This window comes from Phragmites australis, chromosome 11 (genome assembly GCF_958298935.1).
Source record: "Phragmites australis chromosome 11, lpPhrAust1.1, whole genome shotgun sequence".
NCBI lineage: Eukaryota > Viridiplantae > Streptophyta > Magnoliopsida > Poales > Poaceae > Phragmites > Phragmites australis.
The window spans coordinates 11,706,060-11,778,148 of record NC_084931.1 but is presented as its reverse complement, the minus strand read 5'-3'; the positions used below and the strand labels follow the sequence as shown (position 1 = coordinate 11,778,148).

General features: G+C 46.1%; 1 long non-coding RNA gene across 1 annotated transcript; it reads right to left on the bottom strand.

The window, feature by feature from the left end:
* Positions 1 to 46,653: 46,653 nt before the first annotated feature.
* LOC133884356 (uncharacterized) lies at positions 46,654 to 47,798 on the bottom strand. Its single transcript, XR_009903091.1, has 3 exons — positions 47,614 to 47,798; positions 47,259 to 47,308; positions 46,654 to 46,758 (listed from the first exon to the last, which is right to left on the bottom strand). It is a non-coding gene; the product is annotated as an uncharacterized LOC133884356 (long non-coding RNA).
* Positions 47,799 to 72,089: the final 24,291 nt, after the last annotated feature.

Below are 72,089 nucleotides of genomic sequence, written 5' to 3'. Positions count from 1 at the left end.
ATCACGATGAGTCCTAACCATTCTGTAATAACATAAGAAAAGGGAAACGTCAAATTCCGACTTAGCACAATGCATTCGCCGGATATATTGTTAGAATCCTGTAATACATGTATATAGATCATGCATGCATGAATGCAACATGAAATGACGATATGCTTGATCCTAGCTACCGTTTCTTTCTCGTGCACTTCTCTCTGCAACAAACATCGAAACTCACAACCAGTTATACTTAGGGGCATAATATTTCATTTTCATAGAACATGAAGAGGCATAAACAAAACTTAGTGAGTTGTTTAGGTGAAGTTCACCACTTACTAAACAACGTTCTAAATTATGTTTAGGCTACTCAATTAAACCAAGCTCTGATGCCATGCTGTGAGGACCTGACCAAACAGTATTCGAACTAATCATCAGGCGGATCATTAACATAATCACAACCTCGACGATTAATCAAAATACCGCTCTGGCAGTTCCGGCACGTGTTTTGTGCCCAAGGATCGGAACACATGCCTTCCAACATATTCATGTCAACACAGTTTAATAAAGAGTAGGTAATTATCATTTTATAACACCCTAAATTTTAATTTTTGCAATAATTTAAAATTTTGGTAGAAATTAATTAGGTGGTTGCAATTTTGTTCAATGGTAAAATTAATTTATAAATTTAATTTGGCCTAGGTTAAATGTTTATTGCATTCATGCCGTTGTAGATGCATTAAGATTTTATTGTGCGAAAAAAGTTTGCTAAAATTTGCTAGAATTCGCCGCTTTAAACCCCCTTTCTAAAATTGGTTTGAAATCAAATTGGAAAAGGAATTCCTAAAAAGAAAATTGCTCTCGGGCCGATTTCTCTCTTCCCCGTCCCAAACCCCCTCCTCCCCCTCTTCTTTCTCTCCTGCATGGGCCGCCGGCCTTCCTTTCCCCGCGCCGGCCCGCAGGCGGAGCCGGGCCTCCCAACACTGAGCGAAGCGCCGCCCGAGCCACCCCTTTCCTTCCTCTCCTGCTGCCGCGTGGGTCCCGCCCGAGCCTCAAGCTGAGCCGCCTCCCGGTCAGCTCCCCTTCCCCTACCTCCCGTCGGACACCCCCCGAGCCCCCAAATCCCGCTGCCATTTCCAATTTCTGCCTCCCCGCGCTTTGATTCGCGAATTAAAGCACGCCACCACGATCCCCTCCCTCCATTACCTCCTCCCTGACTGTTTCCCCCTTGTTTCCCCTCTCTCTTGCATGGAAACCGAAGCTTTGATTGCATTTAGAGCCACCAACCAATCTTCTCGAATCCGGCCGTCTCCCTCCTCCTCTCGGCTATTTAAGCCCTCCATCGGCTTCCTTGCTCCGTTGCCCACCCGAACCACCCATTTTCCCCTTTGTTTGCGCACGGATTCGAGCTCCACACCGTCGCAGCCATTATTGCCAGTAAGAGCTCGCCGCCGCCCTAAATTCGGCCATGCCACACCTCTTTTGATCTCGGTCTTGGCTCTCTCGGTGTCGCTGGGACTCGAGCTCCTCTCCCCGACCGGAGCGTCTCTCGCAGCCGGACGTCGTTTTTGCGGTGACCGAAGCACTGCCAGCCTTCTTCTTCGTCGCCGGCCGTCTCCGGAGCTCCTCTGCTGCCGTCGAGCCTGCGGTGAGACTCCCCTTCCCCCGTTTCTCTTTTGTGCTGTGCGCCGTTGAGTTCTGTGGTCGGATGCACCGTTTGGCGCAACGCCGGTGAGCTCGCTGCCGCCCCTGCTGCTGCTGGCCGCCGCCCCCCTATTGAAAGCTGTCGGTACCACCCCTTTTGAATCTCGACCGTCGGATCTCCGACCAACGGCCCGAATTAGACCGACCAGTATCTTACCCCTTCGGTCCACCATGGACTGGTGGACCGATGCGTCCACAAGCGTCGTAGACCATTTCCATGTCTTTTTCATTTGAGAAATAAATCTGGTTTCATTTTATGACATCATAAATCCAATTTCCAGTATAAAAACAATTCGGATTTTCTCAGAATAAAGTAAAATTTGCAGAATAGCCCCTATAACTTCAAATGCTTATTACTTTTTGCTCGTAGCTCCGTTTTGGGCGATTTTTTCATCCAAATGTTTCGTAGTGACATGTAGAATCTTTTTATAGGGTTTTTTTCTTAGATTCTGTACTGTCTAGTGTACTGTTCTTAGAAGTTTGTTTTGTGTGTACTTTTTCGGTTTGTCGATTAGGAGCTGAGCAGTTCAGTAACCTCCAAGACCAAGCTTTCGAGGACGTTGAGCAGCACCTGGTCGAAGGCAAGTGTCCTTGAGCATATTTATCCTATTTTAGGATTTGCAGGTGTAGTTTTGATCCTTCAATATGCATGCTGTCAAATATGATGTCCCATGATTAGGATTTACTAGTTTTCAATGAATTTCTCCTTGTCGCCGTTGTTCATCATGTTATAAAAATGGATTGTTTATGCTAGTGCGGTCTTGGTTGGGAAATCTTAATATTGACAAAATGAACTATGCAATGATGATGGGAGATGGTAATTCTTTTTGTAGCAATATGGTATAGGAATCCCCAACAGAATGGATGGTTTGAGGCGGAGCCTATGGCATGTTTGTGTTTGTATCTATGTGGGGTCCTAAGGACCGGTTGTTGGACATGTAACCAAGTTATATCCGCACAACCACGAGGCCTATATGGGTATGGCCTGGCCAACTAATTAGTCACCTTCTAGCTTTGCGGGCACCATACGTCAGTATAAGAGGCACAAGAGGGGGCTTCTGCAGCAATGTAATTGTTTGTTAGCGGTGAAACCTCAGTGGGTGCCTGCAGGTTAGAGGGAGCTCTGTAAAGGCCTTGTAGTGAGACCCCGACTCCATGCCCCGGAAGTGTGGAGTAACACGGAAATCACGACTCGTGGGGAAAGCAGTGCAAACTCTGCAGAGTATCAATCTGGTCGATCAGCCGTGCTCACGGACAAGAGCAACCTTGGACTTCTACAGGATTATCTGGGATCCAGGTTGTAACATCCCAATTTTGGCCAAATCAGTTTCAAAATGTGATTCAAATAAATTCTTCCAAAATAATTCAAAAACCATTAAGTCTTTCTCGTTCCAAAAATTTCAAAACTCTTGTCACCTCTCTTGGGCTCAGACTCTCTCAACCAGCCCATCACCCTTTTTATTTCCTTCTTCTTTTCCTTTTTCCACCCGGCCGACCCGCTTCTCTTGGCTCGGCCTGCCCCTTTTCCTCTTCCCTGGGCCGCCCATCCATCCCCGGCCCGTGTAACCCTCTTCTTCCTCGCGACCGCACACCAGTATGCGCCCCGCTGGAGCTCGTCTGCCGAGCCGCACACCGGTGACCCCTTCCTCTCTGCCGCACAATGCGTGCCCACGCCGCCATGCCGTCCTCCCGTTTTCCCCCCTGCTCTATCCCGTCACATCCCCACGGTATGTTCGGCGACCGAGCCCAGGGAAGCCGGCCACCGGTACGCCGCCGTGTCGATCTCTCACCCTCGACCCCTCTGCCTCCGCGACAGCGCGTCCGCGCACGCGTGTACGAAGTCTGCCGCGCCAAACCACTCACCTACGGCCGCCATTACGCTGCTTGTACCGAGCTCGGCTAAGCCGTCCTTGCCGCCGTGCCGTTGTCGGCGAAGCCCACCTCTTCTCCCGCCTATAAATAGCCGCCCGAGCTCCGCCTCTCTCCACCGCGACCTCCCAGGCACCTTGAGGCAAGCCTCTCTTCCTTCCTACCCTCCCTCACCCCCGCTAATCTCTGTCTCTCTCTCTCTCTCTCTCTCCCACAGAGCCGAGCCCCTATCGATCTCCTGGACCGAGCCCTCTACCACCGCCATTGTTGGCCGTCAAGCACCACATGCCCTACCGCCGCCCTCGAACACACTTTCCACCCCCCTCCCATGCACTCACCGAGCCACCCACCGAGCTACCCGAGCCGCTCACATGGAAGCACGCCACCAACGGCCTCCACCCCCTTTCCTCGCCCGGTTCAATGCAAAAACGGATTCCCCTTTCCCTCCTCTCTCTCCCGGTGTTCCCACCGCCGTGAGAGACGGCCGGGAAGGCCAATCCGGCCATTCTCCGGCAAGACCGCCGCCGTGTCCCGGCAAGTAGACGGCGGCGCCACCCACGAATCGCTCGGACAGGGCATCGATCGCCTCTGGGCCGGCAATTGGGCTGCCATGGCCGAAAGGCCTGCCTCGGCCCGGTGTCACTTCGGCCCAATGGCCAGCCAAGCCAAGCCCAGCAAGCCAAAAGCTAAGCCCAGTAAACATTGCAGCACAGTAACTCTCCCAATTTTTCCAGGATACCAGATTTCGGTGGAATATCCCAGGAATATTCCCCCATTTCTCTTTTTCCCAAATCAAACCCGGTGAACTTCCAAAGCCTATAAATTCCTCATTCCAACTCCGATTTCGACAATTCATCCACCAATATTCTCCTAAATTTGAGTTCTATCTATTCATACCATTTTCATATTTATCCAAAATTTATTTATATATATTTTACTTATTTAATTGTATGCTTGTCTTGTTGTATGTCGCGTCTAGAAGCCGGAGAGTTCGTTGAGGAGGAGGAGGAAGTGCCAGGAACCCAGGAGTTCGAGCAGGACCCCCTCGAGGACTTCAACGAAGGCAAGTCTCAATCCATTTCCCTTTGACCATATTGAACCCAGTTTTATCAACACCTCCCGTAGCAGCCGTTTACTTCGATAAAATACATGTAGTATTACTAGTGGGCATAATTTAAACTATTGATCTAGCTATGACCTGAAGTAGCATAGCCAACCATCGGTGTCTATCCTGAGAGATTAAACTTGGTAAACCTAGGAGCTCACCATGGCTACCTTTCTTATGCCTACGCGATCACCTTGTAATAGCATGCTTAGGAACGATAACCTCTACCATGATTTCATGCTTAATCACATCTAGCTTTTAAAAAGGTGTAAAACTTGGTGTTGGTGTTGTGTGGTTTATGGATGGGTAAAACCTTGTTAGATGATAATAATAGATGCTTGAGTTGGGGTTAGAATCGGGGCAAATCTGAGTTCTTTCGGGAATATCTAGGGAGACGGGGTGCTGTCAATATGACAGGCTTCGGGAGTAGTGCTGCCGGGGAGCAGACTCCATGTGAAGGTGTTTTGCCCTGGTTCGTTTAAGGACCGAGTTGATGTGACATCCTACCTAGTCGATACAGTACAACCACTCGACCCTGTATGGGCAGGGCTTAGTCTAATTCCCCCAGCTAGTCTACTACCGTCTGAAGGCAGTCGTGCAGCGGGAAACCATGGAGCAGGTGCAGGCAGTGCAGGCTTGGCGACCCGGTTGGAGGCCTAGCTTAAGGTCATGAACCCCTGGTTAACTCCCGTAGGCGGCTAGTGTGATAATGCTGTTGTGGGTAATGACTTTGTTGAGTCGCGCCTCCACAGCGGTGGATTGTTGTCGAGCTCAGCTTGTGGGTAAAGTTTACAACTCTGCAGAGGTAAAGCTATTCGAATAGCCGTGTCCGTGGTCATGGACGAACTATGGTTCGGTCACAGCAACTAGCGCGGGTTGCGTGCGTGTTCCTTGTGAGTGAGTGGGCTGGGTATGCCTTGTTTTGGAATATAGGTCCGGCCCTGTGCCGTGGGTTGCCAGGGACAGAGTGTCCAGCAACAATAAAATTTGGACAACCATTTTTATTACCGATGTCGTTTACATAAAAATGCTTTACATAAATTGAACCATGCATGTGTACAACTTAGCTTTCTGCAAAATTTAACCATACAGCTTATTCCTTGCCATCTGCTTATGCATGTATTCGTAACCCCTGCCGTAGGGCAAGGGTTGGGACTTGTTGAGTACTCTTGTACTCACCTTTGCTTGTGCTTTCAGAGGACGACCCGGACTTCACCGAGGCAGACGGTGAGGCTAACGAGTAGGCCGGTCACGTCCGCACCCGAGTTGCCTGTGGAGTGGCGTGTTCGTCATGCTGTCTCTGCTGTGTACTCTGTTGTCTTGGACCCTTTCTCTAATGCTCTTAAGCTTAGTATTGTACGTGTTGCTGGGATGGTGGATTATGCTCACTGTCCCTCGTGTTGTATGGCATTGATAATACCTGTTGTAAGACTCTTATTTACCAGCGACTGATCTAGGGACTGGTATAATAATGGTTTTAAGCACCGGGGATAACCTGGGGCGCTTCAGGTGGTATCAGAGCCATACTTGGCTGTAGGACGAGACCATAGGCATGGACGCATTATTTCATAAAAACTAAGTTATGAAAAGTTCTCTTTACTTCCCCCTTCTTTTTTTTTAAAAAAAAACCCCTTTAAACAAGCGCTGACCCTCCTCCCCTCCCTGCAGATGGAAGAGCTAGGCTGGGTAACTGAGTACTGCTTGGACACTCCCGGCTTTCCCAAGGTCCTATACGCAGCCATGACCAGACTGGGAATTATGGAGCACCCGGAGTATGTTGGCCGGGAATACGAGGAGTGTGGCACCGAGCGCTGTGAAGTCACCATCCACATTGGAGCAAGGAGTACTACCCCGACAAGAAGCCTTGGAGCGTGTCCACCACAGGATTCCGGTTCGCGGACACCTACCAAGCTGTTGCCCGCAAGGCCCTGCGTTACCTCTGCCAGATGTACGAAAGGCCCATCGGACGCACCTCCCTGAGATTCTTTCCCCCATTGGAGAAGAGTCGCCCTACCTGGATGTCCCGGATGAAGACCTTGGAGGGTCTGGGTATGCGGGAGAATGACCCAACTGTGGTGGCCATGACTCGCTACCTGCTGGCCCTGGATGAACTATATGACCAGCAGGCAGCTGAGTTAAGGAAGTGCCTCCGCCGAGCTGAAGAAGGCGAAACCCGCGCAAGATCCCTTCGTGTTCAGCTCGCAGAAGCAAAAGCCCAGACCGCAGAAGCTGAGAGCCACATAGTTGCAGCCGAGGAGGCGGCAAAGGCTGCCGAGGACCGCCACAACAAGCTCATCAGTGAGGCATACCTCACTGGTCGTGCCAGAAGCAAGGTCCTCCACCTTCCAGGCCAAGAAGGGTGCCCAATACTCGAAGGGATCGTAGTCTGCCCCATGGGAAGCCTCAAGAGGAAGTTCTCAGAGAATACCCCAGCACCACCGCCACCTACACCTCATGAAGCCATAGAAGAAGAAGAAGAACCCCTTCCGCTAACTCAGAAGTCCCCCAGCGTAGCGGAAGATGAAGAGTATACCCCTCTCACTCCACCAGGTGACTTAGTGCCCATGGAGAGTGAAAAAGTCACCAGCCCCGCAGAAGATTAGAGGCTCCAGCAGCAGGGGAACGAAGCATCATTGGTCCGATCTAGCTTGTGTCACGCTTATGTACCCCCCTCCCTTAAGTGTCAAGAAGTAGTCACGTGTAATCCTACGAAGTGTCGTAGCCCCCCCCCCCCTCTCGAAGTAATAAAGTTCGTTGTATGTTGTTGTCCTTGAGTGTGCTTTCCTTTGTGTGCTAAACAAGGCTTGCTGCCTTGTCCTTTGAAAAAAAAAGGGAGCCTTAGGATCTACTCTCATCTTATGCTTTCTCCCCTTTTCTCAAACAGATGGCACCTAGAAGGACCAACGGGAGCCAACAGCAAGGCAACCGTAGAGCCGAAGATGAACAACATGATGAAAGTGAGTCAGAAAATCAGGGTACCAATCAACAAAGTCAAGGTCTGCCAAATCCTCCCATTAATGACTTAGTGACAGTTATGGCCCAGCAAACCCGCTTACTAGCAGCCCTAGCTGAGGGATTAAACCAACCCCGTCAGCAACCACAAGGACTCCCAAATAAGATGGCAGAATTTGTGAGAATCAAGCCACCAACTTTTGCAGGATCAAGCAATCCTATGGACGCAAATGACTGGTTAAGGGACATACAAAGGAAGCTTAATGCAATCAACTATATGGGCAAAGACAGAGTTCTTTTAGCTTCCCATCAGCTGTCCGGTACAGCCTTGGCATGGTGGGAGAACTATTGTGAGGCCACAGATGATGCAACAGCCATCACTTGGGAAGAGTTTGTAGAGGAATTCCGCCGATACCATGTACTGGAAGGAACTATGGAACTGAAGGCAGATGAGTTCCGAAATCTGAAGCAGGGAAGTATGTCTGTTAATGAGTATATCAGGAGATTTGTTGAACTATCTCGCTATGCACCAGAAGAAGTTTCTACCGACAAAAAGAAGCAAAACAGATTCAAGAAGGGTCTGGAGAGCAACTTGAAGGCTCAGCTAACTCCTCACATATATCCAGACTTCAACACTCTCATGAACATGACGATCCTAACAGAAGAAGCCAACACTGAACTGAACCAAGATAAGAAGCGCAAGTTTGCCGCCCTCAGAGCTCAGCAACAGGACAGGTCCCAGAGGTCCAAGCGCCCAGTTTACTCGGGCCAGAAGACACAGTCCACCATGCAATACAGGACTCAGGCATCTTCTTCACAGCAGCCCAACCTTTCATACCATAGCCAGAACAACACCAGAACCCAGTAGAACAGTGGCAGCCAAGTACTCAGCAACAACAAAGCCTGTTTCAACTGTGGTGACACCGGACATTTCATCGCCAATTGCCCCCGCAAAGCCAAGCAAGCAGTATCTGTCCAATCCAACACAGTGAATGGACCCCGACCTGCGATGTCTGGGGCCAACCGAGGAGCCCCTCATGCCCCCAACCAGCAGGCAAGGATGCAGCAGTCCTTCGGACGTGCACATGTCAACCACATCCATGCTCAGGAAGCCCAGGATGCCCCGGGAGTTGTGCTTGGTAAGTTCCTTGTTGAATCAATCCTTGCAACAATACTGTTTGATTCTGGAGCATCACACTCTTTCATATCATCAAGTTTCGTGAAAAAGCATGACCTACCTACAGTACTACTTAAAAACCCCCTAGTAACTAGGTCACTGGGAGCTGACATTAGGTGTCAGCTAGGATGCCCTCGGGTAAGGATCTCTCTAAGTGGGGTAGTATTCTTAGCAGATCTAGTAGTACTAAAATCCAAAGGGATAGATGTAATCCTTGGAATGGACTGGCTAACCCAGCATAATGGCACCATAGCCTGTGCAGCCAGGACAGTGACCCTGACCAACCACGCAGGAACACAAGTAACTTGTCATACACTTGGAAGTAAACCAGACTCCATAGTGTATAGCTTGGAGGCTAGAACCTCTGAAGAAGTGCCAGTAGTGGATGAGTATCCGGATATCTTCCCAGAAGAGTTACCAGGTATGCCACCAGACCGAGACATTGAATTCATCATTGACCTCATTCCTGGGACAGCGCCTATAGCTAAGAGACCCTACCGCATGGCAGCCGGAGAACTGGCCGAACTAAAGGAACAACTAAGGGAACTACAGCGGAAAGAATATATCAGACCCAGTTCATCACCCTGGGGATTGCCAGTTCTCTTCGTCAAGAAGAAAGACGGAAGTATGAGGTTGTGCGTGGACTATAGGTCTCTGAATGAAGTAACCATCAAGAACAAGTATCCCTTGCCAAGGACTGATGATCTCTTCGATCAGTTGAAAGGAGCCAAGTTTTTCTCCAAGATCGACCTGAGATCGGGCTACTACCAGATGAAGATAAGAGCAGAAGATATCCCAAAAACAGCCTTTGTGACCCGTAATGGGCAGTATGAGTTTACAGTTATGCCCTTTGGTTTAACCAATGCACCTGCATATTTCATGAGCCTCATGAACAAAGTATTTATGGAAGAGTTAGATCGATTTGTCGTAGTCTTCATTGACAACATATTGATCTACTCTAAGAGTGCCCAAGAGCACGAGCAACATCTGAGAGTAGTCCTGGAAAAACTCAGAGCTCATAAGTTGTATGCCAAGTTCAGTAAATGTGAATTTTGGCTGAAGAAGGTTGCCTTCCTTGGCCATATCCTGACAGCAGAAGGAGTTGCTGTGGATCCGGAGAAAGTAAAAGCAGTTGCCAGCTGGTCCCAACCAACCAATGTGTCTGAGATCAGAAGCTTTCTTGGACTGGCGGGTTATTACCGCCGGTTCATTGAAGGATTCTCCAAGATAGCAAGACCAATGACAGAACTTCTCAAGAAGGAAAAGAAGTTTGAATGGACAACCTTATGTGAGAAAAGTTTTCAAGAGTTGAAAGAGAGGCTGACAACTGCTCCAATGCTTGTTTTGCCCAACATACATCAGGACTTTGTAGTATATTGTGATGCATCAAGGCGAGGTTTAGGATGTGTCTTGATGCAGAACGGAAGGGTAGTGGCTTATGCCTCTCGGCAGCTCAAACCCCATGAGCAAAACTACCCGACCCATGACCTGGAGTTAGCAGCAGTGGTGCATGCCCTCAAGATCTGGAGGCACTATCTAATTGGGAACAAGTGTGAGATCTATACAGATCATAAGAGTCTAAAGTATATCTTTACCCAGCCTGACTTAAACTTAAGGCAAAGAAGATGGTTAGAGTTAATTAAGAACTATGATCTGGAAATCCTTTATCACCCAGGCAAAGCTAATGTAGTGGCAGATGCCCTAAGCCGAAAGGCCTACTGCCGTCACCTAGAAGCCCGAAGTCCTCCACTATGGTCAGAAATTCAGAAACTAAACTTACAGATAGTACCTCAAGCTCACCTCCATAACTTGAGTATACAGCCTACCCTAGAGGAGCAAGTTAAGCAAGTCCAGAGCAAGGACCTAGAGTTGATGAAGATTCGCAAGCACACTGGTGAAGACAAGGCTCCGAATTTCAGAGTTGATGAAAGGGGAATCTTATGGCACAAAGATAGACTTTGTGTTCCCCAAGAAGGGAATTTTCGTAAAGTAATACTAGATGAGGCGCATAACTCAGCTTATTCCATCCATCCAGGTGCCACCAAGATGTACCTAGATCTGAAGGAAAGATATTGGTGGAAGGGAATGAAAGCAGATATAGCCAAGTTTGTTGCTCAGTGCGACATTTGCCAGAGAGTCAAAGCGGAGCACCAGAAACCAGCTGGCCTGCTCCAACCCTTGCCAATTCCATTATGGAAATGGGATGAGATAGGTATGGATTTCATAGTTGGTCTCCCTAAAACCAAGAAAGGAAACACCTCAGTATGGGTAATAATAGACCGTCTCACCAAGGTGGCTCACTTCATACCCGTACGAACCAATTATGGTGGAGACAAGTTAGCTCAGCTATATATCGACAACATAGTAAAGCTGCATGGAGTTCCTAGCAGAATTGTGTCCGATAGAGGTACCCAGTTTACCTCAAGATTTTGGAAAAGTTTGCACACAGCTTTAGGAACCAAGCTGGATTTCAGTACTGCTTATCATCCACAGACAGATGGTCAAACAGAAAGAGTCAATCAGATCCTTGAAGACATGTTAAGAGCTTGTGCCCTAACCTATGGAAGGGACTGGGAAGCAAGCCTGGCTTATGCAGAGTTCTCCTACAACAACAGCTACCAGGCTAGTCTAAAGATGTCTCCTTTCGAGGCCCTTTATGGCAGAAGATGCAGAACCCCCTTAATGTGGTCAGAAGTCGGAGAACGGGCATTACTTGGACCAGCCCTCATCAAAGAAGCAGAAGACCGTGTAGCAGAAGTCAGAGAAAAGTTGAAGACAGCCCAGTCCCGTCAGAAAAGCTATTCAGATAAAAGAAGAAAAGATCTGAACTTTCAAGTTGGAGAGTATGTATACCTTAAAGTCTCACCAATACGAGGAACTCGTAGGTTTCGAGTTCGTGGAAAATTGGCTCCCCGGTATATTGGACCGTATGAGGTACTAAGAAAGGTCGGGGCAGTAGCCTATAAGATACAGTTACCACCAGAGCTAGCAGATGTTCATGATGTCTTCCATGTCTCCCAGCTGAGGAAGTGCTTGAGAGTGCCAGAAGAGCATGTTCCAGTAGAAACCCTGGACTTACAGGATGACCTGCAGTACCAAGAGGTTCCAGTAAGGATCTTGGATATTGTTTCTCGTCGGACCAGAGGATCTACAGTACGGTTGTGCCGAGTACAATGGAGCAGGCATACTGAGGCAGAAGCTACGTGGGAGCGAGAAGACGCCTTGCGGAAGGAGTTTCCGTTCCTGTTCGAAAAAGCTCCCGAATCTCGAGGTCGAGATTCTCTCTAAGTGGGGTAGATTTGTAACATCCCAATTTTGGCCAAATCAGTTTCAAAATGTGATTCAAATAAATTCTTCCAAAACAATTCAAAAACCATTAAGTCTTTCTTGTTCCAAAAATTTCAAAACTCTTGTCACCTCTCTTGAGCTCAGACTCTCTCAACCAGCCCATCACCCAATTTATTTCCTTCTTCTTTTCCTTTTTCCACCCGGCCGACCCGCTTCTCTTGGCTCGGCCTGCCCCTTTTCCTCTTCCCTGGGCCGCCCATCCATCCCCGGCCCGTGTAACCCTCTTCTTCCTCGCGACCGCACACCAGTATGCGCCCCGCTGGAGCTCGTCTGCCGAGCCGCACACCGGTGACCCCTTCCTCTCTGCTGCACAATGCGTGCCCACGCCGCCATGCCGTCCTCCCGTTTTCCCCCCTGCTCTATCCCGTCACATCCCCACGGTATGTTCGGCGACCGAGCCCAGGGAAGCCGGCCACCGGTACGCCGCCGTGTCGATCTCTCACCCTCGACCCCTCTGCCTCCGCGACAGCGCGTCCGCGCACGCATGTACGAAGTCTGCCGCGCCAAACCACTCACCTACGGCCGCCATTACGCTGCTTGTACCGAGCTCGGCTAAGCCGTCCTTGCCGCCGTGCCGTTGTCGGCGAAGCCCACCTCTTCTCCCGCCTATAAATAGCCGCCCGAGCTCCGCCTCTCTCCACCGCGACCTCCCAGGCACCTTGAGGCAAGCCTCTCTTCCTTCCTACCCTCCCTCACCCCCGCTAATCTCTGTCTCTCTCTCTCTCTCTCTCTCTCTCTCTCTCTCTCTCTCTCTCCCACCGAGCCGAGCCCCTATCGATCTCCTCGACCGAGCCCTCTACCACCGCCATTGTTGGCCGTCAAGCACCACATGCCCTACCGCCGCCCTCGAACACACTTTCCACCCCCCTCCCATGCACTCACCGAGCCACCCACCGAGCTACCCGAGCCGCTCACATGGAAGCACGCCACCAACCGCCTCCACCCCCTTTCCTCGCCCGGTTCAATGCAAAAACAGATTCCCCTTTCCCTCCTCTCTCTCCCGGTGTTCCCACCGCCGTGAGAGAAGGCCGGGAAGGCCAATCCGGCCATTCTCTGGCAAGACCGCCGCCGTGTCCCGGCAAGTAGACGGCGGCGCCACCCACGAATCGCTCAGACAGGGCATCGATCGCCTCTGGGCCGGCAATTGGGCTGCCATGGCCGAAAGGCCTGCCTCAGCCCGGCGTGACTTTGGCCCAATGGCCGGCCAAGCCAAGCCCAGCAAGCCAAAAGCTAAGCCCAGTAAACATTGCAGCACAGTAACTCTCCCAATTTTTCCAGGATACCAGATTTCGGTGGAATATCCCGGGAATATTCCCCCTTTTCTCTTTTTCCCAAATCAAACCCGGTGAACTTCCAAAGCCTATAAATTCCTCATCCAACTCCGATTTCGACAATTCATCCACCAATATTCTCCTAAATTTGAGTTCTATCTATTCATACCATTTTCATATTTATCCAAAATTTATTTATATATATTTTACTTATTTAATTGTATGCTTGTCTTGTTGTATGTCGCGTCTAGAAGCCGGAGAGTTCGTTGAGGAGGAGGAGGAAGTGCCAGGAACCCAGGAGTTCGAGCAGGACCCCCTCGAGGACTTCAACGAAGGCAAGTCTCAATCCATTTCCCTTTGACCATATTGAACCCAGTTTAATCAACACCTCCCGTAGCAGCCGTTTACTTCGATAAAATACATGTAGTATTACTAGTGGGCATAATTTAAACTGTTGATCTAGCTATGACCTGAAGTAGCATAGCCAACCATCGGTGTCTATCCTGAGAGATTAAACTTGGTAAACCTAGGATCTCGCCATGGCTACCTTTCTTATGCCTACGCGATCACCTTGTAATAGCATGCTTAGGAACGATAACCTCTACCATGATTTCATGCTTAATCACATCTAGCTTTTAAAAAGGTGTAAAAATTGGTGTTGGTGTTGTGTGGTTTATGGATGGGTAAAACCTTGTTAGATGATAATAATAGATGCTTGAGTTGGGGTTAGAATCGGGGCAAATCTGAGTTCTTTCGGGAATATCTAGGGAGACGGGGTGCTGTCAATATGACAGGCTTCGGGAGGAGTGCTGCCGTGGAGCAGACTCCATGTGGAGGTGTTTTGCCCTGGTTCGTTTAAGGACCGAGTTGATGTGACATCCTACCTAGTCGATACAGTACAACCACTCGACCCTGTATGGGCAGGGCTTAGTCTAATTCCCCCAGCTAGTCTAGTACCGTCTGAAGGCAGTCGTGCAGCGGGAAACCATGGAGCAGGTGCAGGCGGTGCAGGCTTGGCGACCCGGTTGGAGGCCTAGCTTAAGGTCATGAACCCCTGGTTAACTCCCGTAGGTGGCTAGTGTGATAATGATGTTGTGGGTAATGACTTTGTTGAGTCGCGCCTCCACAGCGGTGGATTGTTGTCGAGCTCAGCTTGTGGGTAAAGTGTACAACTCTGCAGAGGTAAAGCTATTCGAATAGCCGTGTCCGCGGTCATGGACGTTCTATGGTTCGGTCACAGCAACTAGAGCGGGTTGCGTGCGTGTTCCTTGTGAGTGAGTGGGCTGGGTATGCCTTGTTTTGGAATATAGGTCCGGCCCTGTGCCGTGGGTTGCCAGGGACAGAGTGTCCAGCAACAATAAAATTTGGACAACCATTTTTATTACCGATGTCGTTTACATAAAACTGCTTTACATAAATTGAACCATGCATGTGTACAACTTAGCTTTCTGCAAAATTTAACCATACAGCTTATTCCTTGTCATCTCCTTATGCATGTATTCGTAACCCCTGCCGTAGGGCAAGGGTTGGGACTTGTTGAGTACTCTTGTACTCACCTTTGCTTGTGCTTTCAGAGGACGACCCGGACTTCACCGAGGCAGACGGTGAGGCTAACGAGTAGGCCGGTCGCGTCCGCACCCGAGTTGCCTGTGGAGTGGCGTGTTCGTCATGCTGTCTCTGCTGTGTACTCTGTTGTCTTGGACCCTTTCTCTAATGCTCTTAAGCTTAGTATTGTACGTGTTGCTGGGATGGTGGATTATGCTCACTGTCCCAGGTAATGGGGTTACTGGTGAGTTTTGGTAACTGGATATGGGGTTATCTGGTGAGTCTTTTTAGTCGGATGGAATCCGATGAGTTATTCCTTCTTGTTCAGTAGTGTTTTTACACTTAGTAATTTGGATGCCTATTGTTGGTGTCATAGACAGGTCACAGTTGCTTAGTGCGGTTAGCCAGTGTCAAGCCTTTCCTTGACTTAAGCCGCATATCATGTTTTTCCCTACTCTTGCAGAGTACAATCTTTGTACTCACACCTGTTGTCCCCTACCCTGCATTCTACCGCCGTTCAGAAGCCGCCAATGAAGCTGGAGCCTTCGACGATGATGACTTCGACCCGGAGCTGCTGCTCTAGGCTGTGGTGCCCCCGGTTGATGCCTGTGGGAGTTGGATCCCGGCTGGCGCTGAAGGCCCCTTTAGTTTCCGTTGTGTTTTCTTTTTGACCCTCGGGTCCCTTTTGTATTAAGCTAAATAACGTTGTAATAATGGCACTGTGATGATAACACTTATGATGTAAGAACAAGTATAAAATTTGTTGTGCCCGGTTTTGTCCTTTTAAAACTGGGTGTTACACATTTATATTACAAGTCTTTAAACATGTCGCTGTTTCCACAATTTACATCAAAAGGGAACAACAACTACGCAGCGGAAGAAAACTATACAACAAAAGTATATGGAGCCACATGCCCTTAGGCTCCATACCAAAACACTGAGTTCGAAGTAGAGTGTGCTACTCCTGCCCGCCACCTTGATCGGCAGGCACAAAGTAGCCGAACACCGCCTCTTCCTCATCGACCTGTGAACCTGCAATAACTTAAGGGCAGCATCATGAGTAAGAAGGTACTCGCAAGTCTTACACTGTATGGGTATATATATTCCCGACTCCAAGGATCATGCATTAAGCTGGTTGCAAGAATTAAACATGGTTAAGTTAATTATGCGGTAAGCATCCTAGACATAGGTGTGAGCAACAAACTTAACCAACTTATATGAAACTACCCTACCATAACCAACAACTGAGTATATGCAAAAGTAACAACAAGTATATCAATGTGAACAAGTGCCAACTCGAACCACCAACCACCAACCACCATACCCAGACCAAAATCACATGCCAAATCATCAACCTCATTCCATCATCCACAAACCACAACGAGAACTCTACGATCGGTGTAGATAAGCGATAGACATACTCATAACCAAGAGTGCGGCAGTTTGAATTGTTTTTACACCCTGCAGGGGGATACTCCTAGACCCACACGACACTAGGACCATACGGCTTGTGCCACCCGCTAAAGTGCACACAAGGGGGTACCTGGACAATCTTTCCCAACCAGCCTCAACCGTGTGCGACATGCAATGGTCGGCGTGGCTGTACCAGAACTACTCCCGGAGCAAACTAGTAGCGCTTACAAGCCCGCCCGCTCGCACCGTTGTTGTTCAGGCCCCACAAAGCCACAGCTACGAAGGTATTCGGCTCACCTTACCATTAGATCAGCATGTGGTGAGTAAGGTAAGTGCTAAAGCCGACTACACCGACGATCGGTGCTTAACCGGTGCAAGCGGTCTACGGTGCCCGGTTTTCCTTTACCGTCCTACCCAAGGGAACTCCACATCCGGGCAGGCTAATAACCCTCCTAGCACTGCTCACACCTCACCTCATACTCACCACACAACCAACCACCACATCTCAACCACCTCGATATCAAGTATTTGTAACCATAAACATAACTGTAAGACAAGAGCAACCCTAAGCTCGCGAACAACGGAGTACGCCGCCGTTCATCTTCTACCGATGACCTAATGCATTGCTAAGCATATAAGTCGAGCTTACACCTAGACACAACATCATCTCTAGGCTACAAGGAACATACATGAACAGGTGACCAAGGTAGAAGAAATGCAACGGCTTAGGTTCTACCCAAGGGTACCCAACGACACATGCATACATACATAAGCATATTTAACATTTTAGATTTCAAGTTAACCTGGTGCATTGTGATAGATGCTTTCCTTGCTGCATTGGCTCACAAAGGTGGGGTGCCTCCGGATCGCCCTCGCTCGCCGGGATCGTCGGTTCGGCAATCTCTGAAAAGAATAACGTGTGCAATGCAATGAGTATGAATGAACTGCAAATATATGCCACAATATGCATATAATGGATGAAAACATTTTTCCTAGATATAACAAGTTATGAGAAAACTAGCAAAATTGGATTCATCAATTTTGGACTTATGATGAATTAACAGTGAATTAATGAAGCTTTAACCTAATTAATTAATATCAGAAATTTAATTCATTATTTCATGTCTGGGGATATTTTTAATAGGTAGATTATAATATTATGAAACCAACAAAATTTGTTTCATAATTTTTGGAGCTACAGAGAATGTATTATCAATTTTAAAAGTTTCAGCAAGCAATAATTGTGCTGTCTGGGTATACAGCGGTCAGACCGCAGGTATACTGACAGTCAGACTGCCAAGAGTCATGGTCAGACCACCACAACGCGGTCAGACCGCCCCCATGCAGAGGGTTTTGGCCCCTGGCGGTCTTACCGGCCTTGGGGTGGCGGTCAGACTGCTAGGAGTCACCGGGGGCACTTTGGGAGCTCATCAGCGATGATTTCGACGACATTTGGAGTGGGGACTTGGACCTATAGCATCACATTTACTTCCTCTACTCTGTAGGACAACATGTATACACCGAAATTGACCAAAACTCGGCTATTGCTTCTAATTCATCAAGAACTCATGAACTTCAATCCTAACTCCAAATTATTGGATTTCAACCAACCAATTCGTGCATCCGTGCCATGGGAGCCTAGGAGACTCACTCAAGATGTTTTGCCGAGCTTGAGAAACGTTGGTGGAAGAAGGAAATGGTGGAAATCACTCGGGAGACGAAGAAATCCAGTGTTCTTCACGTTTCGACCCTAAACACCAAAAGACATCAAATCTAGCCCAAATACTTCGGGAAAGAGCAAACAAATTGGAGGGATGGGAAGCTTATGAGCTAAGGATCACAATGGTACCACATGCTCACCCTTATTCAGCTCCTAGAGCGCGAATTTGAGGGAGAAAGGGAGAGAGTGCTTGAGGAAGGAGAGAGGGGGCAGCTCCCTGAGGTGTGGCCGGTTGGAAGAGGAGAGAGGAGCACGTGGGGGAGTGAGGGAGCAGGTGGGGCTGCTGCTCAAGTGGAGGGAGAGATGGTGGGGCTGGCCGATGGGCCCACGTACAAGAGAGAGAAGTCTATTTGACTGCGAATTCAATTCTTTTCTCTCCCGAATTTCTTTCTCTCATCCAATTGATTTCATGCGAAGGGCTCTAGTGCGCCAAAATAATTTACCTCAAAATTAATTATGACACTAATGATGCATGATTAAGCTTAATCACGCGATTATGGAATTTGGGACGTGACATAGGGAGAGTAGGCACAACTTTTTCTTGGGGTGTGGGATGTGGTGTGAATTTCTTCCTAGATGAAATCAACCACACTAAAAGGATCACCCTCATTAGACATCATAGCAAGCAAGTTCCTTGTGTTTCCTTGAACATTAGTGACATCACCACTTTTGGGGGCAAGAGTGGCGTGGAACAAAGAATTGAGATACTTGTAAAATGGCCTCATGCCCTTAGTTGTTCCAGACATCACTTCACCATGATCATCATACATGAATTCCATTTCATCGATGGGAAGTTGTTACTCCACATGAATATTGGTCTTGCTAGTGTCACGAACATCAAATCTAGACAAGTGACCAAAATTATTGTACTGATCTTGTACCTTTCTCCTTTAATCATCCAATGCATTGTTTGATTCTCTTCATGATCATACTGGAGTGTGGCATAGAATTGGGATATCACTTCATCACTCAACTCATACTTCAAACCCATGATATTCTTCACTCTTTTGTGCTCACAAGTGGATATGACTTCATTGAATATTGGATAATCTTTGTTATCCATATAGTCCCAATCAATCCATTGCATGGGAGTGACTGGCCTCTTCTTCTTGCACTAGAGCTTGAAAGTGATTCCAAAACTAATGATCTGCCAAATTCTTCTCATACTCAAATGGATCTTCATATCTTTTCTTCTTGCACTTGCCAGACTTGTTCATATAGTCTACCACCTTTTTGGCCAACTGATTTGAATGCACAGATACACAGTAGGGTCTATGAAGATTTAGCGGTGCCAAAACAGTCCTTTCTTCTTGTTGTTCCACATCCACTTCTATATCATCATCTCATGCCCTTGAGCCAGATGCAACTGTCTTTCCTTTGCCTCTCCCTGCTGCTCCCCTTCCTCCCCTTGGTGGCAAAGCACCACCACGAGGCACATTGACGGTTTGAACCATCTCAATAATGAGGATTCTAATTGAATGTGAAGCCCCTACCTTTCTAGCAACCTTGCAGATACGACCATGGCCACCACCACTGCCACTCCCGCTGCCACTGCCCTCTGAAGCAGGTGGCTGCGATGGTACATCACTTTGTGCTTGAGCGTCAAAATGAGACTTTGTCCTCCTTTGATATGCTTGACCAAAATCCTTCTCATGAACCATCTTGAACTGCCTGAGATAGAAATGGATGATATGCTTGAGAAAGGAAAAGATTGAGCACGAATTGGAATTGAACAAGATTTAGATGAACTAGAGCTGGACAACCCGGAACTTCTGAGTTCAACCCAAAACTTCTGAGTTGGCTAATTTTGGGCAAAAAATCTATGGAGCATTTCACCAAAGGGAATCGACTCTAGAGCATTGCCTTCAGATATCAGGAAGATTAGGCTTTAGGTATACCTTCAGGAACAACCGATGAACCCGGAGTCGATTCGGAGGATTGCTCAGAGTATCCGACCTAGGGAGGGATACCTCAGACGGAGATCTTGAGATTTTGATGGTGAAACCTTGAAATCGGTGCATGTCCGAGGGTGAACTCCTGTCGCAGGGATCCTGGGGGACCCCTTTTTAGAGATTCGGCCGGGGGGATGATCCTGAATATGTTCGCCTGAGAAATAAATGGGTATGAATTCAATGGCCAGCGTGCGGGGTGATCTAATGCGGAAAGGAGTAAATGCACTGGAGTTTAGACAGGTTCAGGCCGCACGGGGGCGTAACACCCTACTCCTGTATGGATACTATAAATGCCCTGAGGAAGCCCCTCAAGGATGTTGCTGGTTACAAGAATGTTGGTCTATCTCAGAGCCTGGGGCTCTTTGTTCTTCGGCTTGTCTCGTGTTGTTCACTTCTCAGCCGTTGTTTCTTTGGTCCTGTGTTCTCTTCTGTGTTTGTGTATCCTCTTTTTGCCTCTCTTTTCCACACTTGCTTTCTTCTGTGCCGTCGGCTGAATACCCGCCAGCAGCAACGTGCCCCGAACGGGAGGGGGGGCACGAGTTCCGAGACACCATAAATGGAAAGGGCGTCATCATTTCCTCTAGGCGAAGTGACCGAGGGTGGAAAATGCGTCGCACGCCCGGTCATCCGTCACCATAAATGCACTGGCAACGGGCGCCGTGGAGAGGGCCCACCGGGCAGCCGCAGAGCGGCCCAGCGTGCCCGCCCTGTCTTGTTCCCCTGCCACAGCAGCGCGGTAGACGGAATGCCTCGACCCTTACGACGTTATCCCGAGACGGGCCGGATGGTACGGGATGGGACCCGTGCAATTAATAACCCCATGCCTCTCTGCCAGAATGTGGCAGGAACTGACGATGAGCGCGGCGGGAGCAGTTGGAGGTGACAGGCCACGCACGCTCTTTAAATGCGGTCTTGGGCCTTTGACTGGCTGACACCTCATCGGTGGGCCCCTCAGGGGCCACTGCCAGGGGGCTCCCTGGGTCGTCGGGGTACCGAGTGCTCGAGGGTACTGTTCACCTCCCCAAGCATTCTCTCCCGAGAATGCCCTTTCTTGTCCTCGGCGGGGGTACTGTTCACCTCCCTGAGCACTCTCTCTCGAGCACACTTGTATGGATCCTTGGGGAACCGAGTGCTCGGGGGTTGCTGCACGTAGCCCCGAGCACTCTCTCCCGGAACTTCCTTCGGTGGGTCCTTGGGATACTTGGGTGCCCAGGGGCCCATTTCTTCCGGTAGTGACCCCGGGCACATTTCTTCCGGTACTTAGCTCTCCTGGTCGTCGGGGGACTAGGGTGCTTGGAGGTCACCGTACACCTTCCCGAGCACTTTCTTCCCGGTACTTAGATTTCGTGGATCATCGGGAAACTGGGGTACTTCGGGGGCCACCGACTGTGGCCAAGAGCACCCTCTCCCGGGACTCGATCTTTTTCACCTTGCGGGAGAGACTCCGTGGGATGGCGCCATGTGGCAGATTGCTGGCCTGGCCTCAGGATTCGGGGACCCCCGGTTCATGATACACCGACAGCAGCCCCCGGGCCCATTGGCAGGCAATGGCCCAGAGACTGCGGATGGGCCCTTCGTCGTCAACGAGGCCGAAGTCAGTGCTGACGCCACGTGGCGAGCTTTTAGACGGTGGTCCCTCCGGTCCGGGCCTCTTGTACGGCCCAACGGGGAGCCGAACGGACGCGCGTCCAAATGACTCCCGAGGCGTGTGACAATGGGACAGGAGGCACGCGATAACGAGGCAGGCGACACACGTGGCAATCGCGTAAATCGAGGAAAATACGGCTGGTAACTGCTGACACCGCACGACCTGTGGGAGATTTGCGTGGCGGTTGCGTTGATCGAGGAAACCGTCCCGCCGAGCGCGCTGTGGCAGGCGACGAGGGAATTCCCCTGGGGTATAAAAGGAGGAGGGGAGCGAACCGCCCCCCTCTTTATGCCTTCTTGCGATCAAGCTCTTGCCCTCTTTGCGCTCCTGAGCCCTAGACTTTCCTTAGGCGATCAGAGCACCTTTCTTCCCCCACTGTCCAGATCATCCCCCACCCCGATGAGATGTCAAGAGCAGGAGGAAGCCACTGCAATAGGACTCCCGACAGCGTGCTGCCGGAGTCTCGCCTGGTGAACGAGGAGGCGGCGGACAGGGTTCGGAAGCTGATGGTCCGCGAGGGCCAGCGGGGGGCCTCGGTGGTGACACCGGCGAGCTTCCCGCCGGTGACAAACCGTCCGGGGCGCATCGTCCTCTTCACTTCCTTCGTGGCGGCCGGGCTGGTGCCACCATTTTCAACGTTCTTTCTTCAGATCCTGGAGACGTTCAGGCTCCAGTTGGTGCATCTCAGCCCCATCTCCGTCGTCATCCTGGCGGTCTTCGCCCACCTCTACGAGATGTTCGTGGGGGTGCCGCCGTCGGTGATGCTCTTTCGGCACTTCTTCGTGCTGTGGTCGGCCGGGAAGAAGAGGGGCCTCTCCACCGCGGACGTCGCCGGCTGCGGGATGGCCTGGGGGAGCAATACATTCCCCAGGTGCTGCGGAGTAAGTGGGAGGACTGGCGGCGCGACTGGTTCTACGTCGACGTTAGTCCCCAGGACCGTCTGACTCTGCCGGAGATGGCGGCGGAACCTCAGAAGGCGACCTGGGAGGTGCCGCCGCAGATGGACGTGCGGATGGCGCCGATCCTGGAACGCATCGACTTCCTACGCTAGGCTGGGCTTACTTCAGTGATGGTGGTGGCGGACTACCTGCGCCGCCGCCTGGCGCCCTTGTGGGAGCGGGCCCGGTTCCTGCTGGTTTTACACCGGCCCCCAGGAGCGGGCCCGGTTTCTTTGGAGTCGCAACTCCAGTATCCTTCTGAGTGCTTGATGAAGTTTCTGCTGTTTTCACTTGATGCCCCGAGGAGTACTCAGTCGGACCGAACCCGACCTTTCCTTCCCCGAGAACGAAATCGCCCCGACTGTCCTTCTCGGCGCGTTCAGCCCCCGAGCCCTCGCGAGTCTGCAACAGCTAAGTCAAAAGACAAAGGCACAAACTTCCTTGCTCGGGAGATAGATAGATCCAGCACGGAGCACGCCATGACCGGTGAACACTTTTCCACTTTGCGACCACTTAGCAAGCAGACTGGAGACACGTGCGGGCGGGAATGTGACCAAGAGTCCCCACGGTTCGGTGGTGCCCAGGCTTAGGACAGACCGGACTGAGCACCGACAGCCCGTCCCTGGGGCCTAGGCTCTGGACTACTCGAGCGGCTCGAGCGATAGGATTACCCAAGAACCCTAGGGACTCGGTAGTGCTCGAGGCCCTTTAAGCGGACCGAACACCACGACCACCATGAAAGACTTCGATCAGACATTACCATACGTACGGTACACCTTTCTACGGGCCGTTCTGTCGTTCTAGGAAAAAGTGGACACGTGGCAGGGTTTTGTGCGCGAGGAGACCATCTCACCGAACAGATTAGAGTACGAGGGCCCCCGAGGATGACTCGGGAACAAAATATTACTGAATGTAAATTCGTCTGAATTTAACCACTCACTGGACAACTGTCAGCTTTTCGGTCAATCGATCCAGGAGGGGTATGCGCTCCGAGCTCGGGGTGCCCGGGAACTTGGTTCCCACGGCCGGGGCGCCCGAGCACCAGGGGGCGCATGAGGAGCCCGGGATCAGGCGATCCTGACCACTCATGCCTGAGCGATAGGACCACCCGAGGTCCCTCAGGGCCGAGCAGCGACCTGGGCACTGAGGCCCTCGCGGTCGAGCTGCTTTTGCTTTTGATTGTCGATCTGCGACTTGAGAAAAAATAGAGAAATTCTTTGCTTGGTGCGCTCTGTTAGTGCGGTACTCATTATATACTGCTCTCGTTTTCGACCCGAGACCTCTCGAATGCCCAGACCGGTGGACAAGAGCAGGCAGAGGCATAACCCAGAGGTCCTATGGTTCAGTGGCGCCCGGGTATGACAGACCAGACCGAGCACCGACAGCCCGCCCCTAGGGCCTAGGCTCCGGACTACTCGAGTGGCTTGAGCAATAGGATTACCCGAGAACCCCAGGGGCTCGGTAGTGCCCGGGAGACTATCACGACACCGAACACCACAGCCTACCACAACAGACGTAAGTCAGCGGCAACTGCCCGCGCGCATACTTATCGGGATTCTTTTATCAACGGGGAAAATGAGAGAGCGAATTTTTCTCGCACAATCGAGCATCTCACCAGACAGATTAAACATATGGAATCCAGAAAAATGAAATTTGACATAAGGATTGCACATTCATATACATACTGTATTGACAATTTTTTTACAAGGTTGGGTGACTTACCCAGATAGTGGTAGCCCCCGGTCAATTTGCGCGGGGGGAAGCCCCCGGCCTGGTTGACCTGAGCCTGCAAACATGGCCATCTACAGGAAGAACTTGCGTAGGTGCTCGATATTCCACGGGTTGGGGAGCGGTTGCCCATCTTCTGCAGCCAGCCAGAAGGAGCCTTCTCGCGGGACACCAATCATGGTAAAGGGGCCTTCCGACATAGGGGATAGTTTATGCCTTCCTTCACGTGATTGGACACGTCGACGAACTAGATCCCCCACCTCGAGAGACCGAGTCCAGACGTGGTGCTGATGGTAGCGCCGCAAACTTTGCTGGTAGCAGGCTGCCCAGACGGTGGCACGCCGCTGGCGCTCTTCCAAGTAGTCGACGTCATCACGCCTTTGTTGCTCCTGTTCGCCTTCAGAGTAGGCATGCACCCAAGGGGAGCCTAGAGTGAGCTCGGAGGGGAGGACCGCCTCAGCGCCATACATAAGGAAGAAAGTAGTCTCCCCGGTAGCGCGACTTGGCGTGGTCCGATTGGCCCATAGCACGGCTGGCAGCTCGTCGATCCACCCTTTCCCGTGCTTTGCGAGCACGTTGTAGGTCTGGGTTTTGAGCCCCTTCAGTATCTCCGCATTGGCACAGTTGACCTGCCCATTGCTCCGAGGATGAGCGACAGAGGCGAAGCAGAGCTTGATGCCGAGGTCTTCGCAGTAGTCCCCGAACAGGGCACTTGTGAACTGAGTGCCATTGATGGTGATGATCCGGTTCAGGACACCAAAGCGACTGGTGATACCGCGGATAAACTGGAGCACCATGTTCTTGGTCACCTTGACGACTGGAACCACCTCCGGCCACTTGGTGAATTTGTCGATGGCGACGTAGAGGTACTCATAGCCCCCGATTGCTCGGGAGAATGGACCCAGAATGTCCAGCCCCCAGACCGCGAAAGGCCATGACAGGGGGATGGTTTGAAGAGCCTGAGCTGGCTGGTGAATTTGCTTTGTGTGGAACTGGCACGCTCTATAGCGCCGAACCAGCTCGGAAGCATCATGGAGGGCTGTAGGCCAGTAGAAACCTTGCCGGAAGGCCTTCCCGACCAACGTGCGGAACGATGCATGGCCACTGCACTCGCCCTTGTAGACCTCAGTGAGAAGCTCACCGCCTTCTGCCTGGGAGATGCATTTTAGGAGAATGCCGCCTGCGCTACGCCGGTAGAGATCCCCATCTACTATGGCATAACATTTGGACTGCCAAGCAACTCTTTCGGCAGAAGCCTCATCCCTGGGGAGGAACTTTTCCTTCAAGTACCCTCGGATCTCGTCCATCCACGAGGCATCTTGAGAACGATCAGCAAGCGCAACGCACTTGCCGGACGGTGGCACCCTGTCGGGGCTTCCCACTGAGGGCGCTGCCGGGGTCCCCTGAATTGAGCTCGAGGTTTCCCCTTTGTCCTGTTCGGCAGGCAGGACGGAAGGCCGTGTGAGTCTTTCTTCAAAGACTCCGGCAGGGACGCGTGCATGGGAGGAGGCCAGGCGGGAGAGGTCATCGGCCAGAGTGTTGTCGCGGCAAGGGATGTACCGCAGCTCTAGGCCGTCGAAGCGCTTCTCCAGCTTCCTGACTGTCGCCACGTACGCTGCCATTTGAGGATCTGTGCACTAGTACTCTTTAGATACCTAGTTGACCACCAGCTGGGAGTCTCCCTTGACCAGGAGGCGACGAATCCCGAGGCCCACTGTGGCTCGAAGGCCGGCGATGAGGCCCTCATATTCCACCATGTTGTTGGATGCATGGAACTGCAGCTGCACGTACCAGAGTTCTTCACCTGTTGGGGAGGTGAGAATCACTCCGGCCCCCGCGCCTTTCAGCGTGAGGGAACCGTCGAAATGCATAATCCAGTACCCAGGCGCATCGTGCCCGGGATATGTGGAGATTTCTTCTGGAACGACCTCAGGGACGGGCATCCATTCTGCCACGAAGTCAGAGAGCGGCTGTATTTTGATCGCCTGGTGGCTGACAAAGCGCAGGTCGAACTACGAGCGCGCTTTCCTATTTGCCGCCCAAGTCACTGCCGATTCGGACGACCTGGGAGGTGCCTTCGCCCACCACAACCTCCTTCGTAGGAATGGAGGCGTCGGCAGCGAGTCGGCGTTTGGATGTAGAGGGTCCCGGGCCCCCTGGACGACCTTCGACCTCGGCTCGGGCTGAGACCAAGGCCGAGTACAACTGCTCGGCGCAGGAGGCGGCGCTGCTGGTCTCGGCGGACACGGAGATGGGGCCCGTTGGGCCCGGCATCTTGACCGTGAGGTACGCGTAGTGCGTGAGCACCATGAACCGAAGATGGCATTGTAGGGGAGGAGGAGCTCCACGACGTCGAAGATGACGTTCTCCATCCAGAAGTTGTCCCGGCTCCCGAATGTCACGGGCAACTCGACCTGCCCGAGGGGCAGGGATTGCCCGGGCGTCACCCCGTAAAACGGGAGCGACGGCTTTAGGCGCCTACAGGGCACCTGCAGCTTCTCGAAAGCCTCCTTGAAGAGGAGGTTAAGGCCTACGCCCCCATCGATCAGCACTCTGCTGACCTTCACATTGCAGATGGTGGGGGACACTACCAGGGGTAGTCGCCCCACGCCTGCAGTACTGGCGGGGTGGTCAGCCAAGCTGAACGTGATCGGTGCACACGACCACTTCAGAGGCCTCGCAGCCTCTTCACTCGGGGTCACCAAGCACACCTCGCGCCGCATGGTTTTGACACTGCGGCGGTAGGAGGGCATGTATGCGCCTCCGTCGATGAAGGCAACGGTGTGCTCAGGCTCCTGGAAGCCGAGTTCTGTGTTGTTGGGGGCGGCTTCATCGTCACCACCCCCGTGGTCCCTTTGGCACTGCTCGACGAGGCCCTTGACCGTGCGGCACTCCGTGAGGTCATGCCATCTGGTCTGGTGGATCGGGCACCACTTCCCTGGCTCAGGCCCCGTAGGAGCGGGGCCCCTTGCCGGAGCGGGGGCCTTGGCAAGAGCCAGAGCCCTTGCAGGAGCAGGAGCAGGAGCCCTAGCAGGGGCTCGGGCCGGGGCTCTCGCGGGCGCAGGCCGTCTGTCGGTGGCCGCCCGGTGTGCTTGCCGGCGATCGGGCTCTTGGGCCGGCCTACAGGCGGGGCCCTGGGCCGGCTCGACGGGGATGGCCTCGCGCCTCCTTCACTTTTTCTTTTCCCGCCTGTCGGAGCGGGAAGGACCTGGTTGATCGGCGGTGGGGTGCTTAGGGCGCGGATCATGCCAAGCCCGAGCTTCCACCGCCTTAGCGCACTTGTCGGCCAACACGAAAAGTTCCGCTGTGGTCTTGACCTCGTGCGCGCCTAGCTTCTTGACCATCCACTCGTCGCGGACGCCCTGCCGGAAAGCGACAATGACAGCGTGGGGGGTTATCCGCGGGATGGTGTTGCGGACCTGGCTGAAGCGCTGAATAAAGCGCCGCAGCGTCTCCCCCTCCTGCTGCTTGACGGCATGGAGGTCGCACTCCAGACCAGGGCGCGTGAATGTGCCCTAAAAATTAGCCACGAACTGGTGGCAAAGATCATCCCAGGAGCTAATAGACCCTGGGGGTAAGTTCATAAGCTAAGAGCGGGCAGAGCCCCTCAAGCCAACATGAAAGTAGTTAGCCATCACCTTTTCGCTGCCACCAACCGCCTGGACAATAGTGGTGTATATCTGGAGGAACTCGATGGGGTCGATGGACCCGTCGTACTTCTCTGGCAGCTCGGGGCGGAACTTGGTGGGCCATTTGACCCGGCGGAGCTCACTAGTGAAGGCAGCCGGTGCCGTACCTTGTGGCGCGGGCGGCGCCCTTGGGCGGTGAACGCCAGCGAGCCGGGGAGCCCCGGCGATCATGGGCCGGCAAAGAGGAAGCCTGGTCCTCAGCTTCAACCTCCTGCCGGGTCTCCCGCTGGCGATCGAGAGTGACACGCGTGTCTTCGATGCCCCTTCGCTCATTGAGGTGTAAGCGGAGGTCCTGGGTTCCGTAAGCGGCCAGGGGGACGGCGCTCCGCCTGGAGGCCCCCCGGCCAGCGTGAACGCCACCTGACAATGGGTCGGTCCCAACGGTGCCACACTGGGTGGTGGCACGGGAACTCTCGGCCAGCACCTGACGGGGGGCAGTGTCGACCAGGGCAGTGACTTCCTGGAGCCAGCGGCCCTCCGGGGTTCCCCCCACCGCCTGGACTGGCGGATGCCTGAGGAGAGCGTGTGCCGCAAGTAGCGTACTCCCTGGGCTGGCCTCGCCGAAGGCGAGCCTACGCCGGAGCAGCGCCCGGCGCCGCCCGGATGCTGACCTGGCGGCTGGAGTTTCGGCTACCGGCAGGGGGTCGGATGGTGCACCGGCGACGGTGGCGGTGGCCCTGTTGGGCCCAGCGCCCTGGTCCCCTTGGGAGAGGAACGCCACGCGTGCAGATCGTGACTGCTGCTGGGACGCAGCAGCGACTGGGGCCTCCTGTGCGAGGGGCTGCATTTCCCGGCTGGAACTGGAGCCGGAACACTGGAGGCGATGACCACTGGCCATTTTTTCTGCGGAAGAAAACAAACATTCAGGGTTGCTTTCCCCCTACCTGGCGCGCCAGCTGTCGGAGGGTGAACTCCTGTTGCAGGGATCCTGGGGGACCCCTTTTTAGAGATTCGGCCAGGGGGATGATCCTGAATATGTTCGCCTGAGAAATAAATGAGTATGAATGGGATGGCCGGCAGTGCGGGGTGATCTAATGCGGAAAGGAGTAAATGCACTAGAGTTTAGACAGGTTCGGGCCGCACGGGGGCGTAACACCCTACTCCTGTATGGATACTATAAATGCCCTGAGGAAGCCCCTCAAGGATGTTGCTGGTTACAAGAATGTTGGTCTATCTCAGAGCCTGGGGCTCTTTGTTCTTCGGCCTGTCTCATGTTGTTCACTTCTCAGCCGTTGTTTCTTTGGTCCTGTGTTCTCTTCTGTGTTTGTGTATCCTCTTTTTGCCTCTCTTTTCCACACTTGCTTCCTTCTGTGCCGCCAGCTGCTTTAAATACCTGCCGGCAGCAACGTGCCCCGAACGGGAGGGGGGCACGAGTTCCGAGACACCATAAATGGAAAGGACATCATCATTTCCTCTGGGCAAAGTGACCGGGGGTGGAAAATGCGTCGCACGCCCGGTCATCCGTCACCATAAATGCACTGGCAACGGGCGCCGTGGAGAGGGCCCACCGGGCAGCCGCGGAGCGGCCTTGCGTGCCCACTATCTTGTTCCCCTGCCACAGCAGCGCGGCAGATGGAACGCCTCGGCCCTTACGACGTTATCCCAAGACGGGCCGGATGGCACGGGATGGGACCCGTGCAATTAATAACCCCACGCCTCTCTGCCAGAACGTGGCAGGAACTGATGCTGAGCGCGGCAGGAGCAGTTGGAGGTGACAGGCCATGCACGCTCTTTAAATGCGGCCTTGGGCCTTTGACTGGCTGACACCTCATCGGTGAGCCCCTCGGGGGCCACTGCCAGGGGGCTCCCTGGGTCGTCGGGGTACCGAGTGCTCGGGGGTACTGTTCACCTCCCCGAGCATTCTCTCCCGAGAATGCCCTTTCTTGTCCTCGGGGAACCGAGTGCTCAGGGGTACTGTTCACCTCCCCGAGCACTCTCTCCCGGGCACACTTGTACGGATCCTTGGGGAACCGAGTGCTCGGGGGCTGCTGCACGTAGCCCCGAACACTCTCTTCCGGAACTTCCTTCGGTGGGTCCTCGAGATACTTGGGTGCCCAGGGGCCACCGCTAGTGGCCCCGGGCACGTTTCTGCCGGTACTTAGCTCTCCTGGTCGTCAGGGGACTAGGGTGCTCGGAGGTCACCGTACACCTTCCCGAGCACTTTCTTCCCGGTACTTAGATTTCGTGGATCATCGGGGAACTGGGGTACTTCGGGGGCACCGACTGTGGCCCCGAGCGTGATCTTTTTCACCTTGTGGGAGAGACTCCGCGGGATGGCGCCATGTGGCAGATTGCTGGCCTGGCCTCGGGATTTTGGGACCCCCGGTTCCTGATACACCGACAGCGCAGGTGGCTTCTCCAAGGTGAGAGTATGAGAGAGGATTAAAAGATCGGAATGAAGGGGTAACTCCTCGGGTAGGGGTATAAGACTGCTCAACTCAAAACTTTCGGGTGGAGCCCGGAATTTCCGAGTTGAAGCAGAGTTTAAGATAGAGAAGGGTCACCCAAAGGGGAATTCAGAACTTCCAGGTTAGCTGACAGAACCCAGAACTTTTGAGTGAATCTGGAACTTCTGAGTTCTGTCAACTCGATAGAGAAAAATAGGAGGATGGGGACCTCTAGAATCCGAATCTTCCGGGCTGAGTCTGGAACTTCCGGGTTCTGGACTTTGATCATTCGATTTGGATCCTTAAGAGATTAGAAAGTTGTACATATAAGAAATTTACCACTTGTGATCAGCCAACAAACAATAATACATAACAATGATCACAAGTAGCAACATATTATCATAAGATCAAAGAATCAAATTTTGAAAATACCACTAAAAAGAGATTTTCGCAAACTTCTAGCTATCAAAACTATAAGACTAGAAGAATCAATTGTATGCAACATATCAATCCATGTTACGAAAATCTAGGATATTTAGCTCACTTCTCAACTTGCAAAACCTTTGCTCGTCTAGTGGCTTAGTGAGGATATCGGCTAGTTGTTTTTCGGTTCTCACATGGCGAGTATTAATATCCCTATTGGTTGAGTGGTCTCTCATAAAATGGTGTCGGTGTCTATATGTTTGGTTCTTGAGTGTTGTACAGGATTGTTAGCTCTTTTTATGGCATTCTCATTTTCACACAAAAGTGAAACTTTGGTCATGTTATAGCCACAGTATCTCAAAGTTTGTCTCATCCAAAGTAGTTTAACATAGCAAGCAATAGCTGCAACATACTCGTTCTCAGCGGTGGATAGGACTACAAAATTTTGTTTCTTTGTGGACCAAGAGACCAAGGACCTACCAAAGAATTAGCAAGTCCCCAAGGTACTCTTCCTATCCACTTTGCGACTAGCATATTCAGAATCCGAATAGCCGATAAGGTTAAAGGTTGAACCTTTAGGATACCATAAGCCAAGGTAAGGGGTATGAACTAAATATCTAGGAATTTTTTTACGGCCATTAAATGGTACTCTTTTGGAGCGGCTTGAAATCTTGCACACATGCACACTAAAGCATTATCAACATTTATAGTGAAGGGAATAGAATCATCTTTGCCTATTTCAAAACCCTTTTTGATAAGGAAGTCCTTGAGGCATTCATACCATGCTCTACATGCTTGCTTAAGCAAATAGAACGCCTTATGGAGTTTATATACATGACTAAGATACATGGGATCTTTAAATCCGAGTGGTTGCTCCACATACACCAATTCGAAGATTGGCCCATTTAGGAAAGCGCTCTTCACATCCATTTAGTATAGCTTGAAATCATGGTGAGTAGCATAGTCAAGTAGTATACGAATTGACTCAAGCTTAGCTACAAGAGCAAAAGTCTCACAAAAATCCAAACCTTCTATTTGTGTGAAGCCTTGAGCAACCAACCGTTCCTTGTTTCTTTTCACGATCCCGTTCTCATCTTGCTTTCTGCGGAAGACCTATTTGATACCAATCACATTTTGATTAGATCTTTCCACCTAGGATCAGACTTCATTCCTCTTGATATTATAGAGCTCTTCTTGCATGGCCATCACCCAATCCAAATCTCCAAGTGCATCTTGTACCTATAAAGGTTCCAAATATGAAACAAAGTAGTAATATTCACAAAAAAAATTCAATTCTTGAACGAGTACTTACCCCCTTTTGTATAACACCAAGAATGTTGTCAATTGGGTGATTTCTTTAGATTTTTTGTTGAACTCTTGGATGTGGCACTTGAGATTAGGTTTGAATGTTTCCCTCTTCATCATCAATGAAATTGTTAGAGTCATCATGAACTTGATCTTGACCTCGATCTTGACTTTAGTCTTGATCTTGATTTGATGTAGGTAGCTCCACTTGAGTTCATGAAGATGGATGTTCTTGATCATTATTGGCCAATTGTAGCTTTGGAGCTCTCGAGGCTTGATTTGACCTATTGCCATCTTCTTGATTGCCTCGCTTGAAATTTCTTAATCGCTTAAAACATTAGGATCAACTTGCTCTACTTGAGAGCCGTTAGTTTCATCAAATATCACATCACATATGATTTTAACACAACCAGTGGTTTTGTTGAAAACACGGTATGCATAGGCATTTGATCCATATCCAAGCAAGAAGCCTTCATCAACTTTAGGTGCAAACTTAGAACTTTTGGCCTTCTTAATTAAAATAAAGCACTTGCTAAGAAAAACTCTAAAGTAAGACACATTTGTCTTGTTCCTGGTTAAAAACTTGTAGGTGGTCTTCTTCAAGATCTTGTGGAGATATAACCAATTGATGGCATGACATGCGGTGTTTATGGCCTTCCCTCAAAATTGATCTGATATCTTGTACTCATCAAGCATGGTTCTTGCCAACTCTATGAGAGTCCTATTCTTTCGCTCGACAACCCCATTTTGTTGAGGAGAGTAAGGTGCCGAGAATTCATGATTGGTCCCTTCTTTATCAAGAAACTCTTCAACTTGTGTATTCTTGAATTCACTTCCGTTATCGCTTCTCACCCTTTTGATCTTCACATCAAATTTATTTTGAGCGCTTCTCACAAATTTCTTGAATATAGCTTGTGTTTCACTCTTATCATGCAAAAAGAACACCCAAGTGAAACAAGAAAAATTATCAACAATAAATAAACCATTTACTACTGTCATTGCTTATGTAGGAGATTGGTCCAAACAAATCCATGTGAAGAAGCTCCAATGGCCTTGTCGTCATCATCACGTTCTTGGCGGGATGAGGAGCTCCAACTTATTTTTCCGCTTGACATGCACTATAAATTCTATCTTTTCTCAAAAAAAACATTTGTAGTCCTATGATGTGCTCCACCTTTAGAAGTTTAGACAAATTCATCATTTCAACATGGACTAGTCAACGGTGTCATAGCCAATCTATGCTAGACTTATGTCACATCCGGTTTTAATGGATAAAACCAAGTGTGGCTTATGTGTGCCCAGAAAGTTCATCACACAAAAGGACATCATTGGTGAAGTAACAAAAGCAATACTTTAACTTACAACCGTTAAACTTTTACATTAAAGACTTCACCTAAACAACTTTATTAGCTAAATGACAGCAAACTAAACAATGACAATGTTGTTCAAGTACTATACACACGCTAGTGGTGTGTTGCCAGGAGATCAGTATGAAGCTTTTACAAAGAATTCTCTCAGTATGTGTCACCAACACCCTAGGTTTCATCGCCAGGTGTTGCCACAAAGAAGCCCCCTCTTGTGCCCTGTGGTTTCTGAGAATTAACTTCCCTCATCCATGCCTCCCATCTAGCCCACAAAACACTGGAAAACCCTATTAATCGACTAAGCCTACCCATATCAGTCTCGTGCTTGTACGGAACTTCTCAGGTTGTCGCTCCACGAACCGGTCCTTAATTAGGTCACTTGAGCAAACACTAAACCAACCACATAACTATGACCACTATCACCAACATCCTTATGCTCAATGCCTAAGGTTCCATGTTGTTAAACCTTTAACAAGTTAACCACCATTGTTGCATATGTTCATTAGTCAAGATTATGACACTTCTCAGTATCCCAAAAGTATGGCTAAGCAATCTACCCACGAAAGATACGTAACCATAAACTTTCTAGGTTCCAAGGCATGCTAAGGGAAAATATAGGGAAAACCCTAACATAGGTGACTACCCATCATATTGACAGATACTGCATGCAATTTTGTAAAACAAAATAGTTTAAATCATATGTTCAAGATATCAGGACACTTGCCTTTTTCTTGCCGCTGCTCAGTGTATCTTAGCTCTCGATCATCACATTCCTCAAATTGATCCAGGACGTTGTCGACTAATCGCACAATTATCGAAAAAGTAGACAAACAAAATACACTAAGAACATAGCACAAAATAAAAGAACAACAAGACAAAACCTATCTAGAAAGGTAGACTTGGAGAAACGAATCTAATGGCGTAAGAATCTCTTAAAATGGAGCTACGACGAAAAAGTTATGAAGCTTTTACTAAACAGGGGCTTTTCGGCAAAAAGGTTAGGGTTAAAAACCTAATTTACTAAAGTCCAGGGAGTTTTCTATAAAAGGACAGAACCTAAAACTAATATTTAAAAAGTCTAAGGGTTTTATTGTAAAAACTCAGGGCTTAAACTATATTATTAACAAGCCTAGTGTAACATCCCAAAATCATAAGCGGTAATTTTTGAGATAACTAATCGTTGTTAATGCGAGACTATAGATTTAATTTCCAAGAGATCGAGTTTCTTTAAAATTTTAGGAGCATAAATTGGATTCTTTAATAATTCATTTGGTGTGTTCAATCTGTGATGGTTGACTTGTTTAGTGTTAATGTGTTTATGAGATTCTCTTTCTTTTATTTTCTTGAGTTTTCCTGTTTATCAAATATCATGTTTTATATGCATAGCATCTTGTTTTGAATTTTTAGAAAAATCGGCTTAGCCAAAAGTTACAAAAATTTAACTAGATACACCTTATGGTATGTAGTATTTTGATAATTTTTGGTAGAAATTTTAGAGTGCATCTAAACAGGTTTTTGAAAAACAAAATTTTATTAGCTAAAAATAGATGCGTACTTTACACGCCACGTTGTCTCTTTCTTGGCCTATTTCCTTTCCTTTGGCCTAACTCAAATCGACTGCCATGGCACGAGAAGCTTCGGCTATCATCGTCGTTCTCACCATGCCGCTCCCTATGTCCGTCATCAGCCAACGACCATCGCCATGCCTTGCCCCTCTCCACCTCCTGTGCTCATCGTCAGCCAACGACAACAACCATGCCGCCTCCATGCGCTTGCCCAACTCATCCTTATCCTCTCTCTCACTCTCTTGCTCTCTCCTCTGGATGGACACGCACACACACAAAGACCGGAAGAACACAACACGAACACTCACTCAGCACTGCCACACCACAGCACAAAGAGTAGCAGCAGCCCACTCCCTCCAGCTCCAACACAGCAGCGCTGCAAGAGCTCCACGCCACGCCGTGCCTTAACCTGCACTCGGGTGCTCCTGCACCAGTGCACTCCACTCCTAGCATGCGGCATGCCTCGATGTTTCTCTGAGCCTAGCGCCATCGCCATCCTCCTAGCCACTGATGCGCGCCACCGCCATGATCGTTCCTCCTCCGGTGAGCTCACATGGATTCATCCTGGCCATGACTCCTTCACTACCTTGTGCCCCTCCTTGATTGAACCTCGCCACGAATCCACAGCTGCATGCGCCACCGTGGCCGTGGCCATTTTTGCCTCCGCCGGTCACCGTGGCCACCACCAAAGCACCTCATCCATGACCGACCACTCCACAGCTTCTCCAAGCCAACTTGCACCATGGAGAGCTCCACCGTGATCCCCTGGGCATAAAGCGCGCACCCCCTTGGCCCTGGCTCATCGCCGGCATGGTGCTCGCCGAGGACCGAGCACCACTGTGCTGCCTTACCCGTCACCGCCCGTGCTTTGGTCGGGCTCTCCAGCCGAGAAGCACATGGACTGGTTCGCCCTCGCATGCTCGACGCATTGGTGCCATTCTCTGGCTGAATCACACCATCTCCCGCTGCCGGCGATGCCTCCTGCAAGCCCCATGGTCTAACGCTGCCCTCGGTCTAGCCTCTGTGCACTATTCAATTTTTTCTCAAAATGATTAAGACTTGTATATAATTCGTAGTAAAATAAATACAACTCAGAAAAATATGAAATTGAGTTCGTTACTTTCACTTTGTCGTTCTCTTTATGTTAAAAATGTTAAAACTCATGCAATACTTTCTGACAATTAATTAATAAATTAAATGTGTTTCAGCTTATTTAAATCACAGTTAATTAATGCAATATCCTGAAAATGTGAAACCATTTTTATTAGCTTTATCCTGTCAAGCACTAATGTATAAAAGTGCAAGTGCTCATGAAAATTTCAGATTAAGTTTTGTGATGATTTAAATGTGCTCAATCTTGTTTAACCCACCATTTAATTATGGAATGTCTAAAATTTATGAATCCAATTTTAATGATATTTATAAATAGAGTACTTTATAGGGAAAAGGTTGTCCAGCATGTTAGATGTAATACCCAATTTTAAAGGAACAAAACCAGGCACAACACATGTATACTAGGATCAAGTTTCCATATATATCCTACATCATCAGTGTATCATCATAGTGTCATTATTAAAATAACGCTACTAAACTTAATACAAAAGGACCCGAGGGTCTAAAAGAAAACACAGTGGAAAACTAAAGAGATCTTCAGCGCCAACGGGGCTTCCATTCTTCCACAGGCATCAACCGGGGGCACTCCTACCTAAAATAGCAACTCCGGATTGAAGTCATCCTCTTCGAAGGTTGCAGCTTCATTGACAGCTTCTGATCAGCAAAAGGGGAAGAAAGAGAAGGGGCAACAGTTGTGAGTACAAACATGTACTCCGCAAGTGCAGGGAAAACATGCTATGGGGTTAGCTGCACTAAGAAACTATGACCTATGGCTTCAACATCAGGCATCCTATTTACTAGGTGAAGACACAACTATGACAAAAGGATTGATTGATCCGACTCCATCCAACTACCAAGACTCACCAGGTAATTCCATTACCTTGCTACCTGACCAACCATACCAATCCTGATCCCAACTAATCCTAAAGAAGTCCAAGTTCGCTCTTATCTGTGAGCACGACTGATAGATCAGTTTTGATAGTTTGCAGAGTTTGCACACCTTTCCCCACAAGTTGTGATTCCCGTGTTGCTTCACACTTCCAGGGTGTGGAGTCGGGGTCTCACTACAAGGCCTTTACAGAGCTCCCACTAACCTATAGTCACCCACTAAGGTTTCACCGCTAACAGACGATTCTATCGCTGCAGAAGCCTCCTCTTGTGCCACTTAACCGTAAAACGGTGCCCACAGAATCAGAGGGATGGCTAGTTGGTTGTCTAGGCCGTACCCATATTATCCTGGTGGTTGTGCATAAATAACTTGATTACATGCTCAAGAACTGGTCCTTCAGACCCCACATAGGAACAACAACAACCAACTGTGCACTACCGGCACACGTGCATTCCCGCACCATCTTCAAACAACCATTCTGTTGGGATCCCTATACCATATTGCTACAAAATTACCCTTCCCAATTCTTTTTGCATAATCATTAGTGAATATTATCATTTTCCCCAACCACCACTACACTAGCATATTCTACCCATTTTATATCATAACTTAACAACGGTGACAAGGAATAGTCATTCAAAAACTAGTAAACCCTAACATAGGATTTCAATTTAGGCAAGCATGCATTTGAAGGATAAACACATACACATGAATACTAAAATAGGGGCAAAATTCTCAAGGATACTTTCCTTCGATGTAGGGTTGGTCAAAATCCTCGAAAGCTTGATCATGGAGATTACCGAACTGCTCTCCTCCTAAGCGAAACACTGAAAAAAGCACACAAGGAAAAACTCTAAGAACAGTACACCATACAGTACTAAAACTAGGTAACAAAAAAACTCTATAAAAAGATTCTACACGTTGCTACGAAAACATTTTGCATGAAAATCGCCCAAGTCGGAGCTACGAGCAAATAGTATTTAGCTTTTAAAGTTCTAGGGGCCTAACTGCAAATTTTACTTTATTTTCATAGAATAAACCGAATTGATTTTATACTGAACATTCCATTTATGACATCATAAATCAAAACCTAATTATTTTTCACTGGAAAAGCTTAGGGAAAATGTCCACATGCTCAAGGACCACGGCCTAAAAGGCCGGTCCATGTCCACGGTGGACTTCTTATGAAGTGATGAAGGGGTACACGATCTAGACTGCTAGATCAAGATCGAACGGCTTGGGGTGATGGAGGGGAATTTGAACTCGGGCCGGCGACGCTGCACACGGTCAGTGGCCGGTCGATGGCGGCGCATAGCCGATACTTTGCTTGAGCTCACACAAAAACATGCATCCGGCCTCGAAGCTCATGGGGAAAAGCGCATAAGAGAGAGGGGAGGACGGGGGTTCTCACATTGGGCCTCACGCCGACGGAGGAGGTTGGACGGTGACTGGCGACGGAGAATGGTGGGCGGCAGTGCTCGGTCATGGCGGGGATGGCGTTTCAGCAGCTCAACGACGACGGCGAGCTCCGGGATAAACTCCTTGGGGTCCTGGGAGGACGGTAAGCATGTGAGAATGGCCAGTGTTGGCTCGAAATAGAAGAGAGAGAGGGTGGTGGTGCGTTTCACCGGCGGCAAAGAGGACATGACACCGAGGTCGAGTCCATGTGGGAGAAAGAGGGAAAAAGAGTGAAAGGGGTGAGGAACATCGCAAGGAAGTCAATGGTCAACTTAAATATCTGAGGCAGGGGGAGAATCCGGCAGATTTGAAGCGATTTGGCCGGTGGCCCTAATTGGAAGTAGTGCGGCAGTTTCCACGATTTAGAGGGCCATTCAAGGAGGAAATGTCCATAATCGAGTGAATAAGGGACGGGGTTCTCGGCCATGCACTTTGATTGGCAAATTAAGGTGTGGGGTGGCACCGATTTGAAACGGTGGCGGGATTCGGGCGGTTGGGTTCGGGCGGCAGGAGGAAGAGGAAGGAGAGCTGGCAGGTGGCGGCTCGGCTCGGTCGGCTCATCTTGGGCCTGTGCACAGAGAGAGAGAGAGAGAGAGAGAGTTGAGTGGGGAACGGCTTGGGGCGGGGAGCAGGCTCGGCTGGGTGGGCCCACCTTGCGGCGGGTCAAGGCAGGAAGGGGCCGGCTCAGCCTAATGGGCTAGTGGCGGGGGGGGGGGGGGAGGGAAGAGAGGGGCGCGGCCCACGTGTAGGAAAGAAGAGAGGTGGGCCGGGGAAGAATTCGGCCCTGAATGTTTTCCGATTTTTGAAATGTTTTTCTTTTTAGATTTTTGCTTCAAATTCAAAAGGGGTTTTAAACGAACAACTTCTAGCGAGTTTTTTAAAACTTTTTCCACACATAAAAACCTATTACAACTATGACGGCATGAATGCAACAAACTTATATAACCTATGTGAATTTAAATTTAGAAATTAATTTCTTCTAAAGAACAAAATTGCAACACCTATTAAATTTCTAGCAAAATTTTATAAAACTAATGATTGGGATAGTAGTCATGACCTAATTGAATGAATATGTCAACTCTCCTTGAACTTGTTAACCTTATCATTGTTACCCTAGGCTGTGGGTTGACATGATAATTTCACTTGGGTAGAACCGGACTAAGGTGCAATAGAAATGCTTAGCTCTACTGTCTACGGTAATTTATTTGGTTGTCACACTATCACTTGGGATATGAAAAGATTTGTTAAAAATAGTTAAGCCGTTGTTTTGAGAAATTGAGTTGTTGTTCATATTCGAGCAGGTTTATGTCAATGTGTGTCAGAAGGTGAGCGTCGTCTCACAGAAGAATGTATAGGTGGAGACCTGCTAATGTTATATGAGGACCACTACCTTGTACCCGAAACTAAGGGATCAGTACAACCACATGTGCCGATATGGATGACGGCCCTAGCTTATTAACCTGGATAATTCTACCCTTGCTTCTTGGGAGTTTGGTGCATATGTGCGGGTAATCCACGAGGTGGGTGTATCCGAAGGAACTCCCATGGCTATATGCGTGGGATCAAAGTTTGCCGACACAACGATTAATACCCTCTGGACTAGTGGGACCCAACATACAGGAGGTGGGGTACTTAGTTTAAAAAGTAAAGGAGGGATTAATATTAATTGGGAAGAGCAAGGGTTAGGATTAAACGGTGTAACGGCTTTGTCATGACGCCCTATGTACACCCAACGTGTAGAGTGTACGGTATCAACGGGTACCACCAAAGGGAAGTTCATGTCGTGTGGGTAAAGTGTACTCTGCAGAGTAATAAATATATAGCCGAGCTCGCGGTCAATAGCCCCTTAGGAAAGGCTGCATGATTTAGATTATTTGTTTTGGGATGTGGGGTTTCACTTGTAGGCACTAGTGTGAGTTTTGTGTATGTCTAGATGGAGAAACGATCTTCATGGTCTGTGGTGGACATGAAGCTATTATTGTTCATTTATTTGCTTTGTTATTTATTTTATGCTCTTTAAATTATGTTGCGAATCTATTGTTATGTGTACTTTCCAAATTGTCACTGCATTTATGCAAAACTATACATGTTGACCATCCTTCAATTCAACCTTCATCTATTTTATCATTGCAATAGATATATCTTGCCTCCTGAAGTTGGTTATTCAGAAATAATGTCAAGAAATCAGGAAAATGATGATAACGGGTCTTTCTAGGATTCAACTCCCAGTCGGTTGCCTGTGGGCAGGATTGTGGCACACCCGTTAGATATTTGAATCTATTTCATTGTGTTTTTCTGTTGCATATCTTTTTACATTGTATACCGGTTGGTCATATTGTTGTAAATTTAATGCAATTAAACATATTCACCTTGTAAAATGTATGGATGTGATATCACTGTTGTAACCGTGTGTACTTGCTACTGATCATGGGACAAGTACAGTGAAAACATGGAGTTTTGGGTAATCTAATTACCCGGGGCGTCACACCTAGGGTGCTTAAGTGTACAAAGATAGGGTCTTTTGTGAAAATAGGAAGTCTAGGGGCTATTTTGAAAAGTTACAAATTAATAGTAATATTAGGAATTATTTTTATATTGAAAAACATCTTTTATTGTGTGGCTAGATGACTAGGCTCACATGTCAGCAAAACGCTGATGTGGCGGCTAACAAGGCTCGGTGACCAGGCAGGTGAGGTTGAAAAGGGTTGATTGGTTAAGTGGGCGACATGTGGCGAGATCTGATTGGTGGCTGAAGGGGTATGCTTCAATCTAATCGGGGCCATGTAATCTGGATCTAACGGCTGAGGGAGAAGGGGGTTGCCGAAGAGAGGAGGAACGACAGAGCCGAAGGGCTGGCGGCGATGCACTCACCAGGGAGTGACCTGAAACACGTTTCGGCTCACTGACGACGATGACGAGTGGTGGAGCAGAACCAGTAGAACCCAGGGATCTCATTTTGGCACTTACCGAGGATAGGGAGACACCGGAAGAAGGTCGGTGATGGTAGGGGGCGGCGGAGCACACAGGTCTTCATCGGTGAGGGGTCTCCAGTGGTCTATCGGCGACGGTGAGGACTGGAGGAGCTTCAGTGAGGGCACGTGTGTCCAAATATGGCTTCGGCTGACGTTGATCGCCTCTGGAATGGTGCAATGGCGAGCTCAGCTAGATGCAGCGACAATGGCAGCAGTGGAGCTTCGGTCTCGATGAAATGCTGGACTCGGCGAGTTTGCTTGGGGAAAACATGAGGGGGTCCTAGGTGCGTAGATCGGTGGCAAAAGAGGCAACGGGGAGGCTCAGGACTCCAAAATGGCAGCAGATTCCCCATCGAACTTGGCGCAGAGGCGTTTCTCGACTCGAAGATGATGGATCTAACTGGTGGGGTCCACTTGTCGGTGGCTCGGGCGAAGGCAGACTCGGCGTAGGCATCTTCAACGGCGGGAGGCTGACGCTAGGCTAGAGCGTGAAGCTAGGCCGGCTCGGGTGTGCTAGCGCGACCCAAGTGGAGGAAGGAGTGGGAGGGGGAGGGCTGAGCTGGGCGGGCCCAGAGGTTGAAGGAAAGGAGGGAGAGGTTGGGCTGGTAGAAGATAGGTTTATCTTTTCTAATGTTTTCCTTTTCTTTTTTCAAAATCCTTTCAACTTCTCATTTCTACTCTTTTTTCTTATTCTATTCTAAAGCAAACGATTCAAACAAAGCCAAAGAAAAACCCTAATTCCTAACTTTAGCATGAATGCATCCAACCAATAATAATCCTAATTCAAATTTAAATTTGAATTTAGAAAATAGGCTTTTTCCTATTCTAATTATTCAATCTAGCATCTAATCTTGGAAAATTTGGAAAATTGAGAAAAGTGAAAATCAGGATGTGACAGATCTACCACACTTAAAGGAATCTCGCCCTCAAGATTCAGGCAGATCGAAAAGGAGTTAAGGGGAATCTGGTCTTCAAATTATCTTCTGGCTTTCCAAATCACTTTTTTCCCTTATGGGTTGATCCCATTGCATTGACATACCCTGATCACTTCGCTTTTGACAGCTTCCTCATCTGCTGGTTGACCTTGGTAGGCCTTCTTATTAGGAGACTTGCTGAGGTATATCCTAATTCCATAAAAAGGGTACTTGTCCTCGACAGTCACTTCTAGGATCGAAGTATAACTTATGAATACTGTTCTTCCTTTAGCTCACCTTACTTACTCCATCGAACTTGGCTAATCAGTCCATTCCAAGCATGACATCTATACCCTTAGATTCCAAAACAATAAGATTTGCTGGAAAGTCTACCTCCCTTATTTTAAGTCTCATTCTATGATACATATATTTTGTAGCTATGAAAGAATGTGAAGCTCCAGAATCAAATCAAACTAATGCGAGCTGGGAGTTGTCAAGGGACATACCGTACTCTATATCTTCAGCATCTTGAGCTTCTCCTGCGGTAACATAGTTGACCTTCCCACGGACGAAGTTCTACTGTCCACGGTTGTTCTGAGTGGGGGCCTAATTTCCATTACGTGCTACGGATTGAAAGTGAGTAGACTTCAGAGTATTAATGTTGGTCAGTCCTGGATACTTCTTAGGACACATATTCACATAATGTCCTTCTTCTCCATAATGGAAACATCTCTTGCCCGAGGCAGGAGTAGCTGGGCTATTCTTGACTTGAGGAGTGGCTGGTGGATTGGAGTGTTGAATAGGGGCTTGAGACTGAATCCTGTCCTGTTCTAGTTGTTGGAATTAAATATAGGACCTTGCGAAGGAGCTTGAGTTGTCACATGGGAATGTGTGTTTCTTCCTTATCCTTGAAATGGCATCTTCCTCTTCTTCTCATCTAGCTGACGGTGCTTGTGACCATAGCTTAGAAATTGGTGAACTCTTGGGGATGTAGGGCATACTCAATGGCATCATTCAGACCTTCTAGAAAACGTTCATGCTTCTTCTCATCTATATCTACTTCATTTGGGGCATACCTAGACAACTGAGTAAACTTGGTCACATTTCCCTTACAGTCATTGATCCTTGCTTCAAGTTCATGAATTCTTCTTCAGACGAACATATCCTGATGACACATGATGAGTGCGGAAATTGGATTTGAACTCCATCTAAGTGAAAGCTGCTAAGTTTTCATGCATGGCACAGTATGCTTCGCACCAGTCCAAAGCTTGACTGGCGAGTTGGTGCAACTTGTAGCTTCCTTTCTATGTCCTTCAGCCAATCATCTGCAAACATAGACTCGACTACATGACTAAACACTGGGGGCCGAGTTCTCTTGAATTCTCCAAGTCTTGATAGTTGGTGTGGTGGAGGAGCATGATTTGATTGTGAATGCTGCAAACACTATGGTTTGAACTAAAGCTTGTAAGAGGTGAGTCTGCATAGCCATCTATTGTTCCAGGGTCGTTGGAGGAGACGGGGTTGGATTCTGGTTATTGTTGTCCTCATAGCTGTCATTGATGTTCCTTCTTGTGTTAAACATCTGGTCGGAGTTGGAAAGAGATAAGAATAGGTAAGCGAGATTGGAAAGGATTCTAGCTAAGGGAAACCTGACTATATTATATTATATAGATATTAAAGATGTGAATGTGGATAAGGTGCCAAAGCATTCCATAGAACACATCAACACTCAAACAAAAATCCAAATCACATACTTAGCACCATAACAATTCTCACACTACCATTATGATCCTTAACGATTACATCGATGCGCTATTCTAGTGGAACTAAAACAACGCTACTAAAAAGACTCTACTGCTGGGGCTCCTCTCTAATGCGGGATCCTAAGAAAGAATCGACTGATCCTTCTTCTTCTACGGTGGGGGCTTTGAGGCACGTTCTCTTCCGTGGGGGTGGATCTCCTATCTTCAGTGTTGTGGTACATGATTCCTTCTTGTAGTGAAGGGCCTTCAACTTCATCATCAGGAATTTCATACGATGTAGAGGCATCAAGTGGGATCCTCAAGAGCATCCTTCTCAGCGAAGCAACCAGGATGACTAAAACTTTTGAAAGGGGGAGAATTGGAAATTGTTTGAACAAAATGAATTTCCATAGGCAAGTAAGGAGAGAAGTTGTGAGGTTAGGAAAGCACGAGGACGGATCTTTTTCAAAATAGGCTTTTAAAATATGACCTTATGGCATGACCATTCTATCTAGGCTTGCGCTCCTACAGTCAACCTGTCTTTGATATCATCTCTATCACACCCGGTTTTAACGGATAAAATCAAGTACGGCTTATGTGTGCCAAAGAAGTTCATCATACATAAGGACATCATAGGTGAAGTAACAAAAGCAATACATTAACTTACAACCGTTAAACTTTTACATTAAAGACTTCACCTAAACAACTCTATTAGCTAAACAACAGCAGATTAAACGACAATAGCAAGATGAAAGCATCGGCAACCAAGCACTCCACAAGCACAGACCGGAAGACACAATCCTAGAACACTAGGTCGTCATCTTGGAAATCTTGAAAGTCCTCCACTGAGCAGCATATGTATTGTAGGAGATAGCAAGGGTTAGCACATGGAATACTCAGCAAGTATGGTAAAGTAATGATATGCAGGCTTTTGACAAGAATATGCTGACACATGGTATATTTGCGTAAATGTGAGTTAAAAAATAGTAATATACTAGTTACATGCATGTGCGTTGCAACAGAAAACAAATATTTTCACATAAGATACTATAGTTGAATGGGTGGAACATTTACCAAGTAACTGGGCCAATATATTCCAGCAAACCAATTACATAGAAAGTTGGAATCGAGGTGAGCTACTCTAGTGATCCATGAGGTTTTTGTGGGCTGCAATTGGACGAGCATGGGAGCAAGAAAATAATTGGCTTAGGAGAGATCCCTTTTCTGTGTGAATTAATCCAGCATATTTGAAGAAGAATGAAAAGGGTTGGCTAACCATGGTAATGCAGCTAGAGGAATGACAGAGATCTAAGTAATCGGTGCTTATTGCTCCAGAGATATAAGTAACCGATGCTTATTGCTAGCTAAGCTCTTGTATTGCTTGTATTCAATGTGTTACAGTATATACCAACAAGGCAATGAGCTATGTACAGGTACCAGCAAGTGACATGAATAACTTCTATATGCTATTCAAGTGATGATCCACACTCCTTAGGTACATGGAAGGAAATAGCAAGGTTCTCATTAGAAAAAATATAGGTCTAAGGTCTACACGAAAGTCGACATACATTGCACTTCCAAGTACTTAGGTAACAAGCAGGAGAATAATGCAGATTAGAAAGAACGAAACAAATAATTCATAATGACATAACGACCACACAGCTTTAACAATTTGATCAGGACAAATAAAATCATTTTACAGCTTGGAATCTTGAATCTATCAGCTTTTCACTTTCTCCCTTTCTATTGCTGCCTCACGCTCCCTTCTTTGTAGTACCATCTACATTACAACTGAGTTACTGTACCCATATCAAACACAACTAAGTGTAATCATATCAAACATAATTGATCTACTCTCACGTTGGACTCCCTATCATTACAAATGGATGAGAAACAGAAAACAGAAAACTCTTGTGAATACATGACTAATTTTGAGAGTTGTTCAGAAAACCAGATCCAATAGCCCATGCGCTTCAGTCCTCTCAGCACTTCCTAAAGCAAGTCCTGACAGTAGCAAGTGTACAGGAACGCATGTAGCAATGGTCACGTGTGTTGCAACGGAAACCTATATACAACGCAAATGGATGAAGGACCATGTGTGCGATCGGATGGCGATGCTCCGTGCAAGCAAGCAGGGGCGATCGCACGGGCGATCCTGCATCCAGTCGACCGACTGTGTGCAGTATATAAGACCGGCTAAAGTACCAGTGGACAAAAGATGTTCTGAGAGACTTTATAGTTTGTAAAGGGAATGCCAAATAGCATATATCCGAATGACAATACAGACCATTGATCAGTTGAGCCATAAGCATTGTCTTACAGATAGCAATCCAGTGAATTATTGACAGATAAAGTCGAAGGAACTGGGAATTGATATAATTCATATCAAATAATTAATAGGAGAGATCTCGTAATATTATACAGCTGACATGTTCAAGTGAAGTCAGAAGATATCAAAAGGTTTGTAGAAAAGAACCAAGGAATTACTTACAGCAGCTACTTCAATATTTCCTTGTGATAGGCTGCCTTTTCTCAAACCTTGCCAAGAGCTCTAGATGTCATAGACCACTCCTTTAAATCCAACCTTTTTACTGAAGTATATGAGAATAAAAAGAAAAATGGAAAATCAAATCCGAGATTAATCTTTAGAAGCTGAGGTACAAATGCACATTGAAACCAGCTTTGAGTAAAAACAATGATAAGTGGACATAAAAGGCTTATAGTTTTTATTACAACTGCATAGAAACAACACCTTATGACAGCACCACATTGTCTTTATTTCAAGTGTCATAAGCATTCCTCTTGGCCTTTAGCAAAGTTCTAATTTGCATTTGGTGCAATGTGCTTTAAATTTGTGAGGTATCCAATCAAGCATCTAGCCCAAATGCACTTGCATGAGGCCTTACAAATCTAATTTGAATGTTTGGAAAAAAATTTGAATCAAGATATCTTCAAATGCATATGATACTATAGGATTAAATTAACCACTGCCTAGCTTTCCCATGGCCTTTCAAATCCAATTTGATTATGTTATTTAATTGAACCCCACGACAAGTTGCACCAATATAATAATCAAGAATGAGCCTCATACCATGTTTTGCAAGCTTGCATTTTCTGCTACCAACCTCTTCTCAGCATATGCTATTTGAAATAAAGAAACAGGTGTCAGGCATCAATCATGACATCACCTGTGGAAAATTACTCAGCATACAAAAGCCAAGTAAAAACTTGCATTCTGCAAGTGCGTGCCAGGGAGTGTGCAAGGGGGAAATCCTCCTTTGAATAAAATGCAGTCGTGAAGGGAGATAGAAACTATGAAAAATTTCTCCCTTTTTTCCTACTTATGTTATGCAGCAACATCGCCATTTCTCCACTCAGCAGGATGTCATTTGCATTGTGTTTATACACTGATAGCGAACGGAACCAAGATGACAACACTAGCATACCTCTATTGAACCCAAGACAAGATGTTCTGCTCGATCACAGAGGAATCACCCGCGAGGTGAGCAGCAGCTGGCAGGGGTGGTCTTAACATGGGGCATCGGGTTCAGTTAAACCCCCTCATGAAAAACCTTGGGTACCAATTCCTGTGGTGTCAGCTGAGATTGATTTTGCTCCCCGAAGAAGAAGAACCTAACCGAGCCATGGATGAATGGATTGCAGGATTGTATTAGTAAGGTAGCACGCACAATCTCAAGGAGAACCGGAGAAAAACATTCCCGCATAACAAAAATGAACTTTTAGAACAATGCATCACAGCAAGCTAGGGTTTACTTACCAGCAAAAGACGAAATCACCACTCGTGGAGAGAAGGATAAGGTGGGAGGAGGCCTAGCTTTCTGCGTCCGGTCGCCGGTGGTGAGGCGCAACACACTTATTGAGAGGAAGGATGGAACAAGTCCAGGTCTGTGATAGGAAGAATTTGGGGAGAAATCAGCAAAGAAAGAGGGAAAAAAAAGAAGAATGTGTGAGTGCTTTGAATCTTGGGGGAGAAATCAGAGAAGCAATCTGCAGCAGGGAAAGATGAAGGGATCTGGTGCTGGGTCACCCTCGCCAGGGAAGGACGCACGGATATGGGCCAATGACGAGAGGTGCACCGCTGTCCACCAGATCGAATGGTAGGGTTGTGCTTGCCGGTGCACGAGGAAGGGCTAGTGATGGGAGGTGCGCCGTCGCCTGCTGGATTGAGCGCATCCCTGTTTGTCTCCTAGCGGATTTGCACCACTGTCATGCTTGGTGCGGGATCTAGGGTTTAGGGCGTCGTCGTGGAAGGTCGACAGCTCCCAATTCTCGTCGCTGGCGGAGGCTTGGCTCCGCTCATCACCTCCTTGGTAGGGGCTGAACCGATTGGGGACCTAACCTCCTGTGGGCGCGAAAAGGTTGGGTTCATGTGGCGCTTGATCCGGTGACACGGTAGGTGGGGGAGATGAATCAGCGGCAATAGCACAAGAGCGAGGAAGAGGCGAGGTGGTGCATGAGCGAGTGGAGAAGAAGAATGTGGCGGTGGCAATTTCTGGGAGGAGATCGATTAGGAGGAGAGGCAGTTGGGTGGGCAGAGGAAGACGTGGGGGGTGACGAAGGGCAGACGGTGATGCTTTGTGCGGGCGCGATCGGATGATGATCTTTCGTGCAGTAGTCCAACTGTTGGCTGGCAATACACCCATTAGAGCTTTTTTAAGTAGGAGATAATTGAAAAGCATTAAACAGTTGTTAAGTGAATTGAATGTGTCCCATATAACCAACCAACCAACCTAGTACTTCCCGTACTATAACCAAAACCATAGCCATAACCACAACCATTCCCATACCCAAAATCAACTAATCATGTGAGGATCCAAGTCTCTCATGACCGCGAGCACGGCTGATATATCAGAATTTACACTCTGCAGAGGTTGTACAACTTTCTCACGAGTCGTGATTTCATCACCTGCAAGCAAATGACCAAAGTCTCCATGTTGCAATGCTGTTCAAGCACTATACACATGCCAGTGGTGTGTTGCTAGGAGATCACTATGAAACCTTTACAAAGAATCCTCCCAGTATGTGTTACCAACACTCTAGGTTTCACCACCAGGTGTCTAGAAATCTAGGACACTTGCCTTCTCCTTGCTTCTGCTCATTGTATCCTAGCTCTTGATCTTGACATTCCTCAAATTGATCCAGGACGTTGTCGACTAATCACACAATTACTAGCAAAACACACAAATAGAATACACTAAGAACAGAGCACAAAACAAAAGAACAGCAGGACAAAACCTATCTAGAAAGATAGAGCTTGGAGAAATGAATATAACTGCGCAAGAATCTCTCAAAACGAAGCTACGGCAAAAACGTTATGAAGCTTTTACAAAACAAGGGCCTTTCTGCAAAAAGGTCAGGGTTAAAAACCTAATTTACTAAAGTATAGGGAGTTTTCTATGAAAAGGTAGGACCTAAAATATTTAAAAGTCTAAGGGTTTTATTGTAAAAACTCAGGGCCTAAACTATATTATTAACAAACCTAGGGTGCTTCATGTGTAAAAATATAGTGTCTTTTTGTGAAAACAAGAAAGTCCAGGGGCTATTTTGTAAAATTACCAATTAACAAGAATATTTGGAATTATTTTTATATTGAAAAAATCTTTTATTGCATGGCCAGATGACTAGGCTCACACGTGGGCTACACATCGGCAAAACGCTGATATGGCGGCTGACAAGGCTAGGTGATCAGGCAGGTGAGGTGGCAAAGGGTTGACTAGGTTAAGTGGGCGACATGTGACGATATCTGATTCGTGGCTGAAGGTTTATGCTTCAATTTAATCGGGATCGTGCAATCTGGATCTAACAACTGAGGGAGAAGGGGGCTGCCGGAGAGAGGAGGCACAGTAGAGCCGAAGGGCTGGCAGCGGCACACTGGTCGGGGAGTCGCCGGAAACATGTTTTGGCTCACCGACGATGACGACGAGCGGTAGAGCAGAACCAGTAGAACACGGGGACCTCGTTTTGGCGCTTACTGAGGGCAGAGAGACATCGAAAGGTGGTCGGCGACGGTAGGGGCGGTGGAGCACATGGGTCTTCGTCGGCGAGGGGTCTCCGATGGTCTATTGGAGACGAAGAGGACCAGAGGAGCTTTAGCGAGGGCACGCGCGTCCAAATATGGCTTTGGTCAGCATTGATCGGCTCTGGAACAGTGCAACAGCGAGCTCGGCTAGATGCGGTGGCAATGGTAGCGGTGGAGCTTCAGGTCTCGGTGAAATCGCGCTCGATGAGTTTTCTTGGGGAGAACATGAGGGGGTCTCATGTGCTAATATAGCCAGCAAAAGAAGCAATGGGGAGGCTCAAGATTCCAAAACGGCAGTGGATTCCACATCGGACTCGCCGCAGTGGTGTTTCTCAACTCGGAGACGATGGATCTGACCGGCGGGGTCCACTTGTTAGCTGCATGGGCGAAGGCGGACTTGGCGTGGGTGTCTTCAACAGCCGGAGGCTGGCGCTAGGCTAGAGCGCGGAGCTGGGCCCGCTCAGGTGGGCTGGCGTGACCCAGGTGGAGCAAGGAGCGGGAGGGGGAGGGCTGAGCTTGCTCGGCCGAGAGGGAGAAGGAAAGGAGGGAGAGGTTGGGCCAGTAGAAGATAGGTTTTTCTTTTCTAATCTTTCCTTTTCTTTTTTCTAAGTCCTTTTCAACTTCTCAGTTATAATCTTTTTGCTAATTCTGTTCTAAAGCAAACAATTCAAACAAAGCCAAACAAAAACCCTAAATGCCTAACTCCAGCATGAATGCATCCAACCTATAATAATCCTAATTCAAATTTGAATTTGAATTTAGAAAATAGGCTTTTTCCTATTCTAATTATTCAATCTAGCTTCTAATCTTGGAAAATTTTAGAAAATTGACAAAAGTGAAAATCACAGTGTTACAACTTAGCAATCAAAAAAATCTTAGGCCTCACTTCATCCGTTGAAAAAATCAACAAGATAAAGTTTGACCTTCAAATGACCGATGAAAGGTATTGAGGAGTCTTCCCTTCTAAGATGGTCACACCCTCATTAGTAAAAGGGAAATTATAGCCTATTTCATAAAGTTATGATACTTAAAAAAAATTATAGCTAAGTAATTTAACTAACAAGACATTTGAGGTAGAATGATCATTGGAGATAGCAATTTTACCTAAACCAATTACCTCTCCTTTTCCATCATCTCCAAATACAATGTTCTCATATGATCCTCCATTTTCTTCAAATAATGAGAACATGCTCTTATCTCCAGTCATATAGTTGGTGCATCCACTATCAAGCACCCAACTTGATTCATCGGAGGAGTATGCATGTGAAACAAATTATGCTTTTGCTTTAGGTACCTAAATTTGTTTGAGTCCTTTCACGTTAGTCACAAGAACTTTTGGCACTCACATATTCCTTTTCACAACTTAATCTTTTGTGCGAACACCAACATATACAGCAACCACTTTACCACGGTGGTTTCTCTTAAGCATATAAGAGGCATAAAAAGTAGCTTCACGTGTATGGCCTTGAGATTGCTTGGCTTGTGTGGTGAGATCAACTTGCTTGCCTCCCTTGATGAACTTGAGGCACTCCTTGCCATTTATCACCACAGGCTCACTTGGCTTGCTCATATGCATGTCAAAGCCAAGCTCCTCTCTTTTTCTTGTTGTCCTTGATCTCAATGGTCTTCTATAGGGCATCCTTGGATTTGTATGTCTTGAAACACCTATACTTAACTAAAGCATTTAGCCTCTCATTTTCCTTTGGTAATACTTGGAAGGATTGAGTATTAGTAGCAGAAGCATTTATATCAATATTATAGCAACGAGAGTAACCGTAACTAGTGGATGCATTAAAGAGTAATGTTGCATCGTTAGAGGAAGAAGTGCTATTCCTAAGGGCATCAAATTGCATTTCAAGAGCTTTATGATTTTCATCAAAAAAATTAAAATTCTCTTGAAGTGTGGCATTGCTACCCTCTAGACTAGTAATTGAGGTATTGGCCAAATCAAGATCTTTGGTCAATTTCTCAACTTCCTCCTTCTCTTTAGAAGGGAGCTTCTCGAGTTCAAGATTTCTCTCCTTTTCAAGGATGAGAAAGTCCTCTTGCTTCTTGAGAATCTTCTCTTGACTCTCTATTGTTTTCATTAGTTCTTTCATTTTAGACATGGCATTTTTACTTAGACCTTTAAGCAAAGATTCACAACCACTATCACTATTGCTATCTAGAAGCTTGGGTTGTATTTTTACCTTGCGCCCTTTTGCCATAAGACACTTGGGAGTGTCGTCATCGTTGCTCATGTCATTAAAGAGTGACTTTATTGGTGTAGAGGAGCAGATGGTAATAGTGGCAACCCTTCCATCATCAGAGTCAGTGTCGAAGTTAGAGTCCCACACCTCGCCAATGTGAGCTTGACCCGAATAGATCTTCTTGTGGGTCTTGTACTTGTCTTTCTTGTAAGGCTTGCTCTTCTTTTCTTCCTTGTCTTTGTTCTTCTTCTTTTTAGGACACTCGGCAATGAAATAGCCAACTTCACCACACTCATATCAAGCTCTCTTGGATTATCATCTTTTGTACTTGTCTCTCTCGTACTGCTACAGCCACTCTTCTTCTTGAATTTCTTGAACTTCCTTACAAACAAAGCAATTGCTTCATCATCGGAGCTCTCTTCTTTACTTGAGCTTAATTCTTCATCTTGCTTGCTCTTGCTTGCCTTCAATACTACTTCTTTTTTCTTGGAGGTTAAGCTTGCTTGACAAGGTTCTTGACTTCATTGGCTTCCTCCTCTATAAGCTCGTGAGCAAGAATTCTTCCAAGCACATCACTTGGTGTGAGTCTCTTTTAATCCCTTCTCTCATGGACGAGTGTTACCAAGATGGAATTCCTTGGTGCGAAGGCTCTTAGCGATCTTCTCACCACCTTATGGTCATCTAGCTCTTCACTTACAAGCCATCTAATCTTGTTCACTAGCACCATCATGCGGTTATACATTGCTTGAGGGGTTTCATCATCCTCCATCACAAGTCTTCCTAATTTCTGTTCAAGCAACTCTACCTTTGACTCTCTCACACTTGTGGTGCCTTCATGAGCGGCTTGGAGTGTGTCCCATTTCACTTTGGCCTCCTCAAGCCCGTCCACCTTATTGAACTCTTCGGGGCTCAAAGTACCATGCAACACACTTGCGGCTTGTGCATTACGGTGAACTCTTTGGGCTCTTCGAACTTTTCTTATCGGATGTAGATATCTTCAAACTCTCCGTGCGGTGAAGCCTTGTAAGAGATTAGGCTCTTCAAACTTTTCGCCCCGGATGTCAACATCTTTAAACTCTCCAAGCAGTGAAGCCTTGTAGGAGACTAGGCTTTGATACCAGTTGAATGTACGAGATATTGCCTAGAGGGGGGTCAATAGGTGTTCCTGCAAAATAAAAAACTTCACAGCGGATTAACAAAATCCGAATATTTTGGGTTCAATCTGGAACTTCCGGGTTCCAGAAGTTTTGAGCTCAACCCGGATATTCCAGCTGGAACATGAAATTGAAAAATAAGAACACCCCAAAAGTCTCAAGCTCAACTCGGATATTTTGAGTGGAACACAAAATTGAAAAATAAGAACACCTAAGAAATTCTAGATGATTCTATGTGTTACCACAGGTTCCAAAGGATGTGTAGAGGTTTTTTAACATAACACCTACAGAAACAAACTCAGAAACACATAGATTGGGCAAATCACCCAAAAGTCAACTAGAATAAGAATGAACTCAAGAATGCAAAGGAGACACAAATTTGTTTTCCGAAGTTCGGATCCAAAGATCCCACGTCTCCGTTGAGGTGCTCACAAAGCACCATGTCTCTTTCGACCCTTATCTTCACCAAGTGACCATGAAGATCAAGCTTGGGCTTACTCGATTGTCATCTTCTCTTGTGGAGGTGATGATGACCTTCACAAAAATCCCGTGGCACTCCACAATCTTAGGTGCTCACCATGCGATATCTAGCCATCTAGGAGGATGAATCTCCAAGAGTAACAAATGCAACTCGATCAGCTTGATGATGAACTCAAGTGCTCGAATATTTGAATGTGGCTCACTAGCACTCAATCCCATGCTCTTACACTTAACTCTCAAATCCTTGCAAGAATTGATGCCAGGAGTGGGGAGAGCTATTGAATGGCTTTAAAATCTTTTGTCTCTTGGTTGTTCAGCAGCAAAAGAAGGGAGGGGGTGAAGGGGTATTTAAACCCTTCCCCCCAAAACTTGTCATTATGCAGCCTTTTGTATTAACCCAGAACTTCTGGTTTCAACTCGGAACTTTCGAGTTGGCACGAGACTTAGCACTAGAGGACCAACCCAGACACAACATAGAATCTGGAAGTTCTAAACCAACCTGGAACTTCTGGATCCAGATTAGAAAGGAACCCGAGGACCCCTAGCAGGAACTCAATCTAGAGGTTCCGGCAACCCAAAACTTCCAGGTCAACCCGGAGCTCCACTTGGAGGTTCCGGCTACCCGGAACATCTAAGTTGCACCCGGAACTTTTGGGTACACAGAGCAACTTTGAAAAAACAGTGTTCTTAGGGTGATTTGTGTCTCTCATCTTTAGGTTAGAAAGGTTACTTTGAGCATTGAGACACGTTCAAGACTATCTATACGCATCCCTCTTGATAGTCTGGTATATCTATACTCCAATTCAAAAATAAAATCAATTTAAATCTAATGAGTAACTACGTGCTGCTTCTCTTTTCTTTTTAGGGACACCAACACCTTTTAGATGTTCAATCGGACTAATACCTGTCCGTAACCTCATTAATCTTATTAATCCCTTAATCGTTTGTTATCAATTATCCAAAACACACTTAGGGGGCCTAGATGCACTTTCAATGCCATCCAAAAGCTATAGCCTCTGTGGTTGCTCCAACGTGGACTAGAGGTGACGTTTATGCCATTGATACCACGAGCTAAAAATCTCTGATACCAAGTTTGCTATCTCTACCTTCTTTATGTTTCCGCATTTACATACTTGCAACCTACCTTTGCATGTTTACCTTCCTAGAGTAGTTTGCTAGGATTGGATATAGGTTGCAAACCTTTTTAAATGGTAGAGTAGACATACTAGATTAACCTAAAGCACATTTAGATAGAAATTGATATAGTTTTATCTTGTGACGCTTTTAGAGCCGATTCCATTAAGGTGTCCTAATTCGCCCCGCTCTCTCTTAGGATGTCACTGATTCCTACACTTTCTATTGTATGATTCTCTAGAATCAACATAGTTTTATGGAAATTTCATTTACCCTTTCTAACTTCTGGTCATTTCACACAACAATGGAGTTTGAGTGTTCCAATGTCCCAGCACCTTAAAATAGTGCGCACATATGTGATGAGTCTTAGATGTTGAGTATGCATAGGCCTTAGATATTGAGTATCTACAAGGTGTCTATCAACTTTAGGTTGATTAACTGTGACCATACTGCTCCCCCACTTTTCTGTGCATTGAGTGTGGGGATATGATTTAGTGATACATTTATTATTAGTAAATGCATGTGGTAGATATTTGAACATAATTTGATAATTTGAGCAATAAATTTGTAGATGCATCTATGAACACAACAATGTACCTTAATGATCAAGATAATTGCTGAATATGACCACATATATATCTTCTTGAATGCGTTCAAGAAAATTGAGTGCTCATTTTAATTTTAAGGTAAGAGGGCTTTGAAATTAATTTTCGTGTGGCACATGCAGTGCACATAAAATCTGAGGATTTTTAGGAATTTTGCAACATTGATGTTGTGACCAATAAAATTCTTGATAATTTTTCTTATCATCCCTAAACCAGGATGACCAAGACGATTATGCCAAATCTTGAATTCATCAAGATTCTAAAAAATGACCAATAAAATTCTTGATAATTTTTCTTATCATCCCTAAACCAGGATGACCAAGACGATTATGCCAAATCTTGAATTCATCAAGATTCTAAAAAATTATCTTGAACACAACATGTGATACAGGATGGATGTATGTATGTATGATACAATTTAGATGAAAATGAAGGAATTTTCTTAACCACTTGCTTGTCATATTTGTTGTGTTGATGAAGAATATTCATCATTGTTGTCATTATGAGTTTCCAATGGAAACTATTTTGATGGATATATTTGTAATTTAACAGGGTATATGTAGAATCAGGACATATGAGTGTATCCTCGATTACTAATTTGAATACCCATTGGGAGAATGATTGTGGCTCTGCTAGAACCAATAACTAATATATCACACATAGCGATTGACTTAATCTTTCCTTGCTTCTTTTGAAGAGTATGGAAATATTTTATCTCTCTTAATTTTGTATGAATGGTACAACTGTCCACCAAATATATTTTCTCATTCATCTAATTGTGTTCCGTGAAAATCTATATAGAGTAAATCAAAATTAACTCATATATAGAATTCATATCAATAATCTCTTTGGAGATACAAATAATGACAACAGTAAAATTACAACATTAAGTAGTACGCAGATAGGAAGATAACAATTTATGGGGATTTAAGAGATTAATTAAGTCTCCAACATGTCTTGTGAATTGTATTCCACAAGTATGTTATATTTATTGAGGAAGTCATCCAGTTTTTTTTTTGGATCATATTGTTGTAATTCTCTTGAGGGACATATTGAGAACAACTTGCTTCCATATTATTTCTGTGTATAGTGAGCTTCAAACTTATCATCTTAAATTTGTTTTCTTATCCAACAGATTTGAGGTATAGATCAACCAAATTCGTAGGGTTACGACATTTCATGGTACGGTGATTCGTACAACCACTTATGATCAATTTTCTTGAAAATTGCCATTACCCTTGTGAGATCCATGAAATTACTGCTTATTAATACATTTCCATTTTCCTTTGAATTTCTTCCAGGTGTGGTATTGTTGTGGCAACACCCTGTTATCTGGAATTAAAATGGATAAAGTCTTCTTAATCATATCCGTGTCTGAGACGGGTTGATCATTAAAACATAATTCAGAGCAAATTTTATGAACATTGGAGTTATAATCTACCACATACTTCAAGTCCGGAAAAATGAATGAGTGATCATTCGCATATTGATTTTGGTATCATAACACTCTTTGAGAGATATCCAAAGAGCATGTGGATCCTCTTCTATCAGATATTCATTCTTTAGATCTGGATGGAGGTGATGCCGTAAAAAAAATATAAGGCGTCATATTTGTGTTGTCCAAATACCGTTGGGGCTATAGGTTGAGGTGCAGTTTTTTCTTTTTTTTTTGCTGCAATGAGATCTTGGGATGTGAAACTGATGTTTACGTCGAGCCCAAATGAGATAGTTATTACCATCTAACACAAGTTCATTGAAATCTCTTTTGGAGATATGAGCCATGTACTACATGAAATGACCATGTATTCAATTAATTTATCATGATAGTAAATTAAATAGCATGAAAATGTTGTAATCGTGCAAAATTTAAATTGAAGATGAGTCTTGAATATAGATATAGTCTTCTATAAAGAACACTATTAATGTTTTTGGTCTTTATTCCTGAGGAAATAGATGATTTAATAATCACTGCCATAACATAGTCTTAGTTCTATAAATCTTTGTTATACATGTTGAAAATAGTCATCATGTTGATATGTAACATGATGTAGACCTCACAGTAGTAGGTGAGAAACTTGGTGCTATGAGTACGAACTATACAGGACAGGTCACATTACAGTTGAAGCCAATGCAATAGTCTCCACTGCCTTGTGTTTCACTAATTTTACAGAAGATATTCATCAAAAATATGATGCACTGATTTTTGCTATTTATTGAAGCAAACATATGAACCAAAATATGTCAAGAATGATATTTAGGTGTAAAACTTCAATACAAGACAGGCGAAAATTCGTTGCCAATGTCTCGAACTCCACTTTTGAGGAAGTGAGTGATGGTCACTACCAAAGATATAGACTTTGTACATGTTAAATGTTATGTAATAATGAAAAATTAAAATTGAATATGAGTATTGAATAATTATTGGTGTAGACCTTCATGACATGCAAAATATTCACTGCTCATGTATTGGTCTCCACTTTTAATGAAGTGGGTGACATGCCATCACTACCAAATATATAGTCTATGTGCATGTAAAATATTGGAAATATGTTGAAGGAAATCACCAATATGTAGACCTTGTAGCAGTGGGCGAGCAAATCGCTGCTATGGCATGGACTCTCCAATTAAGGCGGACGACACTACAGTCGCAGCCGATGTCATAGACTCTGCTACCTTGTGTTTTTGCCAATATTATAGAAAAAGGTAATCACAAAAAAATTGCATAATTTTCTGCAAACTATTTAAGCTAATATGAGGCTTAAATAATTAAGAAATGCAAAAAAAAGAAATAAATAATACTCCAATAAAACAATTAAAGAATGTAATAAACTGCAAATATATTAAATAATATAGTATTACTGAGTTAATACTTGTGTAATACAGTTATACACAATATTATGCAATTCCTGATGATCTAAGGGTGCGGAATATATATTTACCTCAGGTAAATATATTATAACATAATTTATTTAAAGTCTAAGGACTTAAATGTAAATAACAAAGTACAATTATCAAGGTTTAAATGCTATCACTGCAATTTTTAATGCCCTAAGGGGCTGAAATGCAATGAAATTTAATACTCCCTCTGTTTTCATTTATTTGTCACCCTTGACCATAACATATATACCAAAGCAACCATTGATTTTTACCATAATGACAAAATGCCCTTTGTCATCTTCTTTGTACACGTCACAGATTCTGGAGTATCCTAGCACTAAGCAATTTTCACCTGGCGCCTGGGATGACTATGCTTCAAATGCAAACAAAAGTTGCGGGCTAGGGCTGAAGCTTTCGGACAACTTTCCCTCCACGAAGGGCAAAATGGTAAATATTGCACTATAGAATAACCGGTGACTAGTATTGCCAAAAACCAAAAATGTGGCCCTAGGTGACAGTTAAATGAAAATGGAGGTAGAATAACGAAAGTTATATTTATGGACCGCATACTTTATGAAAAGTCTGAGGGGTTTTCTGTAAAATAGCGGTGGTTGTATTATTAAGTGCCTAATTTTTGGAAAGACCAAAGGCCTTTCTATTAAATCTGCCTTACCAGCTCAGCAAATGGGCTTTTAGCCCAATCAGGCCCATCAGCCCAGCCTGCTAGCCTAGTAGGCTCGACCTTTATAAGCCGCGGGGGAGGGCAGTTATGGTTTTATTTTCCTTCCCCCCATAGCATTACTTGCGATAGCACCACCTCGACCTCCTTGCACGGCACCATCACCTTTGTCAGGATGCGCTAGCCACCAGTCGGGCCGAGCTGGCCGCTGCCTCCTTGGGCTGTGACAGCCGCTGCACCTCATGGGGATGGGCTGGCTCGGCCTGACCCGCACACCGCTCGGGTGGCCTCTACCAGGAGGGCTAGTCGCCGCCGGCAAGAAGAGAGGCCTCCTCCCGCCCCTGGCCGCTGAAGGGGCTGGCTGACGCTATTCTGTGTGCCGCCTCCGATGCCCATGGAGGGCGTCGCAGCTGCTTGAGCTGGTGGCCGCCACCAGTCAGGCCGAAACCCTCCTCAGGGGAGCGCTGTGTGGCTGATGGCCATCAGTGGCTGTGCTGCACACCTGATGGATGGTCGTCGATCAGGTGGTGCGCAATTTGTTTGGATCCGCGCCACAGGATGGAGAAAAGGAAGAAAAATGAAAAGAGGGGAAAGTTAGAAAATTTTAGCCAAAGAACGCTTCTCGTGGTCTGACCGGTTCTCATCATAGTGTAATCGCCAGGGAGCAACCACGTGGGCTTGCCACATGGGTATCCCACAGTCTGACCGACACCCCTCGTGGTCTGACCGCCAGAGCACAACAGAGGCACCCCCTAACTAGTCGACTGGTCTATCTCTCCCTCCCTCTCTCATTTCACTCTCTCCCTCCCAAACCCTAGAGAGAGAAGGTGAGATCCACTCGATGCGTTTGACAACCAAAAATCGACGATGGTAACTCCCATGAGCTCCTCGAAGGACTTCCCCAAGTTTCCTCCCCATTTCCTCCTCGACGGAAGGGTTTCCTCGTCGTTGCTTCCTCCGCAAACTAATTCGCCCTCCAGAAGTCCAATCAGTGGATCGAACCTTCCCCTGAGGATTCCGATCCAATACAAAGTTACACTACGCCGAGGTAAACATCCTGTAGCGAACCCTATTAGATCATGATTGTGATTTTGATGATTAATTACAACATAGTCAATGGGACTAACATGTTTGTAAAGAATATATGTTAGTAAGTCTCATGGATGAAATACATGAAGAAGCCACCGTAGCCGGAGCAAAGTTTGATCCAATTGAAGAAGTCTTAGAAAGGTTTGCCTCACCGGATGCTCCGATGATGTGGATGTTGAGCTCACCGGAGCATATTTGACAAAGGGGGAGAGAGGCCTGAAGACCTTACTTGAAGGTCCGGTGATTAGTAAGTATGCTCACCAGAGCAATTCTTTAGAGAAGGGTGTCGCGCTAAAAAAGGAAGGCTAAGCCTCACCGGATAGTCCGGTGATCAAAGTATGGTAACACCGGAGTGTTTCTATCTAGAAGACAGAATGGAACCACCCACCGGATAGTTTGGTGATCAGAGGAAGATACCCATTGGAGCATTTCCACCAAAAAAAGTTGCAGCTGTGGAAGATCGAGATCAACTGGTCGGAAGGTCCGATGATGAAGCAAGGCTACATCGGAAATACACTAGACAATGAATAGTACAAAGAGGCAGAACGAAGTTCAAGGCATCGGACAGTCCGGTGATGAAGTGATGTGCACCGGATGTTTACACTGGAGCAATTTACATAGAGAAGAAGAAATTGCTCGAATGACTTAGGATAACTCATCGGATAGTCCGGTGATGGAGATGAAAGTATACATCTTGACTTAATGATTACCTTCAATGTGTTCTTCCAAATATTCTATTTAGCATAATACAAGATAATAGGAATATAGGCATCTACAGATAAATATCATATTTTGCATCCTACTACTACAAGATCTACACCATATTTGGTGATTATCTTCAACGTGTTAGCTACATAATTTGAGGTCTATACTATGTAATTCAAGTCTCAACTTGACTTTACAAAAATTTTCATCGTAATTACAACATTACCATGATGATTTTTAATTTACCTACAATGAATTAATCAAATCTATGATTTATGATACAATGACCCGCAAAGAGTTAGATGAACTTGCGCGTGGTCATAATTATCTAATATAGGCAATGGATGTCAAGGTTAGCCTTTTATCCCGCAGAAAACTAGTAGCACTAACACCTCCCCAAAGAGAGAACCATCACTACTAGATCAAGTTAAATATGGAGCATTATACATAATAATACACCATATCTATCCGGATTTCAAATATGATTATCTAATGGAAGAAAATCCAGGCACTTTGTGGCTAGCACTCAAAAACCAGATATGAACAGCAGTAGGCAGTCAGTCTTCCCTATGCAAGTCATGCATTGATATATCTCCGACTTCAAGACTTTATGTCCGTCGGAGATTACAATCATGTTGTTCATAAAATCTGCTCAAAATTGCATTTTTGCAAAAAAGAACCTAGAGGTACAAAAAAGATAGAGAAAACTTTATCTTTTATGCTTCCCGCTATTGGATCTTACAGCAACAATACCATACAAGAGAATATCAAGTTTATTCTGACTTAATCTATATATTATTTCAGGCAGAAAAGCATAATGAATTCCTTGTAAGGAATCATCACCAGCGTCCAATTGGCACTGCTCCTTTACCTGAAGTTCATGCTAATGTCTAGAATAACAACAAGTTCGATGGCTCTTTTAGATGCCATCCAAAGAACTTAAATGGTGAACACAAATGCAACAAGAAGCAAAAACCCTATGCATCAGATCAGGGTCAAGGTATTTTCCAAACTTGACAAATCTAATATTTGTCGCAATTGTGGATGCTACATGCACTCCATTAAGAAATGTCGCATCTCTAGATATTTAGTTGATCTATATTATGATATGTGGGATGTAACCAACCTGCTCAAGGATAAAGATTTGAAGCACACTTCATTCTTCAAACTAAGTCCACCAAGGTGGCTAGTTGCTCACAACAAATTCTATAAGAATCAAGTAACAACGAGACTCTTCTACAACCAGAAGATCCTATGAGCACGAAAAATATGATTATCGAATTTACTTCGCATGACATATTTGGAGACCTTATCTAGTCTCTCAATTCCTTAGATACCATGTTATCTGCGTCCCATTAAATGTTGTAATACAATATTATATCAGCATTATAATACTACAATAAAATTTGTATATATTCTATATATATGATAAGAATTTCATATCAAAATTTTCAATTCTATATATAGATTTCTACGGGAGTCAATCTGATGGAGGAGGATATGTGCCTTGTGGACAACTATTCCACAAACTCTACTACAGGGACACCAAATATTTTCAAACTCTTACTAAGAGATAAGGAAATATTTTGATAATCATTAGGCACAATGCAGTGGTTGTTGGCTCTGGTCATGCCATAATTACTCTCCCTTTTGGTACATAAGTCATAATCGATGATGCTCTATTGTATCTCGATTCAGCACATACCTTACTAAGTTATAAAGATATCCGTCAAAATAGTTTTCATATTGAAACTCATGATGACAACAATGTGGAATTTTTCCACTTAATCAACGAATATGGTAAGTTCCCTATATACCATTTAGATTGTAATATACATACATCAAACCTGTAACATATATTATGTACAAAATTAATTTTCTATCTTGATCAAATCAAGACTTGGCATTATTGCTTTGATCACTCTACCTTAGAGATGATGAGAAAAATTATTAACAATTGTATTGGTCATAGTATTCCCAAAATCTCATATTCGTGTGCACCGCATGTGTCACAAGGAATTTAATTTTAAGGCTTTCTTATCTTAAAATTCATAATACGCCACCCAATTTCTTGAACGCATTTAGGAACATATTGTGGCTCTATTCAACAATATTATGGACTATCTAGATACTCTACAATGATGATTAATGCATCTACAAAATAGTCTCAAATGTATCCCTTATACATAAGGCAACACACTTGTGCTAAACTCATTGCTCAGATACTCAAAATTAGAGCAAATTGTCCTGGACGTAGGATCAAATCCATTCACATGGATAATGTCATTCCTTAACATGCATGCAATTATTGCTTGGATTTGGGTACTATTACATTAAGAACCATTTGTGCACATCTACAATGGTCTAGCTGAATATCTCATCAAGAGAATCAATTCATTTGCATGACCAACCATAGAATTACAATTTGTCAACATCTTGTTCGTAACAAGCGGCTTTATACATCACATCATTAAACCAAATTCATCCAACTGTAATCATACGGCTCTCTCCGTTGCAGCTCATACGTGAAAATTTGGCCTCAACCAAGTATTTCCCATCTGCGAATCAGTTGCGTTATGCACGTATCGATATAATCACTGTTTAGCATACATCAAAGGGTGGGGATCCATATGAGATATAGTTATTCATCAATTATATAATACCTTATGTCCCTCACATGGGACATATTCTTGCCCATATGTTCATAACATTTTGAGGACAATTTCAGGCATTAGGGAGAGATTAATACCATTAAGAATACTAGGAATCATAAAAGAACATCATAAATGTTCACATTCAGTCCTCATATCCACATACATGATATCTGAATCCTTATTCAGAATATCTTGTATTTGTAATATATTGCAAATAACCTGCTAAGGTGCATTTACTGACAATAAAAGTGTCACTAAATCCTATATTCCTACTAGTAATGTGTCGGGAGGAGTGAAAGTACCAAACAAAACTACTCAACTCTCAAATCAAAATAAGAGGAAGAGAAGTACGGTTACAAAATATAAAGCTCCTTGCAAGCTACCATGAAAATAGAGAAATCTCTCCTCCATAACAATAAATACAAATCAACATCATGTTGATTGACACCTTATGAATATTCACTATCCAAACGCCTATGGATATTCATCATCCAAATATCCAGCACAAATGTGTACACAAATTCAGGCGTTGGGTCATGGGAACACCATAACTCTGGAAAATACACAGAGTTAAATGGGATAATATTTCCACAAACTATATTAATTCCATAGAATCAATTAATACCAAAGACTACAAATTGTCGACAAATAATTTCTCCTCAAAAATTGCAGAAGATCTTCAATTGGATCCAGACCAAAGTTCATGGTCATGGCAGGGTGCCTCAAGCACTCGGATTGGACCAAATAGAAGGAAGCAATTGAGGTAGAATTGCACTCGCTCATAAAAAGAGAGTTATTCACAAAAGTAATACCTACACCTTCAATATCTTCCCTACGAAAGAAAATTGGATTTTTATTCCATGAGATGGTGAAATAGCGAGGCTTGTAGCACAAGGGGTCGCGCAGAGACCCGGTATCAATTACGATGCTGCATATTCTATGGTATGTGTGGAAATTATGTTCTCATATTTAATATCATTGGTAGATCAAAAGAATTGGATAGATACATGTTGGAGCAAGAGTTTGTCTTGCCCCAACAAGTATGGTGAGAGTTTCTTCTAAGGACGAGACTCAAGCTTAGAGATGAAGTTTAAGAGAAGGAACACCACGAATGTATTGATGGTAGAAAAAATGGATCAATATGGGGGGAGTATCACAGCGTTCGTTGTGATGCGTGTTCTATGTTCATGGCTGCCCAGAGGACCATGGCCTCCTATTTATAGGGCCATGCGTCGCTGGCGTACAAGTTATCATAAGGTACAAATATCCGAGATCCGGCCAAATTATTGAGCCTTATCCTGGATGACTACCTTCTATCCTATTGGGAGATAAATATCCACCGTGGTAATTATCGTGGTGCCTGCCCCCTGAAGGGGGCGAGCAGGTCGTCAATTGCGGCCTGACGCCGCACCGCCAGGGGTGTTAGGATAGGTACCATCGTGCTGGGGTGTCAGAGCGGCGTCCACTAGCCTAGGCATTTAATGCCGATCACTTCCTCGTAGGCAAAGTACAACTGGTTCTTCCCTTTCGGCAAATTTTTCCTGAGGCCTGATGACTCATCCAATAACCTCCGTGGAGCCGGCCCGGGCAGCGGGAGGCCGAAGCATCGGGGACCGGGCCTACGGGAGGCTGAGCTCTAGAAGGCCGGGCTTCAGAAGGGGGAGGCTTCGTGAGGCCGAAGCCTTGGAGACCGAACCTTCGGGAGGTTGGCTCCAGAAGGTCAAGACTTCGGAATGCGGAAACAGGCTCAGCCTTTGGGAGGCTGAGCTAATTAAGCCAAGGGGCCGTCGAGGGTCCTTAATAACGAGTCCCAACAATACAAACATCTATGTCCCTAATGAACTTCGTATTCTAAATCTAAATACAAATCGTAATATATATTGTGTACAGCTTTATGTCACTCATGAAATTAAGCAGTTAAGTTGATTGTGGTACAACCGACTAAATGAGTTCCTTCTACAAAAGGGTTACTTCAACCACAATGATTGCACATGTGTATTCATAATGAAATCCTAATTGGATTTTGTATCATCTCCAAACCACACACACATAGTATGTAATCATCTTATGACAGAATTTGAGATGAACAATTTGGTTAAAACAAAATTTCACCTAAGTATACAACTTGAGCATATTCCTTCAAAAATATTTATCCATCAGTCCACCAAGGGAAAAATGCAAAAAATCCCCCAAAAGTCACTTGGATTTTGACTTCCCCCCAAAAGTCATTTTGCTAAAAAAAAAAACCCCTAAAGGTTTGATTTTGTTGCAAAAACATCCATAAAAATTCAAATATTTTTAAACAAAATCAAAAAAAATTCTAAAAACAACTAGAGACAATTCTAAGACCTTTTGTAAAATTTGTTTTCAAAAATAATATCTTTTGCATCATATTTCATGGAGAGTAAGTTTGAAAAAAGAAGAAAAATGTGCAGCTCATTTATTAATTCAAGTTAAATACATAGTTAATTATTTACTAATCCAAAAATTATGAAACAAATTTTTTTAGTCTTCTTACATGATCCTCTATCTTATAAAAATACATGAAATCTTGAAATAGTTATTGTAACGTGCAGGATTGAGTAAATATGATGCAGATAGATTAATTCATAACTAATCCATAACACCCCCAAAATTAGTGAAACCACTTTTATTAGTTTACTTAAATAATTATTTGTGTAGGAAAAATAATGGTAGACATGACAAATTTGAAATAACATGAGTTAATAAATGAGCTGCACATTTTTCTTTTTTTTCCAAACTTCCTCTCCATGAAATATGATGCAAAAGATATTATTTTCGAAAACAAATTTCACAGAAGTTCTTAGAATTGTCTCTAGTTTGTTTTAGAATTTTTTGTAATTTTTATTTTTTTGAATTTTTGGAGATTTTTTGCAACAAAGTCAAACTATTGGGGTTTTTTTTTTGTAAGAAAACAACTTTTGGAGGGGAAAGTCAAAATCCAAGTGACTTTTGGGGTTTTTTTTTCATTTTTCCCATCCACCAATATCCAAATGATATTGGACAATCATATCCATCAAAACACTTATGGTCATTCAATCCCTAAATATAAATCAAGATCCATTCATACATTGAGTTGATGATGCAAAGATATTGTACCTAAAGTTCTATATCTTACTGCTATCAAAATGCTTATATATCTTGCAAACTGTAACATGCCTGATATTGCATTTGCAGACAATTTGCTAGCTTAAATAGTGCAGCTCTAACAACACCATTAGGCGGGAGATAAGGAGATAAAGACGATATCCAAAGAATCTTTATGGCATCAAAGATCTAGGTTTTTCTACCATAAAAATTGAGATATATAACCATAGTGAGATATCCATATTTTGACTATATAATTGATCCCCATAACATTAACTCACAGACTAATTTCATGGTGATATAGCCTTCTCACAAGAGTCATCAAACAGATTCCAAACGCTACCTCCACCTATCATTCTGAAACATCACGTACATGTGTATGGCTTCGCAGAATGATCAATCATATATAACAATCATGTGATACTAGTTCTATTGAACCAATCACCTACCATTATCTATGAAGATAATGTTGCATGTGTTACTCAGATACAAACATGTTACATAAAGAGCAATATTACTAAATGTTAGGGGTCATTGTTAAGGACCCCCAACGGCCCTATGGCTCAGCTAGCCCATGCCCAGGGAGCCATATCACCTGAAACCTCCATCTCTCAGAGCCATGCCACCCGAAACCACCATCTCCTAGAGACATGCCTCCCAAAACCTCTATTTCCCAGAGCCATACCTCTTGAAGCCTCCATCTTCTGAAGCCATGCCTCCCGAAGCCCCCATCTCCCAGAGCCATGTCTCCCATGGAGCCCCCATCTTGAGGGCTCAAGCAGGCTTCCCAAAGTTTACAGGGTGAGTCATCAAGTCTCAAGAAAGATCGGCTAGAAGGGGAGCGTCAATCATCCTTTGCCTGCAAGAAAGTGACCAGCATTAAATGCCTAGGTTAGTGGACGCCGTCATGACATCCTAGTACAATGGAGGTTATACTGACACCCCTAACAGCGTGGCGCCAGGCCGCAATTGGCAACCGGCTCACCCCTCAGGGTGTAAGCACCGCAATATTTACCATGGTAGATATTTATCCTCTATGCAGGGTAAATACTAGTTATCCGGGATAAGGTCCAGTAACTTGGTCAGGTCCTAGATATTTGTACATCGTGATAACTTGTACACTAAGCTATATGTACCATCCTATAAATAGGGGGTCATGGTCATCTAGAGGAGGAGGAGGTCACAAGGAGAACGCTCAAGGCAACACACAGGACACAAAGGTGCCCAAACGCTAAACCATGCTGTGATACTCCCCCTAGACCGATCCATTTTTCTACTATCAATATATTTGTGGTGTTTCTTCCTCTCAAACTTCGTCTCCAAGCTTGAGTCTCCTCCTTAGAAGAAACTCTCGCCGTATTTGTTGGGGCAAGACAAACTCTTGCTCCAACGGTGGCGCCGTCTGTGGGGACTCGAACACGAAAGTGCTAAAAGAGGTAGGATGCCACCCAAGAAGAAGACGACCAAGGCCGTAGCAACAGTGGCCGACACCCCCCCCCCATAATACCTGTGCAACAGTCCGGGAGACTAAACACAGGCCGTAGCAACAGTGGCCGACACCCCCCCCCCCATAATACCTGTGCAACAGTCCGGGAGACTAAACACAGGCCGCGTCGACGACGACCCCAAACCAGGTGAAACGAGTGCCTTACAGCCACCGCCGACCCAGCCATAACCATAGCTGCGGCCGGCACTAAAGGGCCCTCTACCCCAGAGACCCAGCAGCAAGATGAGGCCCCCGCATCGCCCCTAGGGGCTGCAGCCGGTGCCACCTCTGTAAACACCATTCCAAGGGAGCGTCAATCACGCTTGCTGGCGCTTCTGACCCATGTGGAGGAACTACAAACGGCCCTGTGGCTCGAGCAGCAAGCTACCCGCACGACCACCGTCACCCCCGTGACGACTGACGCTATTCTGACCCAAGCCCTATGGGCCGATGAACTCTTCGACACCCGGACCCTGCCCGTTCGGCCTCCGGAGCCTTAGGGCTAGCGTCGCGAGGATCCCTTGCAAGACTACGACTCTCCCTGTAGGCTGACCTATAGGCTACGCCCTTCCCAGAGGGCTTTTGGACCCCAAAGCTACCTAAGTTTAAGGGCGATTCAAACCCCAATGAGTTTGTCCATTCCTACGCCCTTGCCATAAAGGCCATGAAAGTGCATCTAGGCCCCTTTGTGGGTTTTGACTAATTGATGACAAATGATTAAGGGACTAATGAGTTTATCGAGTTTACTTTTGAATTTGAGTTTACGAATGTCGTACTATTAAGAGAAATGCATTTTGAAAGTCTTGCTAGTGTCTTAGTGCTCAAAGTATCTTGTTAAAACCAAATTTTGAGAGACACAATCACTCACGGACACTGGGAAAAATGGCAGAGTTGTCTGAGCCTAGAGTCTCTGGGTTAGCCCGGAAACTCCGGATTCTGTTTGTGTTCTAGAGTCTCCAAGTAAGACTCCGAAAGAAGGTCTCTGTCTAGTTTAAAGTCAGAGCTCGGAGTCTTTTGGTTAGCCCGGATACTCCAGACTTTGTTCGTGTCCTGGAGTCTCCAAATGAGACTTTGAGAGAGAGTCTCTGTCTTGCTTAAAGGCCTGAGCCCGGAGTTTTCGAGTTAGCCTGGATACTCTAGATGCTGTCAGTATCCCGGAGTCTCTGAGTGAGACTCTGAGAAAGAGTCTCTGTCTGCTGAGGGTGCTAAAATCGGAGTCTCTGAGTTGGTCCAGAGTCTCCGGGTCCTGATGCTTCCGGACCTTCCGGGCATCCTTCGGATTGATTTCTTAGCCATTTGCTTAAGTGTTACCCGGAGTCTCTGGGTGAACCCGGATACTTGGGTCAGTGTAACAGCTAGTTCTGATAGGTTACGTGCGTGTGTTTCTGTGCTGCCCAGAGTCTCCGGGTGAACCTGGATACTCCGGGTCTGTCTGAAAAGCACTGTAACGGGTAGTTTTAGGGGAAGGGTATAAATACCTCTTCACCCCCTCCATTCAATGCTGCTGACCTACTGGTGAACCTACTTTCTTAAGAGCATTCAATGGCCCTCCCAAACCCCTCTAGTGCTTGATCTTTGTAAGATTTGAGAGTTAGGATTTGGGGAGTGAAATCTAGAGCAAGAGAGCAAAAAGCAAACATTTGAGCATTTGAGTTCTTGCCAAGCTGTGATTTGCATTCTTTACTCTCGAAGCTTCGTGCTTCTAGATGGCAAGAAGTCACCTGTAGAACACCCAATTTTCGTGGAGTGCCACAGGAAGTTTGTATTACCCATGATTTGAGTAAGAACCCTAGCTCGATCTTTGTGGTCGCTTGGGTGAGGATAGGGTTGAAAAAGACCCAGCTCTTTATGAGGTCCTCAACGGAGATGTAGTCACTTCTTTGTGAGGTGGCTGAACTTCGGGAACAAATCTTGTCTCCATTTACATTTTGCAGTTTACTCGTTCAAATTGATATTTGGGGATTTGCCACAATATTGTTGCTTGTGAGTATTTGAGTGCAGGTTGTTGTTGAAAAGGAGCATATACATCTTTTAGAGCTTGTGGTAAATCGTAGACCGAATTAGACTTTCTTAGATTTACTTTGATTTCGAGTTCCTGTATAGTCCGAATAATCTAGGTGAACTCGGATACTCCGGAACCCGGAGTATCCGGATTGAGCCGGAGTTTCCGAAGACTGTCTGATCCGCTGCAAAGTTTTAATTTTCAGAAATGACTATTCACCCTCTCTAGTTGACATCAAGTACATTCAATTGGTATCAGAGCCTAACCTCCTACAAGGCTTAACCGCTTGGAGGATTTAAAGATGTCGGCATCTGGAAAGAAAAGCCCAAGAAGTCCTAAAGGTGAAACTTCGGGTGGTAGCTCAAGAAGGAAAATGGATACTGGAGATGCTTCAACAACCGGTGGCTCCAAAGATAGAAAGGGAGTTGAAGTCAATTTTGATTATAGCAAATTAAATTCTCCGTCTAACAACATCATCTCCATGCCTTCCGGGTGTGCACTATTTTTTGATGGTACTCATTATGCCGCTTGGAGGCACAAGATGAAGATGTATTTAATCGCTCCATCTGAGCATTTGGAAGATCGTGTATGTAGGTCTTGACTTTCCGGTGGAACACATTGAGCTCACAATCGAACAAGAGCAAGCCATCCATAGAAATGCTCAAGCAACAATTGTTCTACTTAGTGCCTTAAGCCCCGAGGAGTTCAACAAGATGGATAGGCTTGAGGAGGCAAAAGCAATTTGGGATACACTTCAAGTCTCCCATGAAGGTATTACTAGTGTGAGGGAATCTAAGATAGAATTGCTTAAAGGAAAATTAGGGAGATTCGTGATGGAGGATGATGAGACCCCCCAAGCCATGTATGACCGGATGATGGTGTTAGTTAATAAGATTAGAGGCTTGGAAGTGAGGAACTTGATGATCACAAGGTGGTGAGGAGGTTGCTTAGAGCCTTCGCACCAAGAAACCCAACCTTGGTCACTCTCATCCGGGAAAGAAGAGATCACAAAAGTCTTACCCCAAGTGATGTCCTTAGGAGAATACTTGCTCATGAGCTCATAAAGGAGGAAGAAAATGAAGTGAAGAATCTAGCCAAGCAAAGCTCCACCTCCAAGAACAAGGAAGTTATTTTCAAGGCAAACAAGAGCAAACAAATTGAAGAATCTAGCTCAAGTGAAGATGAAAGCTCCAATGATGCAGAGATAGCCTTCTTTGTGAGGAAATTCAAGAAGTTCATGAGGAAAGAAGGCTTTAGCAAGTACAAAAGAGACATGCCCAAAAGAAGAACACCCAAGAGGGCATGCTATGAGTGTGGCAAAGTTGGCCATTTCATAGCCGATTGTCCTAACAAAAAAAAAGGGCAAAGACAAAGATGAAAAGAAGAACAAGCCATTCAAGAAAGACAAGAACAAGACATATAAGAAGAAGTATTTGGGTCAAGCTCATATTGGCGAGGAGTGGGATTCAAACTCCGACTCTGACTCCGATGATGAAGGAGTCGCCACCATCGCCATTCATGCCCCTACACCAACAAAATCACTCTTTGGCAACATGAGCGACGAAGACACCCCCACATGCCTCATGGCAAAAGGGCGGAAGGTAAAATCACATCCCAAGCTTCTAGTTAGTGATAGTGATAGTGATAGTGATAGTTGTAATGAAATCATGTTTAAAGGTCTTAGCAAGAATGCCATATCTAAATTAAAAGAACTTATGGA